The sequence below is a fragment of the Mastigoproctus giganteus genome, chromosome 14 (genome assembly GCF_048544385.1).
Source record: "Mastigoproctus giganteus isolate SK-2022 chromosome 14, ASM4854438v1, whole genome shotgun sequence".
Lineage (NCBI taxonomy): Eukaryota > Metazoa > Arthropoda > Arachnida > Uropygi > Thelyphonidae > Mastigoproctus > Mastigoproctus giganteus.
In genome coordinates this window covers 103,549,136-103,621,224 of record NC_143588.1, presented here as the reverse complement: position 1 = coordinate 103,621,224, position 72,089 = coordinate 103,549,136, and the positions used below count along the sequence as shown (strand labels likewise).

General features: G+C 36.4%; 1 long non-coding RNA gene and 2 other non-coding genes across 5 annotated transcripts; all 3 read left to right on the top strand.

Moving 5' to 3' along the window:
* Nucleotides 1–11,566: 11,566 nt before the first annotated feature.
* On the top strand, nt 11,567–52,323 carry LOC150075464 (uncharacterized). Of its 3 annotated transcripts, XR_016547885.1 has the most exons (10): nt 11,573–11,623; nt 15,511–15,659; nt 20,535–20,602; nt 28,176–28,216; nt 30,112–30,227; nt 31,820–31,868; nt 40,263–40,327; nt 48,499–48,667; nt 51,824–51,873; nt 52,085–52,323. It is a non-coding gene; the product is annotated as an uncharacterized LOC150075464 (long non-coding RNA). The 3 variants fall into 3 exon arrangements; XR_016547886.1 differs by lacking the exon at nt 15,511–15,659 and having other exon boundaries at nt 11,567–11,623; XR_016547887.1 differs by lacking the exon at nt 51,824–51,873.
* Nucleotides 23,213–23,281, top strand: LOC150075466 (small nucleolar RNA SNORD31). Its single transcript, XR_016547936.1, has one exon. It is a non-coding gene; the product is annotated as a small nucleolar RNA SNORD31 (small nucleolar RNA).
* Nucleotides 46,492–46,558, top strand: LOC150075465 (small nucleolar RNA SNORD31). Its single transcript, XR_016547937.1, has one exon. It is a non-coding gene; the product is annotated as a small nucleolar RNA SNORD31 (small nucleolar RNA).
* Nucleotides 52,324–72,089: the final 19,766 nt, after the last annotated feature.

The window sequence follows — 72,089 nt, the reverse complement described above, 5'->3', positions numbered from 1 at the left end:
GAAATGCCACCCCATGCAGATGTGAAGTTCCTCTTTCTCCTCATAAATTCCATTTTTTACCGGGTCAGGTCTCCGAAATAACAGTCCCTAGGATTTTCTTTTCCTCACGAAACTAGCCTTTTGAACATAGTGTGCATAGTGTTAGGGTCAGGCGCCACCTGTGATTTCTCACATCTGCGCCATATGTACGCTGTGAAGAAATACAGAACTACTGTAAATGCCAGAAAGGTGTTGTCTGTTGTATATGACATATTGCGTTAGGTTCTGTTGGGTGTCCTGGCCTTTTGAACAATAGAAACATCGGAAACTCAAAAAGGGGGGGGGGGACATACATATATGCAGATGGGAGACAAAGAAAGCGGAGAAAAAAAAGAGCGCGGACGCAGAGAGACAAAACAGAGAGAGAACAGAGACGGACAGAAGAAAAACTAGGAGAAAAAATCTCTCCTAGTTTCTCTCTCTAGAGAGAGACGAACGCTGAAGAGGCTTTTTTTTTTGGCTATCTGACCACAAGAGACGTGGCGCCTCCGTAGCCAGGTGGGCAGGAGCAGCAGTGCTTAGCACACGCTTCTTCTTGATTTAGGCCGGGGTTCGAGCCCGTGACCACCAAATACGGAGGATGCGGAAAGGTCAGGGAATGACCACCGCATTTCCCCGGAGCAATATGGCCTCAGTTGCTAATGCTCCTAAAAACCAAGTAACAAACAACAAACAAGAGACGTGGCTCCTGCTCTCAACTGCCAACCTTAGTAGCTAATGCGCCAATAAAACCAAAACAAAAACAAACAATCAACTGCCAACCCCTGTACATACCAAGGAGTATTCTGGTAAGTTTCACTCCATGTTTGTAATATGATAGCTAGCAGAATGAAAGTGTCGAACATTAAGACCTAACCCCTTATTAACTAGAGTCCAGTGACAAACAACCCTCCTCCTAGTTACACACTATGGTAGCATCTATTTTATCACATTTAGAACCTAGAATTTAAGGCTCAGATCCACTTGTATAAATGTAATACTATCAGTTGTGATTGTCAAAACTATATGGCATCTTTACACTTGTACCCAGATATTCGGACAGCGAGATCGGCTCCAGAGAGAACGAACAGCAGTGCCAACTAAAGGTTACATGAAGAATGCAGAAAAATTTGTATATATATATATATCATTATCATATTAACCTATTGTGTATCCATTAATAAGAGATAAAGAGTTCTTATTTAACTGTTCGAAAGACACCATAACTTGATTTTTATATCTATTTGTATGCTACAATTAATAAATCATGTTTCGTTTAATCATCCTTGCCTCTTAGCCATTCTCTTGCTACACGTTATCCACAGCACGAATTTTATATTAAAAGAATCATATTATGCGGCATTTTGAGGTCTAACTAATAGAAAGATTTCAGAATGAATAAACACAACGCCGATTTTGATGGTGCGAATCTATTCTCCACGATTCAGAATAGATCTTGAGAACACGAGATTGTTGTCCTAAAATATAAACCACTAGTCGATCATATAAAACAGGCGTTTTCTGGAACATCCGTATTAATGATTGGACTTGCCCGGAACCTTATTGTACACATTGAATGGTGAATAATAGTAAGAGCTGATGGCCTTATTCTCCATTGGCATGATGTCCAGCAAGCAAGCATGCAATAACAGAAAGCCCTGTGTTCAGCTTTTTTTTTTTTAGTTGGATTTCGGATAACCGAATATTTTCAGATTATGGGCATGAATCCTATGCCTTTTCGAAGGAGAGCATAAAAGCCGAAGGATAGCACCAGCCACAAGTTCTTCGGATAATTTGGGTCTTAACTATAGGGCGGCGATGCGGTTGAACAATGTTCACCTAACCTCTGGATTATGTGACGAAATCTAACATTGAGTGTTCCGAGTAATGGTGTAGCGAAAACCCCGCATAAATCATATACAGTAGGCAATTCAATAAGAGTTATGATCACGGTGCTAACCGACGGCAGTGAAATACACATACACTGCCCTACCATTAATATTCGGACGCCAGCCTTTAGCCAAAAAATAGCTTTTATTATGTCATTTAATATTTTCTGCTGAAACCTTTTGCTTTTATGACGGCCTTCAATCTTCGGGGCATACAATCAGCTTTTTATGTATGTTAGGTGATATGTTCCTCCACTTGGCCTTGAACGCATCCATCAGTTCGGCCTTATTCTTTGGGCAATCTCGAAGTGCACGTACCCGACAATCCAATACAACACAAAGATAGTCGATACGGTTCAGATCAGTTCTCTGGGCTGGCCAATCCAAGTTTTCTATACCCATGTCCTCATATCACTCTGTTACGACCCGAGCAGAATGGAATGGTGCATTAGACCATTTGGGCCCGCATCTTGTCTAGTTACCCACATAATCATTACTCCAAGAGCTCTTGCGCTAGGCGACCTGAAAATTTCCAAAAGTAGAGCGTATACTTCATTCTCAATGAGTATATTTCGTTTGATATCGAATATAGGACGTTATTTAAAAATGCAATTTTTATGTTATACTCACTTTCAATAATATATATTGTACTAACTTCTGGAAGTAAGGAAATAACAAATTCTGCAAGTTGCAGAATTAGTGCTTTACCTGGATTAATGTTATTAGTTCTCCAGGGTTCAGTGCTGGGCCCATTATTGTTTTGTGTATTTATCAGTGATGTCGATGAAGGTATATCAGGCTTAATGTCCAAGTTTTCAGATGATACAAAGTTTGGCAAGATTGCTAATGATAGTAATGGTACTGTGCTACTGCAACAGGGTATAGAAAATTTGGGCAGATGGGCTAAGAAACGGAAACTGAAGTTTAACATTGACAAATGCAAAGTACTGCATATGGGTAGAAGTAACCCCAGTGAAACGTACCAACTGTGTGGTACTACACTTAGGATGGCAGAAAACGAAAAAGATCTGGGAGTAATTGTGCAGTCAGATATGAAGTTCTTCTCTGAACAATGCACACCGGCTGACAGAGCAGGTTATGTTGTATTGTCAATGATTTAGAGGAATTTTGCTAGCAGGGATAAGGAGGTGATTATTCCCTTTTACAAGACGGTGGCTAGGCCACACCTTGAGTACTATATACCGGTCTGGAAGTCTCATTTTAGGAAGGATGTAGAGTTGCTGGAACGAGTACAGAGAAGGGCAACAAGATTAGTGAGAGGAACAAAGGAGTGCTCTTACCAAGAGAGACTTAAAAGTCTGCAAGTTGCAGCATCTAGCGACTAGGACCTGCGAGGTGATCTGATTCAGGTGTTGTGAGATAACAGAACTGATTGAGTGATGTGAGAGAAGGCCTTGAATGGTTTGAGCAGGCTCAATGCTGATGGGATACTTCCGTTTGTTCGGATTAGGAACCTGAGGAGGCATAGATTCGAATTGAGGAAAGAAAGTTGTAGAATAGATGTGCGAAGTTTGCCTTTTAACCAGCAAGTAGTTGATTGCTGGAACTGCCTCCCATCCAGGGCTGCGCCGTATCTATTGGCCAACCATGTTCAAAGAAAAAATGTTCTGTCCCGGAGCATTGTATTCCCCCCCCCCAAAAAAATAAATAGCATTTTTTGTAATAATATTTTATCAATATTAGAATTTATAAATAATATTTGAACATGAAAAGGTAACAAAATTAAGACAGCTTTGTTGAATAAATTTTATTGAAATTTGATATCTATGTTTTAAATAATAATTGCTATAAAAATACATAAATATATAATAATAATAATAACTTTTATTTTTTATTTATTTATTTATTTTTTATCACGTCGTGCATATTTAAACTTTCAGCTAAATCGTGTTCAATCGACACTAGTGCTAAATTATCCAATCTGTCTTGGGACATTGTACTAGGATGATAATTTTTAATTATTTTTAATTCCGAAAATGATCTTTCCCCAGTAGCTACACTCACTGGTAAGGTAAGAAGTATTTTTAGAGCAACCACTACTTTTGAAAAAGTGGTGCATAAATTATTTTCAAAAATATACTCTAATACTCCTGTTACTCTCAAATCTGGTTTTAAAATATTTTTAAATACTTTAATTTCGTCGGTCATGTTAATGGCATCGATATCCTTTTCGTTCTTGATATTGTCTATTAATTTATTTTGCAAATCTTTACAACATTTTAGAATTTCTTGTTCGGTTACGTGCTTAAATTGTGTACAGTATGTCATATTAAAAATTGAAATCATCACTATGTGTTCTTAATAAATCAATTAAGATAATTTATTGTGTCTAGTATTGAAAAATAAAAATTAATTTTAAAATTTAACTGTGCAGCATTTATGCCTTCATCTGCATTTTCATAATTAAATGATTCAAATTGAAGTTTCTTTTTCACATTATTTAATGTGAATAATGTTAATATTTCTTACCAAATTACTATTGAACATATAAATTTAAATGATTTTAATTTCGAGGCTAAACGTTTTGACTGGTGTCGTGATTTATTCTTATCTTTCTTTACATTAAAATAATTTTCCTCCTATTGATATTTATTCTGCCAATGGGAGAAGAGAGATGCGGGTTACGTGAAATACGTAACAAATAAAAAATACGTAACAGAAAGTTGTGAAAGGCACCCACCGATGAAAAGCCAACTAACTTTGAAACGGTGCCGTCTGGGTGGTGGCGCCCACTGAGAATAAGTAACAATAGTATTCTCTATTAGTGAAGCGTTACTTATTCGAGATAGTGCAATATTTGATAACTCGTTGTGAAGGATGTGCACAATATGAGATTCAGATGAAATTATGCCTTTCACACTACGATCGTAGTTTTTATTTAAGAGTTGTCTATGGTGTATCTACACCGATATTATATAGATATCGTATGTATTCATAGCTGAGGTCGAACGCTTCTGTATGTATTTTATTTTATCAAAAGAAGCGAGCGCATCGAGCAGAAAAGACAAGAAATCGATTTCTTCTCTTTCCTGCCTACATAACGTTCACGAACTTCGTGCTTCACTCTGTAATACATGGCCACGCACGGCATCATTTGATGTTCCCTTGTAATGTCAGCTGACGAAGGGACCCGATATACTGTATTATAATATTAATATTATAATTTATATTTGATGTGCAGGCTGTTTCAGTTTCTTACCAATACCCAGGGCCTTGTTAAGGCTATGGCCAAATGGGCCATGGCTGGGGGCATCACCCGAAGAGCGGCCTCATTTTTAGTGTAAATATTTTCTAAAGTAGTGATAAAATTTTCTAATAATATTAATAAACCAAGAAAATGTGTAATATGAAAGCATTCTTCAACTTAACTTGTTAAGGGTTTAAATTTTATTCTTATAGCTTTTTATTGTACAATAAATAAGTTAAAAGTTTCTATTAAAATTGTTTTTATTGTTACTTTATTTTTCCAGTCAAAAATCATTAAAATGTTTTTGGCCGCTTCCTTTACATTTTTATCAAGGAATTGTTATTCTCAATATACAAAAAGAAAAACCGATGTAGTATTTGTATTTTTGTATATATATACACTGATGAGTCAAAATATTATGACCGCCTATGTAATATGATGTTGGTCCTCCACGTGTAGCCAAAACAGCTCGTACCGGCAAGGCATGGATGCTACAAGATTTCTAAACGTCATCTCGTATCTGGTACCAACACGTAACCAGCAGATCGTTTAACTCCTGTAAGGTCCGTGGTTGAGATGCCACAGATCGGAGTTGCTGTTCTAACACAAACCACAGATGCTTGATGGGATTATGTCTGGGAATTTGGAGCCCAGTGCAATACCTGGAAGCCTTCCTTAAGTTTAACGAACCAGTTTCGAACAATCTGGGCGGTGTGGCATGGCACATTATCCTGCTGAAAGACGGCACCGCTAGAGGGGAAGACCGTTGCCATGAAAGGGTGTACCTGATCAGCAAAGACATTTAGGTATAGTGTGTTTAGTGTCAACCACCACCACCAGGGGTTCCTCCCATCTCCGCATAGTAGACATTGGGGGTGTGAAACAGAACACTGTCTATGCCAGGGGTTTAAAAGTGTATGGAATTTGTATATGTGTAGTGTTGTGTACCGTTGTTCCTCTGGTCATTTAGCCACTGGGCCCCTAATGGGACCCAACTTTGTCCACACTCTGCCCCATGGAGGCAGACCAGTAGTTTAGATATTATTTACTCTGGCAGGTCCTGCCACCTAATTTCCTGTGATTTCAGTGGCTAGGACCTTAAAATAAATAATAATAAAGAAAAACAATAAAAAATAATAAAAAATAAATGGAAAAAAATAATAAAAAAAAATTTAAAAAAATTAAATAAAAAATAAAAAGGAGGAAAACGCTAGAATTTGGTAGCTGAAAGTTGCTGTGCAAGGTTCAATTTTGCATGATTCAATTTTGACGTGTGGGACGTACTCTGGTGTATAGGTAGAGTGGGGGGGAGACTGAAGACTGGGGGAAAAGACAGAAGAATGGGGATGATAGAGAAGACAACCCTGGTGGTCAGTGGGGCCTGCGCAGGTCCCACAAGAGGAAAGGAAGGGTGGGAGGGAGGAGAGGCAGAGAACCATCTCCCCCCACCGGGGAGGTGGGTATAAAGTAAATCGAGACAGGGAGCTCGATTTAGATCGCCAGTAAGGCGCTTTGCAGCAGAACTGCACTGTCGGGTCCGGTTATTTTCCTCTAGCCTCTGCAGAGGTCCTATCAGTCATTCATCAGACTCAGGTCCCGCCCATGCTGTCTTGAGTGAAGTCCTTGCAAGTGGTACTCAGGTCCAGTGTTTGTCGCGGTTTCATCACTTTTGTTGTCTGGGAACTGGAGTTTACTAGCTGTGTCTATTGGTTATTCAGTAGTCGTGTTTCAGTTAGTCACATTTCATGATGACTTGTCAGGGAAATGGAGTCACTACAGGCTTTTTTGCATTCTGTGGTCAGTCACCTCCAATTTTGAGTCACATCCAGGAATGGATATGTCTTAATCTGGTTTGCTCTGATTTTTGTGAGGGCATCATCCTATCCTACTGTGGCCAGATGCCTCCATCCAGGCAAGAAGCCGTTGCTGCTTGGGTTTGTTGCACTGTAGTTTCCATGGTAGCGGGTTGCTATCTATTCAGTTCGTTTGGTGGTTGTGGCAGGGTCAGTTTTCTTGTGAACAGACTTTGGGCATATTTGGAGAATGTTTTGTAGGTGATGTCACTCTCTAGGATATGGTTCTCTCTGTCTTTAGAGATAGAGTAGCTCGGTGATGAATAGACCTCGGAGGTCCTTATAGAGTTGGCAGTCATACATCAGGTGGTCCCAGGTCTCCTGTGAACCACATGTGCAAAATGGATTGTTGGCTATTCCCAGTGTTGTTAGCTTGCTGCATATGGCACTGTGTCCTGTTAATAAGTAAGTGCAATAGAGTCCCGGATAGAGCCACGAAGGCGATTTTGGACACATTATTTGTACGTCTGGAATGAACTTGCGAGTTACCTCCCCTTTTGTGGACTCCATCCAACACTGTAGCCATACGGATTGGAGGTAGTTTTACAGTCGTTTCTTTTCTGCAGATGGAATCTCAGCAGGGTCCATAACGTGGTCCCTGTATGTCATTCTCTTTCCTCGTCCAAGCTGGTACAGCATGCCTGTGCGTGTCCCCTCCAGATCAGGAGGCAAGGCCCCCCTGTGATCACCTGCAAGGCTTGAGTGGACACGGTGTTGCAGGCCCGAGTCATGGTAAATAGAACTGGTCGGTGAATAATATTAAGTTTCCTGCTATTGGCCGCTTTTATCGCCTTGTTAAACCTGCTGCTGGAATGAAGACTGTTTTGTAGAGCAGGGCGAGAGTGTCTCTTTAGGCCCCAGTCCCGGCGGACGATCCTTGCCACAATTGCTGTATATTCTTCATCTTTGTTTAGATATAGTTGTGATGTAGTAGGAAAGATAGTTTGCTGTTGAAAATGATTTCCAGGTGCTTTACTTCCATGACCAGTTTTATGGTTTTATTGTTAATTGTAATTTGTGCAGGCTTTGTGGGTGTTATGTATCCTTTGAGGAGAATGGATCGAGTCTTGGTTGGAGAGATTTGCAAGTGGTTCTTTCTGGTCTATTCCTGAAGGACGGATAGGTCTCCATTTGTAGTTGCTTCCATTTGAGCCCTTGAGTCAGCTTCCAAGATCAGGGTTAGGTCGTTCGCAAAAGCCAGCCCCCGGACGGCCCCAAGGTCCACGGAGAGGAATTAATCCAATACACAGTTCCAAAGGAGCGGTCGAGCACAGAGCCCTGCGAGCATCCTTTGTAGATCTGTCGTTCAACTCTAGAGTAAGGTGCCTGGATCACCACTCTTATCTCGGTGAGGTAACTCTGTAGGCAGTTGTATAGGTTCATGGGAAGATCTGATCGCCTCAGTCGCGCATGGACGCTCAGCCCCCAGAGAGTGTCGAACGCCCTCGTAAAATCGACCGAGACGACGAGGAATTATTTTCCTTGGCAGTTTTCAGCTGCGATGATGATGATTTCAAGTGAGTCAGTGGTGGATCGGTCTCTCCTAATTCATAATGGTTCTGTCCAGGAAGCTGTGTTGAGTTGTAGTAGGCTTCTATCCCTTGACATAGGAGCTGATCGAAGATTTTGCATAGTACAGAGAGAAGAGCGATTGGGCGGCATGAATCAGGTACGTTTTGTGGCTTGGTTGGGCTTTTCAGAATCAGTTTGATGTTGGCAGTTTTCCAGTCTGCGGGAAATCGGCCGCTTGGCAGATAGTGGCTGTATAGGTCCAGGAGACGATTTGGGGCAAGCTCTGCCACGTTTTGACTATTTCAGGTTCTATCATATCCATTTCTAGTGATTTCTTGTTCCTTAGTTTCCCGACTGCAGAGTATTAGGACCAGCTACGTGAAGGGTACCGCTCTGAGGACAGTGCGATATATGCCATTCTCTTGGCAGATTTTCTCTCGCTCAGGGGAGTTTTGGCTATCCGGGGTTTGAATATGGTGTTTAGGATGCTGTTTACCAATTCATTCCAATTTTTTGTAATGCTTCCTTGGGGCGTCCTGGTAGACGATGTCACCTAACCTCTGGGCAGTTTGTTCATTGTGATTTTATAGACTATGCCACAGACTATGCCTGTGTTTCGCACCATGGAGACCAGGTGCTCCCAGGACAGCTTTTTCCGATGCCTGATCATTGCAGTGTAGGCATTTCTGGTTTCCCCTTATTGTTGCCTGAGGGCCTCGAACTTTTGGGGACAGGAACACCTGGCTCTTTGTAATGCTCGTGTTTTTTGATTGAGTTCTGTGCGCAGGGCATCTAGTACCCTAGACCACCAGGGAATGGCCCCACGCCTACAGTTGCATTTGTGACTGCACGCTGGTGCAGGTCAAGGGTTTGGGTCTGGTAGTTTTCAGTCGACAGTCTCTGTGCATTTGTAATGATCGCTTCCTCAAACACATTCCACTGTGGAGTAAGCTCTAGAGTGGCGTCTGGAGTAAGCCGCACAACCGAATTTATGGTGTTGCCATACCTGCTTCTTGTCTGATGTTTAGGGATAATAACACTCTCCCGGTCTTGGTTAGGTAGGTCCTGTTGTAAGCTGCGTCTGTATATTTTATGTCTGTATATACATCGCAGCCAGAATTTCAAACAAATACACCAACCGTTTAACTATAATGGTTTAATACTGAAAATTATAAAATGTAAATCAGTTTTGCATATATTATTTTACAGTGTAGTATCGTTTGGCACATTTTATAATTTTCAGTATTAAACCATTATAGTTAAACGGTTGGTGTATTTGTTTTAAATTCTGGATATGTATTACTCTCCCAACCTTAGAGGCCTTTTTGAAGATATATACATCGCAGATTGTGGCTGGTCTAAGGTCCTTGTCTACGCCATAGATGGCTATAGAGGGTCTTTTCTTCCTGGGTGGTTCTGCCGTGAACCACATGTGCAAAATGGATTGTTGGCCATTCCGTGAGCCCAAGTGTTGAGATTTAATATTACTCACGATAAGGTTGGCATCATGGCTGGATTCAGTTTCAATAATCACCCCAGTTGTGCGAATTTTCCGTATTGATTTTATTTTGGCCATCCTGAAGTCTTCGGTCAGGGAGTCCATCACTGTCTGTTTTACTTCCTCTCTGGTTTGGTGTCCGTCTGTCGTAGTGGGTTTAAGGTCCACTAGGTGAGGTTTGGGGAGTAGTGTCTTTCTTACCTCTGGCTTTGCATTGTTTGTTGCTTTGGAAGTGTTTGTCCTCACCGCTTCAGCAAAAGTGGAAGCGCGCTGTGGCATTTTGTTCACCCCACTTTCTAGATAGGCATCGAGCCTGGCCGTAATTTTTTCATTTTCCAGGTGGGTTTGGCCCAAAATTGTTTTCAGTTTAGTCCACATGGAAACAATTTCGGCTCTTAATCCTGTGGTAACTCTGCTTCTTGAATAGGTATTAAAGGGCGGTTCGCAGAATCAGTTTTCGTTGAGGGACTGTGCCCTCAGGCAGCGTTTGGTCTAATGGTGTTATCTTCTTGTTTCTCCTCAGTGGAATCCCGTTGCGATGCATGGGTCTCTTGTAATTCTCTCATGTCAATTTGTGAGCATGTTTCCTACTCCGACTTGAGAACAGTGGGCTTACATTTTTTCTTTTGGCAGAGGAAGCCCCCCACGTGGCGGTACAACGGCCCTTCGTGATGCTCTATGACTGTAATGTCACCCTTATTGGTTTGCTACCTCGTGGTTTGGGCTCTGTCAGTTTATCCCTGCATGTTGGGATAAGTTCGGATTTCTGAGACTGTGAGATTTTGGTACGTTAGGGCTTTGTTATTGGTGTAGAAAGACACCCGATACAAGTTTGTAGCCCAATTTGGTGAATTTTTGTGCACTAAAGAATATTTAGGCTGTTCGCCACATTCATGTGGGTGGGGGGGAATCAGAAATTCACGAAAAGACCCGTAGAGAACCGGAGCAACTTGTTGCTCCTGGGGGTTTTCAGGGGCGTTGAGCACGAAGGTGAGATTTGTTTTTCCTTAGGAGCAGTATTTGTGGAGTACATCTTCCATCATAGAATGTTTATGGAAGAGACGTGGGGGGGGGAAACATAAAAGTCATGTTTTCTTCGTTGTATCCACACGGAATATTTGGGAATTGTTGGAGCACAGTCTTTACCCAAAATTACAGTTATGAATCACCTCCCCAGTCAAGAGCTGGATCCAAACGCGGCAGCCAGAAATAATTGGACGCACTGTCTATTTCCCTGTTGTCAGCAGCATGGTGACCAGTACCATCTGGCAAATAAAGTTATTGGGCTATTATATGTTAATGTAATTAAAATTATGAGAAAGCAATCGAAACAACTGAGGCTACAGTGAGCTTTGAATATCGTTTTTTATAAATAGTAAAATTGAATATATTAAATGAATATTGTCTTGCTTTGGGAAATTAAATCGTGAAATAAAATAGATTAAGTCGTATTTTTCTGTACTGTATAGTATTTTTTCTTGAAGTGGAGGTTCCCTAGAATTCTAATGGAACAGTTTCTCCTCTTTTGCACATAGTGGCGCTGTATACTGTTATATATAATGAAGATGCGCGGCCATTTACTTTCTTTTTAGTCTTTATTGGAGGCCTTTGTCGTTAACGATATTTGTAATCTGGATGCATCGAGGTTTGTTTCGAATTTATTTGTTATGCATTGAGTTAATATTATTGTCTTGGATTAATTTTGTTATGTGCTTTTTATATTTCTTTCTTTACGACTTATCGTGGCCTCCATTTCAGGTCTGAAATTATAGTAAAATTGTAGGGCGTTCCTTGCTAATAGAAAAATTTGCACGAGTGGTATTTCTTTATCCCTATGATAAGTCTTACTACCGTTCAGGTTTTTTTTTTTTTTTTTTAAGCATCTATTCTAAAATGATTGCTGAAAATTTATTTTCAACTTGCTGAAAGAATGCAAATTTAGGTGTAGCTCGATCTGTATAATGGTATATTGAAGCAGTTTGCATTTGTGCAATCTGAAGAGATGATAAAACTTGCTTTTTGGTCGAAGACGTTGCCCACTAAAATGAGTTTTGTAGATAATTTAGATAGGTAGCTAATTTATGAATATTTTAAATAGACCTGGTCCAGACACCCCCCCCCCCTGCTCCCAAAGTAAAGTGCAAAGCAGGACAAAACCATGGAACAAATTTTTAAATCAATTTTTGTTCTTATTTGTAGTTTTTGAACACTTCTGACAATTTATATATATTCATTGTATTATGAGCCGGCAATAAGGAAAAAGTATTGTACTGCTGGATTCATTAACACTTGCCTTTGTCTGCAAAGCCTCAATCAACTGTACTCCTCTGGGCAATCTTGGATAAATGTTATCAGGGATTCGATCCAGATCCCACCACTGTTATGACCGATTTTGACTGCAGTGATCACTGCTATTTCTAGAATCCTGGGATTTGACCCAAAATAGATTGAGAAAGGTGCAAAGTTTAGGACTGACTGCTGCACACAGGAATGATGATAGCAAAATATTTGGAATTTTGATGGACTTACTTTTCTACCTATATACAAAGTGGCCAATTGGATGTATTATCTGATTGGGATTATACCTGGTGTTGAAGGACTAAATGCCACGTTTTTAGGCACTTTTTGCCACATCCAGACACCAGCTCTTCCTGATGGATTACTTCCTCCAGTATGCATGAGAAAGATTCCTCCACTGTTCTACCAGTTATGGAATGTCAATCAGGCAACTATTTAACAGTAGAATTGCACCAAAACCTATATCAGATTTGGAATTTTCTTGTGTTAATTTTGTTCTGTTAAACAGGAAGCTATAAATTTAAAACAAGTGTTAAAAAGCAATCTGTATTCCTTATGTTGGAATTGTGGGTTGCATTGAAAAGTGCATTCTATCCTTTGACTTGATTGCTTCAGGCACAGTGTGGAATTGAAGGAAAATGGTGTCCAATCCATTTGTACTCATGTCCACAATTTGGGCAGATTCCTTGATTTGATATTACCCAGCAATAAATATTGCATTTTCTTAGCACTGATTTTTGCCAAAGAACACAATTTGCCCATTGCCACAACCTATGATACTGCAACTATCTTATAATAGCTTTTAATTAATTCTGGACTACCTTATGGTGACTTCATAGAACTCTTGAATGGAACTAGCATTTTCTAGTTGAACTTTACAGCAGGTACTACCATTGTGTGTTACCTGCCTGTAACTTATTTTTTGGTGCACTGCTTGTTTTTTTGCCATACCTGCTGAAGGTGTGCAAAAAATTAAAACTAGCAGGCGTTTGGGATCATTATTATTTTAGATTAAAAGCAGAAAATGTCTTGTTTTGCCAGTATGTGACTTAGGTCTTTCTCCCTAGGAAATAGTTGCATAAATATCAATAATAGTTATAAATGTGACTAATTTTGAAAGTAGATTAGTAAAATTGGAAAGAAAAATCAGTTTAACCTTCTTACATGATTGCTTGTAAAATTTCATTATATAGCATATAAAAATCGTTACAAAACATAACTATTTTGAAAATAGCTCAATAGGGATTCCCAGCCAGTTTGTTTAAGCAATTCAGTTGTATGAAAGAGGTATGAATTCTAGATTAAAATTAAGAGGGATGCATTTATTTCTTGCTGAACCAAAATGAAATTATTAGTTTTATTCATGGGTCATGAAAATTTAATTTTAGTGGATAATTAACTTGAGTAAGTGTATAATTAAGGTAGGTGGTGTTAGAGCCACAGTTATAACTAGCAATCACTGTGCTGTAGATGTTTGCTGTGGGGATATGAGACTCTGCAGGCAGAAGGGAAGGTTTCTTGGACAAAATGTTTTCATCCAATGATATAGATGTTTAATCTGTCGTTAGTAGCATTGCATGACAGGCCATGGAGAAAATATTTAGTTTGATCATTGGTTGGGGATCACCTCGTAATATCTTTAGTCTTGGATGCTGATACTTTTTTTCTTTGTTTACTTTGAGTAATATAATATCTTGTAGCCCCATAAGACTGAGGCTGCAAGATATTGTTTACATGACTCAGTCAAGTGGAGCACTGCTCTTAAGTGGTACATTTTCCACTATTCAATGGCTTCTGAGTTTGCTATTTTTGCCTATGTGGGTATTATTGGAAAAAGAATTTCAAGTCGAACAGATTCAAACATCACAAGAACCTCTGGGGAAAAATGAGAATATCATTACATTTAAGGCAGAATTACTAGAAATTTATTTATTTTTTGAAATATATTCCCTTAATTTCTGTTATGCTTTAGTGTTGTGCAATTAACACTGCAAATTTAATTGGCAGAATTTTTCTGAAAATAAATAATGAATAAACTTCATTGAAATGGAGTATTTATAGTGACCAAATTTAATTAAAATCAAGCTTTTAAAATCAAATCAAATGTTCAAGCTTTATTTATCAAGGCCAAGCATTAGTACTTTTCAAATACTAAAATCTTATTAAAATTACATAAATGATATTGATGATGTTATATCAAGCTTAATGTCCAAGTTTGCAGATATGAAGGTTGGAAGGGTTGTTAAGGACACTGACAGTATGCTGCTGCAACAGGATCTAGAAAAGTTGAGCAGATGGGCTGAGAGGTGGCAAATGAAGTTTAACATTGACAAATGTAAAGTACTACATATGGTAAGCGGTAACCCCATGCAGTAACGGTAAGCGGTAACCCCAGAGTGACATATCAACTCTGTGGTACTACACTGACAGTGGTAGAGAACAAAAAGGACCTGGGGGTTGTGTAGGCAGATTTCTGAGCAGTGCAGACAGTCTGCAAGAGTAGCTCATGGTGTCTTGTCAATGATATACAGGAATTTTTCTAGCAATGGTCATGCCACACCTTGAGTACTGTATACAGGTCTGGAGGCCTCGTTTTAAATGTAGAGCTGTTGGAATTGAGTATGGAGAAAGGCAACAAGATTAGTGAATGGAACAAAGGGTTGCTGTTACGAAGAAAGGCACAAGAAAGTTTTGAAAATCTGGAGACTAGGCACCTGAAAAGTGATCTGATTGAGGTGTATAAAGCATTGAATGGTCTCAATCCTGATGGGATTCTTCCTCTTGTTTAGTATAATCACCTGGGAGGACATGAATTCAAATTGAGGAAAGACAGATGTAGGATAGATGTGCAGAAGTTTGCCTTTAGCCAGTGGGTAGTTGGTTGGTGGAACAGACTTCCATCCTTTGTTGTGGAAGTTGATAGCCTAAATAAACTTAAAGCTGAACTGGACAGGTATTTGGAATGAAATGGGAGCAGGTTTTTTGGCTGATGCTGTATAAGCTTGCTTTCTTGCATCATATGCCTCTGCTAATGCTATTAAAATAAACTAAATAAAGTTAGGATCTATCAGGCTATGGAATATCACATTATTAGAAAATGTAATACTGCTGTTATGATACTGTTCCTTAAACATTGTTTCCACAGAAGTGTTAGTCCCTAAAGATGTGAATTTTAGTTGATTTTAATTTTAGTTGGTGTTTTTAGTTACTGAATTAATATTTGCCTCTTTTTAGGCATCCATCAGTAAATTGAACTGTTTCACAATGCTGACAAATATCACTGAAATTGAAAAGAATGATTGGTGTGGAGCATGTGACTTAGCACTTTGGAGAGCTCCATCAAATAGATCTATGGCTGTAATTAAACTTAACCAAATTTCTAGGTAAGTTATCTATAAGCTGCAGAATCAATAAAGTCAGTTTCACTTTAATATAGTTTCAGCACAGTTTCCTGAAACTCTGAACATAGATTAATTTGTAATCTGGAATAGTTAGCCAATATTAAAAAAAATTTTGGCTTGCTGTGATATCACTATCATTACATGAAAGAATGATTGGAAGTGGTTTTGCAGGTGCAGTTTATCATGACTGTGATAGTTGATTTTTGCCGTACCTATCAACTAAATTTCTACAAATCAACCCCTGCCTATATGCATAGTTCCCTCTGATTTGCTCCATACTTTGAATCTGTCATCAAAAATTGCCTCTAAAATCAGTTATTAACAAGGAATATTTATGATAGTCCTATGCATTTTGCCCTAACTGGTTTCTGCTCCAGTTAACTGCACAACTGATTCTATAAAGTTTGAACAGATTTTCTTTTATACATAACGTTCATGAAAATGGTTGTAGGCTGCACACAAGCTCTTGGGCCACACTGAACCCCTGGTCTAGAATTATTTTAAAGTTTAGTTAAAGATTTACTCACCAACTTTACATTCTCGTTTTTTAGAGAAATGATTATTTTTCTAGTAAGTTTTATAAAGAGGTAGATATTCAAGTAAAGATGGCTGTGAAGTAAATTTCTCAGTACTGTGTCAATGCACTGTGCAGAGTATACACTTCTGTACTGTGTTGCAAGTTTGAAGTGACCTTGCATTCAATTTGCATGCAATTGAGGTTTGTTGTTGAGGTGCTTAATTTTGATTGTTCATTAACATCACAACATTTAAATTTGTTTGTTTTTTTGTTCAATCTAAAAATTTATCTAGCAGTGAGGAAGATATTTATATTGGGAAGGATAAAAGTGCAGTGTGGAGGAAAGTTGTCCCTTGGCCAAATATTCATGCAGCTCAAGGTAACATATGTTTACCAGATGTGTAAGTCTGCCAAATCACCAGTTGATGTTATTATTTTTCTATAATGAAAACCCATATAGGGAAATCTACTAATAAATATGTTGATCATATCCCTTCTAATTTTTCAATGACAAAGGATGCTAGAACATAACTATGAAATGAGAGCTTTGATAGGTATTTTAATCTTGTCAGGAATGTCTCAGCTAGCAGGAACATGTGGAGTAGATGGACTAGGTCCTGACTTGCTGTCACTGGTTATGACCAAAAAGAGTTTCATCCCTCTTTCAGGCCATTTGAATCATCGTATTTCGAATGCGACTTGATAGCATGAGTGATACATTAGAAAAGAATTGGACCGATTTGCAGTGTTTCGTGAATTTTTTCCATGTTTTTGGAGAGATGCCAGAGATTTTACTCTTTTTGGTGTATGTAACTGTAGATGAACAGTTAGTGCCATTCAGGGGTAGATGTGCATTCCTTAAATATATGCGCGAGTAAACCGGCAAAATATGGACTGAAGATATTTACATTAGACAATGCTAAGATGCATTTCATGTTCAATAGGGAAGTCTGTAGGAAGACAACCTCCTGGGCCATATGCCCTTTCAAGCCTGCTGCTTGATGTGATGCAGCTTGTTCTCCCAATTGAAGGAACCAACTGTAATTTGACCACAGACAATTGGTTCTGCAGTGTGCCTCTGGCTTATAAATTACGAGAAAAACTTTCCGAAGTGGGCCCTTGTTGGCACACTTCAGAAAAATAAACGTGAGCTACCAGCTGAATTGGTCAATGTGAAGGGATGCAAGCTAACTAGTAGTTTGTTCACATTCCAAGATCTGACAACAATTGTCCTATATGTATATCAAAAAAAAACCCAGAAATGTGGTATCAACCATGCACCATGATGATACTATAGATGTGGCAACAAAAGAAAGTCAGAAATTATTACATTTTATAATATGACAAAAGGTGGATTTGAAATATTGGGTGAAATGTGTGGAACATAGTCTACTTATTGGACTTATTGGAAGACTAGGTGGCCAATGAACTTTTTCCAAAGGATTTTGAACATTGCTGGAAAATAGCCTTGATTATATTCTGTAGCAATAATCCAGAAGTGACTCCTTTGAAACTAGTTTCTTGCAGAGATTGGAAAAAAGTGAATTCACAGCTCCATAAAAGATTGGTCCCAGTAAACCTTCCAAAATCTTTGTGCAAAAGCACCAACATATGGTTGTATTTCACCTGAGGAAATTCCTGGACATTTCCCAACACTGTCCACCTAAGCAAGGAGACAGTGCCCCAGGAAGAAAGACTAGAACATTCTGTGAAGCATGTTCTGAGTGCTCCTTACAAAGTTAATTCACAGAGTGAGTATATTAAAACAATTCAGAGTGAGTGCTTACAAATGTTCTAAGAACATTTGTAAGGAGCACTCACTCTGAATTATGTTTTGAGAAGATACCTGAAGAAAATGTTGGAAGTGATGACTAATAAAAATGCATGCTTATCAAGTTGGCTTTTTTATTTAGCCTAATTGCTTTATACTAGCATACATAATTTATATACTGTATTTGTATTAATATACAAATGCAGCAAAAACTTAATACGAAACAGTACAGCTAAATAAAATAGTCAAGTGTGTGCACATTCATGTATATGAATATACATGTGTTCTCTGCAATATACTCTGCAATTTTTAATTAGGATGTTACTACAACTTTTTCAGCAGGTCATTTATGAGACATTCTTTCAGGTGTTTCTTGCCAGTTAGTTTGAGCAACATAATGCAGAAGGCCTTAGTTTTTATTGTCTTCCTGGTGCACTACTACATTATCACACAGATTTAGTTTATATTTAGAATTCAGCATAGCTTTTCATTATTCAAGCAGATAAGTACAGATGTTTTGTTTAAATTAATTTACAAATTAGATTGACAGCTTCATTCATTTAGGAATTGGACTAATACAGCTTTCATTCAGTTAGGTTTACTAATGGAAATTTGCACACTTTTTTTTTATTCAGTTAAATTAAATCTACACAGCTTTTTTATATTCCTTTAGCACACTTTTATTCACTGAGATTAGGTTGACATTTTTTATTTATTTAGGTTTCCTTATTTAGAGATTAGCTAAACACAGCTCATTATTTTAATTGCTAGAGATTAGATTGACAATTTCTTTTTAAATTCATTTAGGGATTAGATTAGTATAGATTATATTAGCATATCTGATAGTTCTTTTTTGAGTTAACCATAAGTTTCCTTGTAATTTAGTAGTCAATGCTAGAACCAGTTATAGGAGCATATTGTGATTAGTTTCTTCAATAGTGCAAACTTCCACATTATTATTCCATTTTCCAAGTTTTAACTTGCTGCATAATAGATGCATTCCTAAAAACGTTTGTTAGAAAACTAATTTCATCTGTTCTTCTAACATCCGGGTTGAATCACTGTGTTAACATTACATTTTCAAAAGGACGTTCCCGCAGTGATTGGTGTTCTTGCTGCAGCCCTTGTACCTGGCAGATGACAATGTTCTGGACTGGATATTTTGGAGACCATCAATTTTTCTTCATTCAGTGACTCACCTAAAAAATGTGGAACCATTTAAAACTGGTAAGGGCTGGTTGAATAAGATTTAAAATCTAGGGAAAAGCCATAAGTGCAGATTAAGGAGCCAAAACTTTCAAAAAATAAACTTGTTAAAATTATTGAAGAGGGGTATTATGTGTTATACATCCCAACAAGTTTTTAACATAGATGAAGCAGGACTTCTATGGAAACAAATGCCTAAAAGAAGTTTCATATTGAAAGAAGAAAAAACATGCCAGGTTTCAAAGCGGCGAAGGATCAGGTGGCAATGCTGTGGGGGATTTAAAATTAATACCCCTTAGTTTACTTGGAAGAGGGCCAAAGTTCAACCCAAAATCAACACATTTTTCTTGATTAAATTCATCAATTAAATTAAATCAATTTAGATCAATTAAATTCATGATTTTAATTGGAATTTTAAGTTTAATTTTGATACGTAAGTAGTTACCACATAATTATATACATATGTAATGCAGAATATTTTATGTACAAATATTTGAATATTAAATATTTTGACCAACATTTGTGCATCTTTTCACTGCTGTTTATTATTTGATTAGGAAATATCCTATGGCACTGACTGCAACTCACAAATACATGTTACCTTATGGGAATGCGGCACTCGCTTAGCACTCTTTTTACGGAACGAATTATCAGCGTTAAGCGGGGGTCACCTGTAACAATACTTGTTTTTCAAAAAATTCTTTTGTACAATTACAAAAAAGTGGTAAAACAATGTTGACAGCAATGCAAAAATTGTTCTCAAGTAATTGCTCAACTGTTTTCCAAGAAAGTTGCTTACATTTTTATTTTCTCCTTGGTAATGCTAATGACATAAGCTTGACCAGTCAGTTATCTCTGCATGTGTTTTGTTTTAGCCAGCAGTGCCAAGATGTGCAAAATTTAAATGAATGCTGTAACTTTTAGCAGAATTTTGGTATTTCAGAAGTAAAACAGTACATTTGAGTAAAAACTTGGTTTAACAAGTGTAATTTTATTTGACCTCTTTGGTTAATAAAACTTACCAATAACCAGTACTGTTTTTTTTTTAAATCTTTGTTGTAGTTCTGGCACTTGTGATTTAAGAATAAACATTCTTGCTTTTTATCCTAAAAAAACTGAAATTGGTGTACCTCCTGGATAGTTAAATTTAATTTTGATGCTTGTATATCAGTTTTGTTATGATGATAACCCTATCCTACATTCGTGGTTTCCACAGAAGGGTTTAATCCCTGAAGATGTCTATTGGGGTGTCTGAACTCAACTTTCAGGATAACGTTTTAATTATTGTGACTAGCCATTGAGCATTCCTTAGTATACTAAGTAATGGATTGCATTTGTTCCTAATTTTGAATTTGCATTCCAGATATGATTCCATCAAGTGACTAACTCAATCTGAAGATATGTTTGGGTTATTCAGATCTGAATTGCTACGTAAGTATTTTATAAATACTTTGAATGTGCTTCATGTTTTAAATGGTGAATCTAACTAATATTAGAGTAACATTGGTGAAAAACTTAGTATAGGCTCCAAAGCCTGTACTAAGGTTTTGGAGCCTTTACTAATGTTAATTGTTGGTAAACTAATTAACATTAGAGCTTTTACTTTTTTAAGAAAACTGAATTGTTTCCATGAAATAGCCTGCATTGATGAAACTAAATGGTTTTTTAGCCTTAGTGAGGTATATCTAGCACTGTTTTATTGCTGTAATATTCACAATGACTACATGATCCTACAACTGTTTTATTTTATAAAATGAATAGTACAATTGCACTGGATAAAACTGAAACAACAATGTAGATGAAAGCAATAAAACACTGAAGCTTTCAGAGGTGTCTGCCTCTTTTTTCAACAGAAGCTTAAATATCAGCAGGTTCACAGCATGTTGGTGAAACAGTGTCTGGGTTTAAAGATTGTTTGGGATCATATCAGTGCAATAAGGGCCAGATTATATATGTTACTGTGGCAGCATTTTTGGGAGGAGTACCATCAAATCTCTCCTGTCACAGCTGTTATCATTGACTTCACCAATTTTGGGACTGCAAGTGGTTTGAATTTGCTCCTGAGACTATTAATATAGATGGGAAATCTGTATTCATCCCCTCTTCGAAGCTGTGGTTCTTGGATGTGATGAATGGTTTTTCCTGGCATGCCCCAGAGCCATTTCCAGTTCCAGTGTGCATAAGGAGAATACTGCCCATTTTCTCCTGTAGGAATAAGTGCTGTGAACAGTGAGCCCCCTGATATTTAAGGAGTACTGTATGTTATCTGCTGTGGAACCCCATACATCTGAGTGTGCAGTGCATCTTCATTTGGATATTGTGCTTGATTTCCCCATATTTTCACTTTCCCTATAAGACATCAAGATCAGAACTCTGTAAAAATCAAACCTACACCCCAGCCCAGCACTTGGTATATGCACGGAGCTCACAATGGCACTCCATCTGTGCTCCGCACGCAGTTCACAGCTTCATCAACATCTGGGAATTCGTGGGCTAGACAATCCCGGGTAGAGCTCTCAGAAACCCTCCAGTGCTCTGCTGAAACCTGCAGAAGCTCTCGACCTTCAAGAGATACTTTCCCAACAGAATCATCTGCGCACTCAGCTCCACTGACATTGATTTTGATCTGTAGTCCAGTGTTTTGGCCTATAGAGGGAAAAAAGAAAATCCATATTCACATGCCATCACACTCCTGTTGAATAAGGTGGTGGATGCATCTGAAAGCTTTGGTGTTTTATTTTTATTGCATACAGACACTTGTTTTATCTAGTGTAATTGTACTATTCATTTTACTCATTTTTATTATCTTAACTAATTTATTTTAATAAAAGTTTAATGGTTGAGGAAGGATTGCAGTTATTGTGAACATGAATATTCCCAACCCTAGAGCCAATTTGATGAAGAATTATTGCTGTAATGGAGATACTTTATTGGTCTCTTAATGGATTATTGTATCTTTTTGGCCACTAACTAATTTTAGAATAATTTTTGGAACTGGAAGTTTCCTACTTTAGCATTATGCAAAGTAAAAAATTGCATTATTGCAATGTTGGTTTTGGAAATGCTCTTATGTTTCTTTAAATATTTTTTTGGGCTGTTGCTTATGATTTCTCTAAATTTTTTAGTTTGGAATCTAAAACTAAAAGGAATCAAACTTGTAGCAGTTTAGGAAATGTGCTGGATAAATTCAGAAAACTGGCTTTGCTAAGGGTATTGCTATTTATTCTTACAGCAAAGTCTAGTTTTTACACATGCTTATAGGTTTATATAAGTTTCTTTTTAATAAAGATCTTTTCATTGCTTAATCATTAGTTTTGTACAGAGTCCCTCTGACAAAAGCACTAAGTTCAATACTAAATTTAACAATTTAAGATTATACATTCTTAAATTGTTCAAGAAATTTTAAGCACAATTTATTCTTGTGGTGTCATAACATTGCCAAATTGGTTCAGATAGCATTGCTTTTGAATGAACTGTAACACTGAACTAAAAGCATTGACAAACACTTGCTGCCACCTAAATGCAAGGGAACTAGTTCAGTGTGCAGTGATTTTCGGAGTGTTAAAAAAATTATTCCTAAATTTCATTTATAATGGTTAAGTTTGGAATTTATTGCTAAAAGCAAACACTTATGCTGAGCTCTTGATCAGAATAAATCTTAATTTTTAAGTTATTTATTAACACATCAGCACAAGGGAAAAAAGTGGAAACCAAGTCCAAACTGAACATTACTGTGAAATGTTCAGTTGATAATTTCATGTGCCTTTATTATGGCACACTGATTGGGTGCATTTCGAATGCATTTATTCATTGTGACAAAGCCCAGAATGCCATTTTTGCTGCCTCCCTGGATATGTATACATCCAGTGAGGCACACCCTCAGGGAAGCAAACTGATCAGTTGGCTTGCCCAAGGGTGAGTGTTAAGACCATTGAGTCAACCAACCTGTTTTATAATTATATTCTGCCCAAGATGAATCTGCTTGAGGACTCCTGAGAGAACTGGGAAAATTTTCCGTTCTGTAAACTTTCAAACTATTTGAAATCCAGTGATGATAATTTACCGCCCCAGACTGATGTTCTTTGATAGAGTGGAATTATCTGAGGATGTTAGAATATTGAATTTTGATGGTGCACTCTTAATTAAGCTGAACTGTGCTATGTTTATGTTACCAAGGTGGTATAAAAGTAATGTTTTTTTTACTTCATTAAACACTTATTTTTCTAGTTTCCATCATTTTTTATGCACTTACTGAGTCATGCTGTATTCAAATTCTGTAAGTCTAAGCTCTGTGGAGGGCTTTGGGAACACTGCTTGAGCTTGTCATATGCAATATTAGTCCCATGCAGTGCATCTTTCAGCACTCCAGGATGTGATAGTTGTAAGGTGCAACATCTGGTCAATGAGGGGAGGTTGAAGAACAGTGAAGTTCCATACAGATGATTTTCTGAGCTTTGTGCTCATCTGTCAGCATTTTTGGGACCCACTTGAGTGTCAACTTTACTGTAGCCTACTTCCTTTATAATGGTTATCATAGCAAGAACTTTTATGTAAACCCTAGAAGGGATGAATCAGATTGATCCACTTGATATTTATGGTATCATTGTTAATGATTCTGCTCAGGTAGCTGATAAACTGAATGAGTATTTTGTATACTCATTCAGTTTATTAGCTACTTTATCAGCTACTATTTACATAGTCATTCACATCAGTCAGTGAGAGGAATCCCAGAAGTTTATCAAACCCTTCTGAGCTGTGCAGACAGGCTGCAGGAGTAGCTCAGTGTTCTTGTCAATGATATAGGAATTTTGCTATCAGGGATAGAGGTTATCCCCTTGTACAAGACAATGGCCAAGCCATGCCTTGAATACTAAATACAGGTCTGAGGCCTCATTTTAGGAAAGATGAGCAAGAAGTTAGTTCATACCAACTAAGTTTTAGTTGGTATGAATCTTCATGTTAATTTTCACACAAGTGCAATGAGATTAGTGAGTGGAACAGAGGCTTGCTGTTACAAAGATAGGCTTAAGTTCTTTCTGCAAATGCAGCATCTGGAGACTGCACCCAAGAGCTGATCTGAGTGAGGTGTATAAGGCCTTGAACAGTTTGATCAGGCTCAATACTGATGAGATTCTTGCTCAGATTCTGCATCTGTGGGAACAAATTCACGAGGAAAGACTTGTACAATAGATATGCTGAAATTTGTCTTTAGCTGGAAGAGATGGAAGCTTGCTGGAAAAAGTTCCATCTGTGGCACTGAAAGCTTAAATATTTTCTACATAAATTTAGAAAATAAAAGGCTGAATTGACATTGTTGAAGTGAATGGATGGGAGAAATGGGATGATTTATTTATTTATATTTTTTTAAAGCTTGCTTTCTTGCATCATGTCTTTATCCAAAGAAACAGCCTGTAAAATCAATTAAATTATAATTTAAAGAAATTATTTATGACATTAACAAATGTTAAAGAATGTTTGTTTATTCTTCATTGACAATGCACACTCATTGATCACTCATTGTTGGGTTGGCATGTGTTGGTTTGTTGCACAGTAGGCTTCAGGAGGCATTTGTTTCCAAGATAATCTTTTCTTTATAAATTTGCTAATAGCATGCATAAGCATTTTTTAACTGCATGCACAAATTGTAACTAACAAGATATGTGCAAAGATTGCAACTAACAATTTGTGGAGAGTAACAAGTTTACAAAGCTTAAAAAAATTCTGAAAATTGTTTTTTATATGAAATGAAGATTGCAGTGAAGGGGAAACACATTTTACCCTAATAATATAAAAACCCACAATTCCAGCTATCTGTATTTTCACAAATGCAATAACATCAAGTTTACTACCTGTTTATAATTGCTTGCACAAACCAGAAAGTCTAAATTATCTTATGGTTGTGACTCTAGAAATGTACTTGTGAAAAATATCACAAAGCCATTCAAAATTGGTTCTTATAACAGAACATAACAATGAATGTGTAGTACCATTGAATGACTTGAATTGGTAACTAATACAGTTTACATTATAAAATGACCTTTTAGAGATAAAAATACAGCAGATTTCAACTTCTGAGGTCTTGGAACAAATAACTAAAGAATGTTAGTGTTTGCATTATGATATTTTCACAATATGATGAAACAGATCAGTAGTGCCAAGTGGGATGCACTATATTATATAGCTATTGTGTGGTTTGAAATGTGGGATTTATGAATGTTTAAAATTTTTTGCAATTAATCTTCATATTTTTATTTTTTTGTTACTTGGGAAAAAAAATAAGGTGGGAACTGCCTGAAACCATCATCAGAAACAGCTGCAACCCATAGAACACAACAGGAGTTAAGGAGAGAAACTAGCCCACCAACATGAATGCCCAGTGTATCACAAGATGTTAGCAGCTACTTACATTCTAGCACTGATTCATCAGTTGGTTCCTTTTGTATTATTAAACTGCTAATTATGTGTAGTTATTGTAATTTATTGATTTCTTGTCAATGATCTTAACATTAATGTTACAATCCTTGCTCAGTAGGTAGTTATTCTTGCCATGGCAGTAGATTGTCTTTCAGTTTAACCACATTCATTGTTAATGTTGGTCAATAGATGTTTCACAAAGTCCAAAAATAAATTTGAATTCAGTACTTGATATGTACTTTCGTTTACCATTGTGGTCAACCACAGAATAGTGTTATAGATGGTGCCAACATTGCAAGTTACACTTCAGAGAGATCTTGGTCAGGAATGTTGTCACAATTCATTCTAATAATTCCAGAGGTTGAAGGAGAGACCAGTCAGTTGAGTCTGCACACCTTCTTTACTGGCTTGAATAATCTCAACAGTTGCTACACTGATTTTATATGCTCAAAAAAATCAGCTTTATTCTGTAATTTTCAGTTCCACTGAAAAACCTGCAGAATAATTTTACTTGTTTCAGAAATCAATGAAGATTAGTGAAAAACTTGTATGCTATTGTGTGGTCCAATGAAGTGCTAATTTTAAATATTTAATATATTCAAAGCATAAAGCTCTGATTTAAATTCATCTGGTCTCAATCTTGTGGATTCTGGAGATCAAGTTGTCTCCTTATGGCAGATGTGTGTTAGCTCCAAACAATTCATATATAAAGTTGCCCATCCCTTTCTGTAACATGTATTTGGAGAATGTTTGCACAATAGTGGAGTTTTAGAACAAAATTGAAAGGAAAAGTTTCTACAAATGCTGTATTTTATTTCAATTTCAGAATGAGAATCTACCAGATGCTATTTTTATGAAAAATAAAATTGTACAGTGATCTTTGGTCAGGGATGCTGACAAGTGCAGTAGGAAACATGGAATATAAACTTGTTGGCATTACCATAATTTCTTATGGTAATGTACAGTGTAAAAGAACTGACTTTGGATATTTTTTTGAAGCTTTTCATTTCCATCTGTAGAGAATTTTCTTCACTGCAACTTGCTTTATTAACAGAATGAATTCTGTACATGTTTTAGCATTAGATGCATGTGATGCAAACTAACTCTATACATTTAAGTGTTTAGCCTTTGGGTTAAGCTATGTTAAACACTTATTAACCTATGGGTTAATAAGTGTAACTTATTAACTTTAAATGTTTTTTCATTAAAAACTTCTGCAATCTCTAAAATTCAAGAACAGAATTTTAACCAATCAAGTGCTGGTAGTTAATTTTACTGATCTGTAAAAGGTCATTTTGCATGAAATAAGTGGCATTAGATAATTTTCCACCAGAACTAATTGTCTATAGTGGTCTCCAAAGTGGGGTGTGCAAGATGATCATCCATGGGGTGATTTGGTAAGCAGTGTGAGCAATGCAATCCTTCCATTTGGATCAATGTACCTATGTGAGATGATTTTCTCTGCAATGACTTAAAACCACATTTGGAAATATAAACTTAACTTGTAACCAGATCTTTGGGTAGCTGTCCCAAGATAAACACAATAGTGAAAAATATTTGAGCACATTTCCCACTAGAAATGCTGTTGATTTGATTTATACCACTTTGTACTTAATTTCATTTTGTTTGGTATTTTTGCATTGAATTAGATTGATCCTGTGAGCTTTTCAAATTGATTTTTGTATATGATTCTAGATGTAATGCATACCATGCAAATTATTTATAAATAAAACATAGTATTACATTACTACACTTGTTACATTAATGATTTCATATCATTTTGTTTGTTGCTTCAATTTAATTTTGTTTTTTTGTGATAAAACACCTTACCACTATTCCATTTCTTCAGCTTGAGCTAAAAGTGCAATATTTTATTTTTTAATCCAGGGTGTATATGCTAGTCCTTTAAGTAAAAATAAGGGTGCCCAACCAAAAGTTGATCACTGGTCTTATTAGACTGAGTTTGTCAGTTAATATGTAAATAACTGAATTTATTTTAAGACTGGTTATTTATTAGGTAAATAAGGATGAAGTTATGACAGCTTTGGGAGATTGATGTGAGGCACAATCACATGAGGCTTATAAGATAGCAAAGTAGAAACATTCTCGGAGAGAATGATCCTGTATACTTGATGCAGGAGAAAGCACTAAAATTTCTGATTGCATTTCAAGAACTTTACTTTTCAATAGAAATTAATTATTAGTGATTTTCTCCTAGGAAAGGTTAGAGGATTAGATGTGGAAACAATTGCTTGACATGGGGACCATATCTGTTCATTCCTCTATTTTGAATGCTGGAAAGTAGTTTTGCAGATTGTTCCACATGGGAAAGTGCTATCACTAAGTGCACAAAAGATGTATGCAAATTGATACTGCAATTGTTGTGCCATCAGCTGGGTGTCCAGAATATTTTTTTTATAATGAAAGTCTTTATTCTGTCTTGTTTGTAAAACAATATCCTATGATGTAAAATACAGACCTGTATTGATTATTAGTGAAACAAATATCTGCTGAGGGATAGTTTATTGATTTTTGATATTTCTCAAAGCACCTAAGATTGTTCTCTAACTTAGAATTTTGAATATTTCAGGATCTTGAATATTACTGGATTAGGAGTCATGTGCATATGGGGTAAGTGTTTTGTAACTTGAATACTATTTTAGTAACTTAAATACTAATGTAAATGCAAGTTACCTTGGCTCATGATTTATTTATACCAAGCACATGGCTGAATGATCTTGCAGAAAGAAAAGTTCTGAAGCCATTCTATATAGTTCTGTTGCATGGCCTATGCAGTATAGCCTTTTCAGATAAGTTAATATAATTTATGAACTTTGAATTTTCACTTGGTTTACTTTAACATCTCTAGTGCTATAATATAAACTGTTGGGATGGGAAACAAATTTGTGTAATAAATTGAATCTTCATTAAATAAGATTTTCATGTCACTAAAATTCCAAACTAATACCTACTCTTGAATACTAATATTCATTGGGTTGAAACTGATGCCAAAAATGCACAGCTCATTAGCCTCAACATACTTTCACATGTTTAGGGGACCCCAAACTGAGGTAGCAGGGGCTTGTTTAATACAGTATGTGGAACAATACTTGAATAAGTACTGATCTATTTACAAGTGATGTTGCTATAATTACTTTCTAGCAAGAAAAAATAAAACTTGAAATTCATTTTGAAATAGGGATTTAAGTGTAACATCAGTTTGCAGATCTAATTCTGTCAGCAGCAACACATGATTTTGGAACAGAGTAAAATATTTTTCTACTCTTTAAAATCATTAAAGCAATAGTTTTAGTTTTTGTTACAAAATAACTATCAGCATGTAGTTTTGCACATTAAATTTCTACACTGACTATTCTTCTAGAAATAGTCAGTGTGGCTATAGCCTATTTTTCCAGAAATAGTCACAGCATGGAAAATGTGAGAAAATATCTTGTATATGATGTGTTTCTTCCATGTAAAAGTTTCTTTTACATGGAAAGACAAGATCAGAAAATTTGTTTCTGTACAAATTGTTTTACATTGGCAAAGTTGTGCAGTTACCAGTTAAAAATGCAAGACCCCACAATCAGTTCATTTTTTCTCTCATTTTCATACTAGGTCCAAAAGCAAATATGTAATTCCAGTGTTGCTTTTCTTAAAGCATTATAATTTGGACATATGAAATTTAAACCTGCATCATAGGTTAAAAGGCAAGTGAGTTCGTGTGAATTCAATAGAAAAGAATTCTACCACTCAAAATTCCAAATTTTCATAAATCAGACCAGAAATCTGTTTCTTATATTTGGGCATTACTCTAAGGGAAAATCAAACTGAGGTTTCTGAATTCAGTTCTTTTGGGTTTTAAGTGTAATGTAGAAATTAAACTGATGTAAGGCAGTATACACACTACCCAATTTGTTTCATGCTAATCTTTAGGAATTAATCTAGTACCTACACACTTGACATTAGTTTTTCACCTAAACAATTACAAAATTAAATATTACACTTCAGAAAATGTTTGGAAAGTAACTTCTTCCATGCTTATTTCACTATTTGGGGAAAATAATTTGACAAACTGGGACAGGGGTCATTTTCATGTAATTTCAATGTCACATCTAACCATTTCATGCTGCTAATCAAATGATAAGCCGAAGTTTATCATTTAAAGTTCAGATGAATTTAATAAAAATTGATAATGTTGTGATTATGGAAATTGATTATGCTCATCAGCAGTTTAGTACTTGGTGTTTGACACCATTAAAGAAAACTGCCTTTTTCATTGAAGTTGCTTTGCTTTTTTTTTTGTATAAGTGGAATTGCAATTTTTATTGTCCATGCAATTTCTTGTAGTAAAATACTGTTTCAGTAATGTGGGGAAAATTTGTGATGCATGCTAACCCAAGCTTTAAATGTATTTATCTTAGTTTAGTTTTTCCTTTTCTTATTAGTGCACATTTGAAAGTAACTTGTTTTTGAAAAGTGTGAACAGTGGGTACTAAAAAAGTGATCTTTAAATGTTTTATCAGGCAAGCAAGGAGATGGAAAATCATGACAGCAGAAGGCATGTTGTGTGCTGCCATTTTTGGTCGTCACATGAGCAGGCAAATTGTGTATTGTGAAAAAACAGCCATTTGAAATAAAGGTAATTATTCATTCTTTTAATTTTTAATGAAGTTGTGCTTAAAAGTGCACAAGCATGTATATAGTTAGGTTCCAGTTTTTGAACTTTGACACCCTATTCCATTTTCAAAATTCATCTTAATGTCAAAGTAAAGCAGGCAAGATTTAAATATTTTCAGCTTTTGTAATTGTATCAGCTATTCTTAGTGAAATGTATTGAGTGAAAGCAAAAAGCAGTAGCCATATCTCCTGTTGGATAAAAATGACTTAGGTAACATACTGGTCAACTATTCTTAATGAAGTAATTTTGTATTTATCTTGGGTAAAATTTTAATACAATAAAATCCCATTATAATTGGTGTATTAATCTAATGTAGTGTGATAAGATTTTTGTATCTCAGTTGTTGGGGTTTCCCATTCAAGCATGTTTATTATGTGGGATACATATTCAAGAATTTCCAGCAACTTTTCTTTTGTTGGAAACCAATTGAATTTGGTGAAAGGAAACTTAAAGCACAGAATAATTGGCAGAACATGGAAGTATTACCAGATTTTTTAACCACTGTAAGCACAAGCTAGAATTCTTTTCTTTATATTTAAATTATGCATTGATTACTTGATATAACTCAAGCCTTCCTACTCAACTTGCAATGCCACACTTTTCTAGGGAAAAATGTTCTTGCTTATGTGTAGTAGCAGAATTGCCACCTCATTCCACATGTACTAGGAAAGATGTTTAAACTTTGGCTTAATGATGCAGTTTTCATTAACATTGTTTAATTTATTTGCCACCTGGGGTCTGTCATCTCACACTGATCTTATTGTGCAGCTAGTTGCCCACCTTACTGATTTCAATGGATATAACCTGTGGGGTGACTACATTAATAGATGTTGTAGAGCATGTGCTTATTGACAAGTGGAAATGAACACCTTTTCCATGTGTACCTGTGCATTCCCTGCTATTGATTGTTCTTTGTGTTTGCCTGTTTCCTTCCTAAACCCACTTGTGAAGTGAAGAACCTAGACTTCCCTGTGATAAACATTTTTTCTTAAACTGGAGGCAGTCAGCCTTTTGAGTTACCACAGTGGAAGATTGATCAGGCTCTCTGGAATTGCTTTCAAAATGAGTTAGCAGGAGCCCATCAGTGATGCTTGTGTACATGACAGACAACTTTGTCCATGCAACTGAAATTGCAATTTTGAAAGCATTCTACTTGGTTTTCAATTTACAAGAACTTGGTGGAATGCAAAATGCACAGTAACAAAAGACATAAAACAGCTTAGGGTTTTCTGTAAGTATCCTACCATGGCAAATCCCCTACCCTTCAAGTGTGCTTCAAATGTACATATTGTTTTAGATTTGCTGAAGTTCTGTTACTTTTAAATTGTAACTATTATAAAATCAAATTTTCCTATCAAACATAAACCAGTTTATGTAGACTTATAAACTTTATTTTTAATATATACTTACATTTTCTGTGATGAATTCTAGACAAGCATATGACTGAATACCTTGTGTGGATAAATTTTTTCTGAGAGATGTTTGTTAGATATATCCAAGTCCTCTCTTTTCCAGCCTCAATTCTAACTTTATATTAATTTCCATGTGATCAGGTTTGATGATCTAGGAGCAGAACTGTAGAAAACACCTGGACAACTGCAGGTATGATTCCATATCATGTTAAAAATATTTAATATAATGAAATCATAAAAGTAATAACCATATTTGTTCTTAATATAAGTCCTGTGATGTAATATAGTCTCGTTCGTATGACACAGAGGATTAAAACTTAATTTACTGAGGTCTTATTTTCAAACAATTAAATGTAGCTTGTCAATTTTCTGATTTAATATTTTTATTTTTGGTTGTGTACAGTGACTTGAAGCAAGACCTTGAATATTAACATAAGTGGCAAATTATGAATTGTTAGGAATTATGAATTGTCTTGGATTGCTGATTGCCACTTTTGTTCTATACATTTAGGAAATTTTAATATGCATAGTTCCTGTATGTGGCTAATAAATTTGAATCAATTTATTTAGACCATAAATAATCAATATACATGGGCTTACTATCATAAATCTGGGTTAATACTGAAATGTGTTTTGTAAAGTGTTTAAATTACATTTCATGTGTTATTTCCTTAGTCTTGCTTTATGACTGTGCAGTTTCATTTTTAGGTGCAGTTTATTAGTTTGTGTTTAGATCTAGTGTATGATAATGAATATTTTGCAGAAAAGGAGAAACATGTAACATGGATTCAATTTTACTTATGCTGTATGTTTTATCAAGTATTAGTCTGTTTCAAGTTGGGAGAATTTGAATTATGTAGAACTTTTGCAGTTAACTCCTGAAGTTTCCTGTTCTTCCAGTGTATATATTTGTAGTGATTTGTCTAGTTGTATTTATCCACAATCATATTTGTCAGACTTAGTAAGACCATTTTTCAGATACCTGCCAAAGAAAGGTACTATAGGAAATCTGCCCAAATTATCTAGATACTGTTGCAGTGACACATTGCCATTACTGTCATTAACAGCCCTGCGAACCTTTGTATCATCTGCAAACTTTGGCACTAAGCCTGATATACCTTCATCAATGTCATTGACAAATATACAAAACAATGGTGGACCCAACACTGAGCCCTGTATGACTCCTGTGGACTTCCTTTGGACTCCTTCCTGTGGACTTATCAGTGGAGTCCCTGTGGGACTCCACTAATAACAGTCCACAGAGCAGCACCCATTGATTAACACCCTCTGTGTTCTCCCATTCAACCATCCTTTTATCCATTGTAGCAACTTATCCTTAATACCATTCTGCTCCAATTTATACAATAGTCTTCCATGTGCAACAGTGTCAAAAGCTTTCCTGAAATCCAAATATATGAAATGAAAACTATTTTTTGCATCCAGTTCCTCTGTAACCACATAATATCCTATCAAATTTGTCAGACAAGACCTTCCCTTAACAAACCCATACTGTGTCTGAATTATTCCTGCATTCTTCTCTAGATGATCCTGCAATGCATCTTTAACCAGTGACTCCATTATTTTACCTGGAACAAAAGTTAAAACTAACTGGTCTGTAATTATCACCCTTCGATCCCCTTTGTGAATTGGAGATACATTTGTACATCTCCATTTCGTGGGCACCTCCCCTGAGTCCAAGGATCCTCTTATAATTATGGCTAAGGGTTTGCCTAGTTGCTTTGCTGCCTCCTTTAATATAACTGCATAGATCCCATCCACCCCAGGTGCCTTTCCTATGTTTAACTTCAACAATTTCTCCTCCACTTTGCTCTCAGTTATTACAAAATCATTAAGCACCCTGCTACAATTTGATAACCTTCTGCCGTTTTCAAACCTTAATAATTCATGTGTGAATGTAAATCAAAATACTCATTCAGTCTGTTTGCTATCTGAGCAGGATTATCAACAGTCTAACCATTGATATCAAGTGGACCAATCAGATTCATCCCCTTCCTTTTAGAGTTTATATAAGTAAAGAAATCCTTGCTGTTTTTCTTAGCGTCCTTTGGCAAAGATTTTTCGTAATATGCATTTGCCTGTCTAACATTTGTGACCTGATTACAGACTAGCTTATATCTGCCATAGGCTTCTGAGTTGCTTGCATAATTTATATGCATCCCATCCATTTTTCTCTTTCATGAGTCTCAGTTCATTTGATAACCATTTATGCCTAAACCCTGAACAGTATTTCTTAATAGGTATGAAACTTTTAGTAGCATTCCATGATTAATTCCTTGAATGCTTCCCACTTAGAATTTACTGTTGGTAACATCTTCAGTTAATCCCACTGTACAGAATATAAAAACTGTCTGAGACCACTGTACTCACCTTTATGGAAACAAAAACCCTTTCCTTTACCCCTGATGGTAAATCCCACATCAGTACACTGTTCACTGCCACCTAGTGGCTCCTTTATCTGCAAATTCTTAATACACAAATGATCACTGTTTCATCTATATCAACTGGATGAACTTCTTTTGATTTTGTTTTTCTTAATTAACAGCATTACACCTCCCTTCCTATCCTTTCTGTACACATTGTACTCCCCAAATTCCTATTCTGCATTCCTAATATCAGTGTGACACCACATCTCTGATATCCCAACAATATCCATTTTGATGTCTTGACCAACACTTCAAATTTATTTACTATACTTCTAGTATTGTGCATACATGCACCTATTCCTAGTTACCCTAACACATCCCATATACCCACCTGTTTCACGATGACTGCCATCAGTCCCTGAGACCCACAGCACCCCGTGCTCCAGTTTTGCTTATTCTAATACAAGTTGTGCAAGAATCACCTTCACCTCTGCCTGCAGCTAATTTTAACCTTTTAGTCTGTGAATCCCCTAAGCTAGCAGTTTTCTGACCCACCTAACTGCCTCAATAGCATCAGCAAATATTCTTGCACCCTTTCTATTTAAGTGTATCCCATCCCTGTAGAAGCAGTCAGTAGGTGACATGGCTTTCTCCTTAAATTGTTGCATGAATAGTCCTATGAAGCTTTTGAATGCATGTATATTTGCATGTACACCAATGCTAGGAGTTTGGTAAATAAATTTGAATTTCTCAAAGCATCAAAGGCAGATTGTTGGGATATCAGATGTGGGGTCACACAGATATAAGTAATGCAGAACTGGAATTTGGGGAGTAAGTCTACAGATAGGGAGTAGGGGTTATGCTATTAGTTAAGAAACACAAAATCCAAGGAAGTGAAGCCAGTTGACATCGCTGGACAGTGCAGTGTAGTCAGTTTGGTGTGACATAAGCATTGGGAAATCAAAATTGAGGGTAGGAGTGTGCTATAGGCATTATGACTGAGTATAATAAGAAATTGTACAGGGATATAGTGGGCCAGTACATCAGTCTTATAATGGGGAAATTTTAATTTCCCAGATATTGATTGAAATTTGTGGATTGGTCACTCACACACTAGCAAGGCTTTTGTGGATTTATTGGATGATTGTTTTCTACATCAGCATGTTTGGGAGGCAACTAGAGGGAATAATACTCTTGATTTGATTATCAGTAGTGATTCTTCATGCAATAAGAATCTGCAGATAAAGGAACCACTAGGTGGCAGTGATCAGTGTGAAGTGGAATTTACTCAGAGGTAACTACCATCAGGGGTAAAGGGATGGGTTATTGCTTTTGTAAAGGCAATGGTCTGAGACTATTTAAATTCTATACAGTGGCACCAACTGAAGATGTTACCAACAGAAAATTCAAAATGGGAATCATTCAAAGAACTTATCTTGGAAGCTATAGGCTTTACATACCAACTAAGGAAATATTGTTCAAGGTTTAATCCTAAATGGATGTCAGATGAACTGAGACATGACAGAAGAAAAATACATGAGATACATATAAATTAACATGTGACACAGAAGCCTATGATAGATACAAGTTGATCTGTTACAAAGGTTAGGCAGGCAAAGGCAGATTACAAGAAATATTTGGCAAGGGATGCAAAGAAAAACAGCAAAGTTGTTTTCTTAAACTCTATAAGGAAGGGGATGAATCAGATTGGTCCACTTGATATAGATGGGTCAACTGTTGATGATCCTGCTCAGATAGCTAACAGTTTGCATTGCCATTTGCACATGAGTTATTCAGCAAGGGGGAATGCCAGAGGTGTATTCAACTCTGGCAGTAAGCTACAGAATCTTGTAATATTTGAGAGTAAAAGTGGAGAAATTGTTGAAGATAAACAAAGGCACCTGGGGTGGATGGGATCTATCCAGTTATATTAAAGGAGGCAGCAAAGGAAGTAAGCAAACCCTTTGCCATAATTATGAGAGCTTCCTTGGACTCAGGAGAGGTACCCACAGACTGGAGATGTGCAAATGTGACTCCAATTCACAAAGGAGAATCAAAGGTCAACACAAGTAATTATAGACCTGTGAGTTTAACTTCTGTTCCAGGAAAATTAATGGAGGCACTGGTTAAAGATCATCTAGACAAGACTTGTTATAGCTCAGACACAGCAGGGTTTTAAGGGGGAAGTCTTGCCTGGCCAATTTGATTGGATACTATGATGCAGTCACAAAAGAACTGGATGCAGGGAATAACTTTGATATTATATACTTGGATCTTAAAGGCTTTTGATGATACTGTTGCACATGGAAGACTGCTACACAAATTGGAGCAGTGTGGCATTGGAGGCAAATTGCTGCTATGGATAAAGGGGTGGTTGAGTGGGAGAAGACAGTGGTAATCAATGGACACTTCTCATCATAGACTAATGTTATTAGTAGAGTCCTTCAGTGTTGGGTCCATTGTTTTCTGTATTTATAAATGATTGATGATGGTATATCAAGCTTAATGTCCAAGTTTGCAGACAATACAAAGGTTAGCAGGGTTGTCAAGGACACTACTGACACTATGCTGCTGCAACAGGATCTGGAAAGGTTGAGCAGGTGGGCGGAGAGGTGGCAAATGAAGTTTAACATTGACAAATGTAAAGTACTACATATGGGGAAACAGCAACCCCAGAGCAACATCAACTGTGGTACTACACTGACAGTGGTAGAGAATGAAAAGGACCTGGGGGTAATTGTGCAGGCAGATATGAAGCAGTGCAGATGGGCTGCAAGAGTAGCTCATGGTGTCTTGTCAATGATATACAGGAATTTTTCTAGCAGGGATAAGGTGATTATTCCATTGTATAAGGCAGTGGTCAGGCTACACCTTGAGTACTGTATACAGGTCTGGAGGCCTCATTTCAAGGATGTAGAGCTGTTGGAACAAGTACAAAGGGGCAACAAGATTAGTGAATGGAACAAAGGGGTACTCTTACAAAGAGTTGGAAATTGCAGTGTCTGGAGACTAGGCACCAGCAAGGTGATCTGATAGAGGTGTATAAAGCCTTAAATGGTTTGAGCATGCTCAATGCTGATGGCATTCTTCCTATTGCTCAGAATAATCACCTGAGAGGGCATATAAATTCAAATGAGGAAAGACAGATGTAGGATAGAATGGTATGAATGGTATAAAGCAGTATCACAATACAATGTGCAGAAATTTGCCTTTATCCAGTGGGGAACAGATTTCCACCAACCAACTACTGAGAAGTTTACTGAGTAGCATCCCTTGTCATGGAAGTTGATAGCCTAAATAAATTTAAGGCTCAGCTGGACAGGTATTTTGGACAAATGAAGTGTTTTTTTTTTTTTTTTTTTGGCTGATGCTGCATAAGCTTGCTTTCTTGCATCATATGCCTCTACTAATGTTAATGTTAGTAAAATTGCAAATGAAGCAAAACCAGTTTGGCTTCTTACAGTTTAAGATTACAAGATATATTCTGATAGGATAATAGAAACTGACTTTAGTCTGCTAAAATTTAAGTGTTTTTGAAAATAGTTCAAATAGGGGTTCCTAGCCTCTAATTTAAAATGATTCAGTGAATCAGTTCTACAAATTTTTAAAAATTTGACAAATTAAAATTAAGATGTATTTTTTTCTTGCTGAATTGAAATAAAATTATTAGTTTTATTAATGGGCCATGCCAATTCATTTTTAATTTTAGGGGGGGGGGAGGGTTCCAATATTGTAATGTCTTGCAGTAGACAGAATAATGGTAGAAGCTGGTATAAAGTCAAAATTTTGCTTTCCAATTTATTGGAGTACGTGCATAATCAAGGTAGTGGAGTTAAGAGCCACAAATCTAGCAATCACTGTGCTTTAGATGGTTTGCTGTGATACAATGCAGTATCACAATACAATGTGATATAATACAGGCAGTTGGGAAGGTTTCTTCTACAACAAAATGTTTTCCTTTAATAATTTAGTTGTTTAATCTGGCAGTAGTCTTGGGATCAGTTCTTGGTAATATTATCTTTAGTCTTGCATGTGCTACTTTTTGTCTGTTTATATTCACTTTGTAAGTAATATAGGCTCCCACAAGGACTGAGTTTACATGCACTTGACTGAGTTTGCATTACTCAGTCAAGTGAAGCACTGCTTTTCCACTATTCAAAAGCTTCTCAGAGTTCACTATTTGCTTATGTGGGTATTATAATTTTTGGTGATGTCTATGAACAGTCAGTTTACCAATCAAATTCATGTAGCAAAAATCACAAGAACCTTGGAAAAAAGTGAGTGATATAATCACTACATAAGGCAGAATTATTAGAAATTGTTTTTTATTGAAATTCACTTACTAGAATTTTTATAAATATTGGCATAATTTGTTCTGTTATTCTGAAGTATTGTGCAATTAACACTACATAAAATTTGGCAGTGATTTCTTCCTGTTTTGTATTTTGTTGCCAGCAAATTTAATTAATAGTTAATTTATTAGCATTGTATTTACTAGTGTTAAAAGGTGCATTAGTATACTCAAAAAAACAAAATAGTAAATATCGAAATTAATTGAAGTTAGGGTCTCTCAGGATGCAGAATAACACTTATGAAACTGTTCCGTGGTTAAGATGATACCTTTCCTTAAACATTTGTGGTTTCCACAGAAGGGTTAATCCCCAAATATGTGCAAGGTGTCTGAATTTTAGTTAAATTTGCTAATTTTAATGTTTTTAGTTACTGAATTAATGATATTTTACTCTACTTAGGCATCCATTGGTAAATTGAACTTCATATTTCACAATGTTGACAAATCTCATTGAAATTGAAAAGATTGATTGGACTGGACCAAGTGGTTTAATACTCTGGAGAGCTCCATCAAATAGATCTATGGCTGTAATTATACATAACCAAATTTCTAGATAAGTGTTTTCCATAACTTGTAGGATCAGTAAAAGTGTTTCACTTGATTCAGGTTAGTTTTGGACTGAGTTTCCTGAAACTATCTGAACATAAAATAATTTGTAACTTGCCTGTCTATAACAGTGGTTCTCAATCTTTTTAGTCAGTGGGCCACTATTGATGAAAATGATGGTAATTGGTTGATGCCAATACCATCTTCACATGAAAGAATGCTTAGACGTGGATTGAAGTTTGACAGTTAGACATCTAAGGGATATCTGAGTGTGCAAAGTGCTGAAGGGGTTTAGTAAAATAAAGGGTAGATAAGACAAACCAGGGGCTGAAATATAAATCTTGGGGATTAACAAAGGACTGAATCTCATGAAGTTCATCTCTGGGCAGAGTTGTCTCCTAGTGTGGCAACAATAAGTCTGGCAAAATTCAAAGTTGAATTGGAAGTTTACTGAGTAGCAATTAAATCTGTTTTATTTGGTGATGCAGAAAGTGCTTCTTTATATTGTTTAATCATTTTCTTTAAATGGCCTGTCAGTACACACTTCTACCCAATCTACATATTTGAAGAGAATAACTTGGGCTTTGGATCATATTGTATATTTAATCTAATTCAGAGAAATTTCTTTCTGAACCTTTATTAACACATGGAAAAAAAGGAAATACTGCAGTAGAGTACTTCAATTGGTTTGCAAATAAAGTACTGCATTCTCAAACTTGTGGCCAGTATAAATTTGGTCCTGATAATATGACCACATTTTCACAACTATATGCTGACCACGTTTAATTGTGGCTACCAAAAATTATTCAGATTTTTTTTTTCAAAAATGAAGTTTTGTATTCTAGTATGGTATTGCAGAAGTAATTCTCTTAAAGGCCACATTTGAGTAAAAACTTGGTTTAACAAGTGTTTAATTTTTCCAACTTTTGTTTAATAAAATTGATGTTTTGAGCTGCAGTATAGCATTAAATTTAAGAATAAACTTTCTTGCTTTTTATCCCAAAAAGCTGATTGAAATCTGTGTGCCTCCTGGATGGTTAAATTTAATTTTGATATTACTTGTATATAACATTTTGTTATGATGATAACCCTATCCTTGTACATTCGTGGTTTCCACAGAAGGGTTTTATCCCTGAAGATGTCTATGGGGTGTCTGAACTCAAAAGTAACTCTTAGGATAATGTTTAAATAATTTTGACTAGCTATTGAGTATAAACATTGCTTATTGATCACTCATTAATCATTGCTTATTAACAATTCCTTATTAATAATTGCATTTGTTAATTTTGAATTTACATTGCAGAAATGATTCCATCATTCCAACTCAATCAGAAGATATATTTGGGTTATTCAGATCTGAATTTCTAGGTAAGTTAAATACTTAGTGTTTCATATGTTATTTAAAAAGGAGAATCTAACTAGCATTAGAGGAACGTTAGTGATAAACTTTAAGCTCCAATTAATATTAGTGCCTGTACTAACATTAACATTTGATTAACATTAGAGCCTATACAGGAACTCCCTGATTTACGTAAGGGTTTCCATTCCGTGGAATGCTATGTAAGTCTGAATTTCCCCCATGCTTGTGCAGCACTTGCAACTGTGCTTGCTGAATTGATTGGATCAAAAATGAACATGTAAATACAATTATTTATTCAATTTTTTATCTCATGTGCAGGAAAAATTACAACAAAACGAGACATGCATAACATCAATAAGTTTTTTTGTTTTTTTTTCTCTAGTATCATTGCAAGTCTTCAGTTAATAAGTATGCCACATTGAGGGTTTGGAGATTTAGAAGGGGTTGGCTGCTCAACCTTATGAAAGAATATATTAATGGATGACTGGATGGTTGCTTTGTTCTCTTCATTGTACATTTCTTTGTAGCAAGCATATCATTCACCCCTCTTAACTTTTAAGAATTGTTTGCTGTCAGGATACATCTTCTCAAACCTTGCCATTGCCATCTCTCTGGTGATGAAGTGTCTCTGCTTGTCATTTGGTTCACCTTGAGCTTCTTAGCATTTTCTTTCACTATTGCTGTCTGCAAGTCAATAAGTTCTTTGTTAGATAATTCCTTCTCTTCCTATATTATAAATTATACATATTTTTCCTCCATTTTTGGCATCAACCTCCAACTGAAGTAGCTCTGTAACCTTTACAATCATGATTCGTCTTTTTCAAATTCTTCGAAGCCTCTTACGTGCTGTGGGCATGTTTTCTTCCTTGCGCCATTTAAACAACTTTTAGTAATTTCTGCCCAGGCCTTAATGTTTAAGATAGCACGGTAAGTATTGGAAGATTTACAAAAGTCTTAATGTAAAATTTTTCTCAGAATCTGCTGCAGACAATGCCTGAGCAAATGTGCGTTAATAGTATGCTTTTAGATTTGAAATAACGCCCTGATCCATAGATTAGATTAGTGGAAGTTGTTTGGTGGTAGAAATATAACTTGCATTTGAATTGAAATCATCTAGATGTGTAGTGTCCAGGAGCATTATCTAATAGAGGCAAAATCTTGAAAGGAATGTGGTGTTTACAATTTTTTTTCAACCTCTGGAATGAAGCAGCATTTAAACCAATCCTCAGATATCCATGCTCTCTGGTTTAATCGGAAATGCGTGGGTAGGGTGCTTTATCAATGCCCTTAAATGCAAGAGGATTTCCAGAATGGTACACAAGCAGTGGTTTTCATCTGTAATCTCCCACTGCATTAGCCTCAAGCAAGAGTATGGCCCTATCTTTTGACACCTTGAAAGCTGGCATTGTATTTTTCTCTTTGGCAATTTATGTTTGATCCGGCATTTTTTTCCAATACAGAGCAGTCTTGTCAACGTTAAAGATTTGCTGCATAGAATAGCTGCCATCGATATTTTTTTCCAACAGATCACAATTTCTCTGCAGCTGCAGAATCGGCACTGGTGACTTCACTGCAACATTGTGGAAACCAGTGTGATGCTTGAACCTATTGCTACCCATTGCTACGAACTTGGGTTGGGGTTTGCTGTACTTATCCTTAATATCTTTATAAATACTTGTTGCTTTTGCTTGAATGGTCATTAGACTCAGGGGCACTTGCCTCTGAATCTGATTTTCCATCCATATTGCTTGAATGGTCATTAGACTCAGGGGCACTTGCCTCTGAATCTGATTTTCCATCCATATTATTAACAACTGTTCCATCTTCAATATAGCACCTGAACTGTTGATTTTAAGTGTCATTCCTTTGATATGTTCTTTTATACATGCACTGTCCTTTAAAATATTATTCACTGTTAAAGCAGTGAGACTTAATTCCCTTGCAATAGATGACAAACTTTGTCCTGCTTTGTACTTCTTAATCATCTTCATTTCTAAATCAATTTTGTTTAGTTTCCTGGCACTTACCACCACTTGCACTTTCATTGGTCACTTTCTCTTCATCATTGTAATACATAAATAGGAATGGAGACAAGTTTCTGAAAATTTGTCTTATGATTGAAGATTTCAGTAAAGGGAACACACTTCACCATTATAGTGTAAAAACCCACAATTGCAGTAATTTTCAACTTCCAAAAAAAAAAAAAATGGTTATTGGGTTCACATATTTTCACAATACCTCCATTTATTCCTACGGGATGGAAAATAAGTTTCCACGATTTTTTAAGTTTGCACTGGCCGGCAAAAACTTGTCTTTTTAAGTTTATTGATGGACCATTTTTGGCCACTCATGAAGCAAACTGTCTTTGTTTGCATTATACAAAGTAATTGTTATTTGGTTTTCAGGAACATTAGCAACTAAGGCCATATTGCTCCTGGATATGCACCTTTCTGCATCATATTTGGTGGTGATGTGCATACCAAGTAAAAAAACTGCATGTTTGCAATGATGGAAATTGCTGTTTTAATCATCTGCACCTGTTGTAATTTCTTTAAATATTTTTGGAGTTGTTTCTTATTTCTCTGCTGTAAATTAATTTGTAAGTTTGGAATATTTGGAAATTCCCAAGGGTAGCAGTTTAGAAAATGCTGTGCTAGGTTAAATTCAGAAAGTTTGCTTTGCTTAGGGTATTGTTATTTTCTTCAAACAAGAATTCTAATTACACACACACACACACTTATATAGGCTTAATTTCAATACTACATAATTGAACAATTTAAGAAAATACATTCTTAAATTGTTTTAAGGCAGCAGTTTTCAACCCTTTTTAATACTTGTACTACCAGAACCAAAATTAAATTTTTTACCACTCATTAAAATTTGTATTAAGAGGAAAAGTCGAATATTTGCATAATAAGGATGCTGTTTTAAATTATACGTATTTTTATTTCATTTTTAATACAGAAATTTGAACGGACTAAATAGGAAATATTAAACAAAACAATACAATTCATCTTTTATGGCATTTAATGCAATAAATCAGGAGAACCTGAACAAATATTCATTACATGTGAACAAAAATAGACTTAATGTGACACTTGAGCTTGTTTGACAGTAATTAGTTTCTTTTTATCTGGTTTTACTTAATTTCAAACATAAATTTGGCTCCAAAGTGAGTTTTCATTTATTTTTTTAAATACAGCAAAAAAAGAAAATCGTGTTTCACATAAATGTCTTAACAAAATGGCATTAAATTATTGCTCTTTGTGAAATTTCTTAAATCTTATGTTTAATCCAAAAGTTGATTAAAGTGTCTTTGAATTCATCCTTTAAATCTGTCACAAGAAATTTCTAAAAGTTTCCCTTTACCTTCAGAATAAAGATTCTCATACATAATCTGAAGTAAATGAATACCTGATCCAGTTTTCTTTTTCATAATCTTCTGGGAATACAATTTTTGAAATTATGTATCAACTGAAAACAGTGACTTTATTTGATACTAATCCAAGTATCAATGTAAATTTTGAAGAAAACTTTCTAAAGTTTGTAAGAAACTTGACCTTTTTTTTATCTAAGTCTTGATTATTTTTATTGTTGCATTTACTTTATCACTAACTTTTTTTTTTCCATTTATTTAAACAATTTTATATACAATTCTATATACATTTAGTCTTGTTATACATTTATGTCATGTTACATGTGACCTGGTGCATTGTGTGTGTCCTGGTATCAAGGATGCCTCCTAGGCAAAAGCCCATCTCCACCTAGTTCATCTTTTATGGCATAGAACCTCTGAAACTTTCCCAAAAAATTGCTTTCAGGCCATTTTGCTACCAGGGAGCAGCCAATACAAGGGCAGCCACTGCTGGTGCCAGGCATGAGAAGCTGGGCCTGGGTCTACTGTCTGTCAAAATGCACAGGTCCTGCACCCCCTAGAGATGGGGCAATACCAGTGGGTGCCAGCAATCCTGTCCTCTCCAGGTTGCCCAGACCTGGGAGCAAGAAAAAAATAAATTTTGTACCGGTGGAGAAACCCCCACAATTAAACTTGTACATAAATTGTTTTTTATGTACAAAGCTCAATTTCTGAGAAGAAAACAATATATAATTAAACTAAATACAATCAACTAAGTTTTAAATACATAACATACTCTTAAAGGATCTAATGTGGCTAGAAGTCAGTGTTTTATAGTTCAAAAATGGCCTGTTTCTTCTATTTGATTCTTGCTGTGAAGTCAATTTCCAGAATAAGCCGAAGTCCTTAGCTCAGTTCTTATTGTAAAAGCAGTTCTTGAGTAGGTTTGCAATGCAGTAAAATTATCATGGTCTTCAACTAGAATATTTACATTGTTCTCCAATAAGTTTGGAACCACAGTCATTCAGTTTGCTCTAGGTTGTGAGTACAATGGACAGTTCAGAAGGATGTGAATCCAAGTTTCATTTTCTGTGCATGTGCAATACAGGTCGGGCTCCAGACTGCTCAAATAGCTTAGCCTGGAGGGACTCATGCCCTCTTAGCAGATAAGTTGTCATAGAAGGCCTAAACCATGAAATAACTCCTGGGGTTGTTGAGAATTCTACTTGTGTGATGTACTTGTTACTTGTCTGATCTTTTTTGCCAGACACCAGTAGGTTCCTTCCAAATCCTTTTCATTCTCACTTTTGAAGAATGGAGTGCTGATAATCCCTGTTTTTTTTTCTCCTTTTACAGTTCACACATTTAGGTGGATCTTCCTTGTGTGCAGTTGGCAAATATGTATCTGCCGTTAGCAGTGGCCACAAGAATTTTATGGGTGCAATTTTGTGCTGGGTGACTGTATGCTAAGCAGTGAAAGCACCTTCTGACCAAAAAAACAGTGGAACTTATGGATGTAAATCCTAAGTAAATAGTCATTCTGCATTAGAAACTTCATTAGCTGGGTGTTAAAACCAGTGACCCAGTCAGTCACATGTTCCTGAGCTAAAGCAAAAAGTTCCTTGAGTCATGTCATCTTGGTTGATCCCAAAATCTTGGAAATTAAGAAACATCCTCTAAAATGTCCTTTGTATATTCTTTGGGTATACCATATATTAGAACCATGGGGTTTGGAGCTGAGGTTTTTCCATGTTTAGATCTGCTCCAGACAAGAGAATTACTAATGATTGGTGTTGTCTGGCTTAGTTGTTTTGACTAAGGCCTTTGCTTACTACTTATTTTGATGTTACGATGCTTTCTTTTCTTTTTTTATCTTAGACCTCTCCCCCAGTTAATCTTGATTGGTGAGGGTTTACTGTATATGAAAATCAACACATGATTTCTAAACTCCTATTAGATTGAAAAAAGTTAGGTAAAACAATTATTTACCATAAAAGGGAAAATTTTTAATGTTTTATTTTTCATCAATTCAGCCATCAGTTATTCATGTACAACCAAATCTTTTTCCACATACTACTGGTTCAGAAACTCTGGTTTAAGGAATTTGCAGTTCTTGTGGTGTCATAAGACTGCCAAATTGAATATCAGATAGCATTTCTTATGAACAGTGAAATAGTGATGGATGTACATTTCATGAATGAACTGTTTCAGTGTAATACTGAACTATAAGCCTTTACAAGTTAACACTTGCTGCAACCTAAATATGAGAACTTGTTCAGTGTGCTGTAATTCTTGGAATGCTGAAAATATAAAATTCATTCATAATGGTTGAAAACTTTGGAATTCACTGCAGAAAGCAAACACTTATTCACAGCTGTCAATCAGAACAAATTTTAATTTTATAAAGTTTTTTAAGTTTAATTATTAACTAGTAAAAACATTGAGCCAAAGTCTAACAAACATCAGCATTACTGCAAAGAATTCAGGCAATGTGCTTTTGCTATGTAGTTAATTTCATGTGCCTTTCTATTATGGCACACTGCTTGGGTGCATTTTGAATGCACTTGTTTGTTGTGGAACAAAAGCCCAGTGCCATTTTATGCATATATCTGATGAGGCAGCAAATATGTTAATAGGAACACTGACAGTCAGTCAACCTGACTTTTTTTTTCAGGTAGATTGATTGTAGGTTTTATAATTATTCTGCCCAAAATGGATCTGTTGAAGATTTAATTCATACTTCTTAGATGGCTAATATGTAACATTCTAAACTAGAACTGGGGAAAAAATATTTACTTTCTGTAAACAACTATTTTAAAATCCAGTGATAATTTTACCGCCCCAGACTGATGTTCATTGACAGAGTGGAATTATCTGAGGATGTTAGAATATTAAGAGTTAATGTTAATAGTTGTAATTGCATTAGTGGCATATACAGTACATTATATAAGATCAGTTTATTGGAATGTTTGATTAATTAAGCTGAGCTGTGCTATGTTATAGCATGCACTCAGTTTTGTGCTTAGTTTTATAACTCTTGTTTTTAATAGATTATGTATTAACACAAAAATTAAGGAATACAAAATTTGTAGCACTAGATATGGTTATCATTCATCATCAGCCATTTTCAATCCACTACAGGATAAAGGCCTCTCCAGAAACTTTCTGGTTCCTTTTGTTTCATGCAATGGCCATCCATTTACTACCCAGATAAAATTGTCCATCTGCATTGTCTTCTGGTTTTTCTTTTAGCTCCTCTTGGGTACCATTCTGTTAATTTTCTTAGTCCATCTGTCATGTCTTTGAGCTATGTGGTACACGAATTCTTACACTGCTGTACACCAATGGAAACACCTTCACTGTTTCCATTGGTGTACAGCAGATTTTTACTTGATAAACTTAAGATGATTCTTTTCATCTTGTTTCAGCAAAGCTGATGATATTCCTATTCACATTTTCTAATTCCTTTTCCAGTTCTAATATTCTATCTTCACTGATGAGTGAGCTTTCTTATGTTAACAGGCAGAGTTCAGTTTCTGTGTGTGGCAGCCTGGTTGCATCCTCTGCTTCCACCCTCTGCTGTAAGAGGTAGAGTGAAAGATGCTGGGGACTGAGGGCCATTTCATCTTCTAGTCATGTGCTGGAGAGTTTGGTCTTTGCCTCTTCATTCTGACCAGGCATCTTAAAGAGCAATTACTCTACATGTTTGTTGCCAAAGTGATGTAATAGGGCTTGCCATCAAGGTGATGCACGAGTGGATTTTAGGGAGGCAGGCCAACAAGACTTCTAAAACAGAAGGATATTGGATCCATCAGTGTGTCTGATAACCCACAGAATGCCTGTTCCCCTCTGAGCCCCATGGTTATAATTACTATCATATTACAGTAATAAGGGTTTTTCAAGGACTCTCAGAGTAGTCTGCCTTTTTGCAGTGCACTGATAGTCTGACTACATGTAATATAAGACACTCCCATTGGCACTATATAATTATTTCTTACTGTAATGCAGAGTGTAAAAGAATAACCCAGGTGAAAAGTGAATTTGGATTTTTTTTGAAGCTTTTCATTTCCATCTGTGGTTAACTTGTTTTATTAACCAGCAGGACATGTTTTGTATTAGATGCATTTGATGCAAACACTTCTTAACCCTGTAAGTTTTTAAGTGTTTAGCCTATAAACCTTATAGGTTAATAAGTTTTAAATTTTATTAAAAACTTGTACTGCAATCTAAAATTAGAGGACAGAATATTTAACCAGTCAGGTGCTGGTGATATTTTTTTACTGATCTGTAAGGTCACTTTGCATAAAACAAGGGGAACTATCCATTTCCCCTAGAAGTAAATTGTCTATCAGACTGAATTAATTAATGAAAAGAGACATTAAGAAAAGAATGTTTGAAAGTAATTTTTTCCTTTTTTTCATTATTTGGAGAGAACTAATTTGGGAGGAATTGTTGCTGGAACATAGGGTACATTTTTTGTATGTAATAATTCCAGTGCTAATCTAACCATTTCAAGGCTTTTTTTTGCTTAAACTAAACCAGCTGAAATGATTAAACTGACTTTGTTTCATTTAAGTTGCTTTATATAAGTGGAATTCCAACTTTTATTGTCCATGCAATTTCTTGCAGTAAAATTAAATGTCATTTGAGTAATATGGGAAAAATAAAAGGAAAATTTTACTGTGATATATGCTAACACAGAGCTTTAAAGGTTCTGTTTAGTACATTTATCATTTTAAATGGTGTTTCCTACTTTTATTTATTTTGTATTTGACAAATATAAACTGAGTACTAAAAAGTAATCTTTTTTAAATGTTTTATCAGGCAAGGAGATGAAAAACCATGATGGCATAACTGCCATTGCACCATAAAACCTGCAACAATCATGACAGCAGTAGGCATTGCTGTCTGTACTGCCACCTTGAATCTATAGTCACATGAGCAGGCAATTTTTTTATCGTGAAAAATGCAAGAAAATCCATTAGAAATAAAGGTAATTGTTCATTCTTTTAATTTTTAATGAAGTTGTACTGAAGTTTGTTTATTTGGTTTTTAGGAGCATTAGCAACTAAGGCCATATTGCTCCAGGGATATGCTGTGGTTATTCCCTGATCCTCCATATTTGGTGGTCATGGGCTCGAACCCCAGTCTAATCAAGAAGCATGTGCTATGCACTGCTGCTCCTGCCTACTTGGCTACAAAGGCACCTACTGAAGTTGTACTTAACTGTATACCTCCACAAGCAGGTATACAGTTAAGTCCCAGTTGACTTTTGATCTCAAGTTTGACTGATACTTATTCAATTTTCAAATTCATATTAATCTTAACATCAAAGTGGGCAAGAATGAAATATTTTCAGCTTTTTGTAATTGTAATATAGCATTTTTTTAGTAAAATATATTAAGTCAAAATGAAACAAAAGCCACCTGTATCTCCTGTTGAATAAAAGATTTTAGAATAAATTACTGGCTGTTATTTTCATTAAGTAATTTCATATTTATGGTGGTAAAATTTTAATACAGTGAAGTCTCAGTATAACAAACTTATGTGGGTGCATGAATCATTTTGTTTTAGTAAATATTACTGCCAGTTATTTCATAAAACTGGTTTTGTAGAAGTTACTACATATTGACTTTAAAAGCAATAATAAAATGGTAAACTACTAATACTACAAAACTAAAACGATTTGAAGTATGTTATTCAAATCTTCAGAAATAGGCTATGCTAGATGCAAAGTATTTTCTTTCACATGTTAGTGCCAATTCTACCTTTCCCTATATTAATACAGAAATTTAACTATGGTGATGCTGAAAATATGGAATATGCAGGGGTTAAAAAGCATAATCATTCAGAAAAGATTATTTACAGTTACCAGTAATGTAGTGTAATCTTTTTGCATTTTGGCCATATATGCAAATATGCCTTTCAGGAATTTCCAGTAAATTTTCTTGTTGCAAATTGGTGGGTTTGTAAGTCCACCTATGCTCAGAGGGCAGCAGAGTTTTCTAATGGAAGTGACTATCCCACCCAAGTTGATCACTCCCATCACATGCTAGCTGTTAAGCTTACAAAAACCCACACAAAAGGATCATCCAGCTGCTACTCCCATATTGGTATCTCCTAATGCTCCACCAATAACAAAGGAAGTTCTTAGAGAAAAGAACTGAAGTATCCTGTAGTTAAGAAAAAAAGGATCTTGAAGGAGGTACCACAACAATTCTTCCTCTTTGCAGAGGAAGAAATTTTATAAACTATAAAAGGAAACCTACCTTTTTACATAGGAACAAAATTCTCTCAACACATGTTAGAAGGAAATGTCCCATATTTAATTAAATGAAGTCAATTATGAAAATTGCATTAAAATTATATAAATAAATACTTATAAAAGATTTCATGCATTCAGTTCTCATAATGCATCAGGAGAAGCCGACAGCCATCAACACCCCCCCCCCCAAAAAAAACCAAACCAATACCACATGTTAACACAAGAACTGAAAACAGTTGTCAGCTTTATGCTTAAACAGGTTAAAATATCTGAAATCTTAAAATTGTCTAAACTTATAAGGGACCAAACTTATTCAGATACTCCATTCTCAAAAGTATTTTTTGCAAATGATACCCATCCTTTTTTATACTTAAACCTATGTATATATACTTAAATCTGCTAGGAGATTATTTTTACTGAACCGATGTGTGAATTTGTTCACAAATGTGTGAAAGTCCACGAGTCCGAAATAGTATAAGGCCCGTGAACATTTATGGAATTTGCATTTAACCTCATTTCAAGAGTTTAGGTGATGAATAATTTAATATATTCATGTTGCATATTTAAAACTTTCTCTAACATGGCTATCATTAATAGCATGTTAGCATGCTATTACTGATAGCCATGTCCTTCTTGCCCTATCCTCTTCTATTTATAAAGAGGAAGAAATGGACACAGGACATTACTTCCACAAAAATTCAGAACTGAGCTGAATAAGCTTTTCAGCACTTAGGATTACAGACAGATCAAGCCAAAATATTTGAATTCCCACAGTGGCATACTGATGACATTAATGCTCTCCTGCAAAAGCATGTGCCTATTTGCTTTTGCCTGCAGTTAAAGGTTTGAAGGAAAGTGAAAACCATTCCTTTAGTAATAGTACTATCATAAGTAAGAACAGAACTGGGAACTGGCCCATGGAAGAATTGTATTCTTCTGGGCAGCCACATCCCTATTTCAATTTATCCTGCTTTAAGCCACCATAGAAGCAGTAGCAATTAGCATAATGGTATGGTTTTCATTAACATTTTGTTCCATTTATTTGCCACCTGGGACTAACATCTCCCATTCACTTTAATTTCATTGTGCAGTTGCCCACCAGTTCTGAATGATTTAAATGGATGTACTCTGTGGGGTGCCCTTATGGAAGGGGATATGTCAAATGTGGGGATGAACACCTTTCCATATGCCTACCTGTCCATTCCCTGCTGTTTTGTATTTTTATTTTGTATGTGCTACCCTCCCTTTTTTTCACCCACTTGAAGTAGAGAAGAACCTCTACTTCCTTGCAATAACCATCTTAAACTGGAGGCAGTCAGCTTTTTGGGTTACCATAGTGGAAGACTGATCAGGATGACTGGAATGCCTTTCAACATCTGGCAGAGTTTGTATTTTGGGCAGTTTATCATGCAAAGGTCATTGACTGATTTAATACTTTCACTGTGAAAGACCCAGCACTCAAGTGCCAATCAGTGACACAGTGGTGTACATTACAGAAAACAATTGTCCATGCAATTTCAAATCTGAAAGCATCTACCTAGTTTCCACCATTTCCAATAATTTGGTAGAATGCAGAATGCACAGTACCAAAAGGCAGAAAATGGCTTGGAATTTTCAGAAAATATCTGACCATGGGCAATGCATTAGCCTTCAAATGCACAGATTGTCTTATTTTGCTAAAATTCACTGCTGTTACTTTTAAATGATCTCATAATAGATTAATTTTCCTTCTAAACAAGACTGGGTTTTGTGTTGGCTTATAAACTTTTTCTTTATTTATAATGTACTGTTTATATAACACTTTCTGAGATGTTTGTTAGTTAAATCTCAAACCCTCCTTCTCCAACCTTAGTTCTAACATTACCTTAATTTCCACTTGATCAGGTTTGAAGATCTAGGCAGCAGAAATGTAGAAAGTACCTGGACAACTGCAGGTACGACTCCATATTACATTAAACTTTACTATAAATCAAGTAATATAATAAGTAATAACCACAATTTTATTCTTAATAAGAGTCCTGTGATGGAATATAGTCTCGTTCGTATGACAGAAGATTAAAACTTAATTTACTGAGGTCTTATTTTTAAGCAAATAATTCTTAAACATAGCTTGTACAATTTTCTGATTTTCATATTTTATTTCAGGTTGTTTACAGTTTGACTGTAAGGAATCATGAAGTGAGATCTCTAATATTAACAAGTGACAAATTATGAATCATTGAAGAATGCTTGTCCTGATGTTTTGGGAATTGCCAAAAAGTGAATTTCCAATGACATTGTCAACAGGAAATTGATCGAAATCCCTGTATGTTAATTTTTGTTATTGGAAAACTGGTTGTGAAAGGAGGGTAGTCAGAAGTTTATAATTGCATAGAATTTAATTCATAATTTAATTCATAATCCATAGACTGGGCAAATTATTCAAAATATAGCACAATTTTTATTTTAAGAAAGAAATAAAATTCTAGAGAATTACTATTTATAATCAAGTGTGGAATGCAGAAAATCAGAACTAATGATTTAGTCAGTTGTAGACTGCCCAATTGTATTCCTTTAATTACCAAATTTAATGGTATTGTTGCACCCTCCAATTTTAAGGGAGAAGAAATTTAAAGTTTAGAGTAAAAAAGATTCACATTTTAAGAAAATGTTATATAAAGTGCTAAACATTGAACAAAGGGTCCATTAACTTTATTCTATTTACAGAAATTTCTCTGATAAAACACTTTGTTCCCTTTTATAATAGTCTATTGGCTTCTCCTGTATGATTTTTCCAACAGTAGTCTGCCAGAATATTTAAACCCCATTTTTTGTTTTTCCTTTTATCTTTTTTTACTCCTTTGAGAAATCTTGGTGAAACCTTTTGCCATGTTCATTGGAGACCTAAGTTTTCAGGAAAAAAGTCTAAATGGGAATGTAGGAAATGAAGCTTTAACAAACCTATGCTATTTGAAAACTGAGGGTGGTGATAACTTTTTAAGCACATCTGAGTTTTTGAATGATTTGTACAAGAATTGGTCAATTATTTCAGAGGAAATTGATGCTGACCAGTGTTTAATATAACCTTTACTACTAAAAAATTTTATTCCATTTTAATTGCTTTACTTTATTCTATCTTGCCTATTGATAAATTGTTAGTTTTAATATTTGTGACTGTCTTTCATTAGGTTGTCCAAGGCTGTGGGTGCCAGTGAACTTATCTGTAGTCCATTCTTGTGTACATAGTATTCTTTCTTTAGCTTAGTGTTTGTATAGGAACTGCATATGAAAATTATTACTACTGTGGTGGTATAATGTCCGCAATTGGGTGTATCAATTAGCTCAGTTGAGCCCCCCTTCCTATCTATGCAGTGACTTCTTACAAGACTGCATATACCATGCCATACAGGCATTTGTTGGGGTCTTAATAGGATTTATTTCAAAGGTTCATTCACATTTAATATGCATCTTGTCTACTGGGTAGGAAACCACATTTACATTGTTAACCCCGTTTCTGGTCTGCCTGTTTTTAAGCCTACATTTAACTCCCCACTTGAAAGTTGTCCCCCCTGAAAAAAAACTAATATCCATAATTTCTACTCAATTTACAAAATTGAAACTCAATATACAAACAGAAATATATTCTTTGATTTCCTACCTTTAGCATTCAGCAAAAATGTACGATCACTATCAATTTATTAATTATTACTTTGGCAAAAGTGTTTGATGCTGTGAAGATATGCATTACAGCATTAGTTTAAAATTCCCTGCCTAATCTGTCTAAAACAAATCAAAACATTGACTGGTCAAGCTTACGTCATTAGTGTTGCCAAGGTGATCCAAGGAGAAAATAAATGTAAACATTTTTGTACTTGAGGATCATTGCAAATTTTGCATGGCTTTCTCACAACAGTTTGCTTTACTGCTTTTTACAATTGTACGAAAGAATTGCAACATTGTTTTTGAAAAACAAATATCCTCTTTCCTTTCTTCAGTATGTATTATCTACTAACAAAAAAATCAAGGAAATTCATCTATTGGAAACCACAGTGGAAATGAAAGAAAAAATAAAACTGATCACTACAATGCATATTTAATAATAATAAAAAAATTTGCTTTATTGTAATTGTTTTAAAAGGACTAAATCGGAACAGCAATTTCATGCAAGTATTTGTTCTTACGAAATTTCAATGAAATATTTCTATTCGTAGCTGCATTATAAATGTGATGAAGGAACTTCACATGCATCTCACCTGGTGTGCAAATGAAAAAAAATAATGCACTACTAGTAACAGATTGTGAAAATCATTACTTGTAGTGACTGATTGGGAAATAGTAATTGTTATTGAATACTTCAGTATTTCCTTGATAAGCATTTGATACCATCAAAAAAATTTCAAGAGAAAAATGTGAATTTTCATTATCACAAAAGCCCGTAAAATGTCATGTTTGGATGCTTGAATTCCATTCTGAGCTGCAAATGTAATAAAGTTGCCTCTCTTGCACTGATAGGGTAGCTGTTCACTGAATGAAGAAAAACAGTTCATTCATTTTCCTGAAATTTCCAGTTCTCTTCATTCACTTGGGGGGAAACTCCTTAGAGTTGGCTTGCTGAAAAAAAAACTAAAAAAAAAAAAAAACAGAAATGTGCTCCTACACAACCCACTTAGCTTTATAGATAGCAATGGTGGTGAGAGTAGAAAGCCAGAAATTATGCTTCAATATGATTGAATGTGGAAATAGACCCATAGGATGAAATGTGATCTACTTAGTCTCTGGAAATCAGAAAATGACCAATGGCATTTTTTTTTTTTTTGGATTCCTGACATTTCAGGAATTAATACCCTAAACATCCCACAGAAGTGAATAATAAACACGGAGAGCTTCTCATAGACTGGCATCAGTAGTGAAATCACACAACTCTAAAAAAGTAGCCATTTGGTCTCTGCCAAAACTGCTTCATGTAAAAGCTGCAGAACTACAGTTGCATCCAGCCAAAAGATTTCTTACCCTTTTGAAGTGTACACTAAACAAGAAGCTATACTAATCTAATCCCTAAATGAATTTAAAAAAAATTGTCAATCTCTAGCAATAAAAATGAGCTATGTTTAGCTAATCTAAGTTTTTTTTTTTTTTTTTTTTTTTTTTGGTAGTTGTTGGCGCATCGGCTTCTATGGCCATAATGCACCTCCCAAGGTTTTTGCAGTACTTTGATCCAAGCCCAAGGCGGGATTTGAACCTGCGACCTTTGGGTTGCCAGGCAGGCACTTTACCAACCTGGCTAGCCCGGTCGGCCCTAATCTAAGTAAGGGAGCTGTGGCAACCTAAATGAATAAAAAGATGTCAACTTAATCTCTAAGTGAATAAAAAATAAATGTGCTAATGTAATCCTAAACATAATTAATAAAAAAATAAATGTGCTAATGTATTCCTAAAGGAATATAAAAAAGTTGTGTAAATTTAATTTCTAACTGAATGAAAGTTGCAAATTTCCATTGGTAAACCTAACCAAATGAAAAAGTTGTATTAGTCTTATTCCTAAATGAATATATATCTGTGCTAGTCTAATCCCTAAATGAATATGAAGCTGTGTCAAGCTAATTTCTAAATTTTAAAAAATAATGAAAAGCTATGCTGAATTCTAAATATAAACAATCTACTTTGTGATAATGTACTACTGCACCAAGAAGATAGAATAAAACTAAGGCCTGCATTATGTTGCTCAAACTAACCTGCAAGAAACACCACTTCTGAAATAACGGTGGTTGCCAACATGGTGCAGAGGGATCTAGCTCCATGACCTGTCATAGAGATTAGGTCATGTGCTGGTGTATACACCAGCATGAGTGAGTGCCCAGACTGCAAAGACTGAGGTCCGCTAGCAAGATGCCTAAGCTCCATAGATGAGCTGCAGATTGGGGGCTCCAGATGCCCTTAAAGGAGACTGTGACGGTGGATACTGTTGGGATTCTTCTGTATTCTGCCTGGACTTGTTGAATGAGATCTTGGTTGCTGGCATAGTATGCTGCTTTGATTCTGTGGGCTTCATTGAGAGGTAGGCCATGACCTACAACTTGAGCATCCAGGATTGATGTTTGCCCTGCCCCATGACAGACCAGGTCCAGCTTTCAGAGCCCCTGAGAGGTTTGATAATGGGGCTCTTTCCACATGGACCACCCCACTGCCCAAGGCAGTTAGCAATGAGGGAGACAACACCATTGCCTTTTAACTCTTGCCCCATGGGTCTGGTGACAGCGCTGCATAATGTGTGGAGAGTGATTCAACCACCTTGCAGCCTGCCTGACAGGGGAGGAGCACCCACAAGAAGTGAGTGCACGTAGGGAGGCATTTATTCTGGTTTGGATGAAGTTCACAAACTGGCCTGAGAGCAGGCAGGTGCCATTGCTGACCCAATGATGTGACCTCACCTTCCTGGAATCAGACACGGCTGTCTATTGAGGAGTTCAGGAGCTTGGACCATCTGTCTTATCTGCTTGTTGGCTGTGTAGATTTGGTTGTCTCGGAAGAGTTGTTTGGTGCAGTTCAGTTCTTGCTTAATAGATGGTACTAGGTGGAGAAGCTGGAAGACTGGTGATGAATTTTGGAGGTGAAGCTTTAAGATGGGGATGAACCATTGCAGGGAGGGGATTCCCAGGCCGGCATCAGTAATATCCACATGGTAGTAGGCTACTGGGATGTCTTAGAAGACGAAGCTATGCTCTTGGAGTGGTTTGAATCTGCATGTTGAGCCAGTGGAGTGTGCTTGCTGTGGCTCTCCCCAGCACAAGTTGGTGGTAGAGCCAGGGGAGGAGAAAGACTCAATGAACAACCGTTGCTGAGGCTTGAGGGGTGCTCGGCACAGGCATTCCAGAGCCTCATGCAGATCTCCGGCAGCAGCACTATGGCCACTGGGGGTGAAGGAGACCCCCAGGTACTTCCATATGGATTCAATCCCCTTTAGGGAAGGGATAAGCTGCCCACAGTGAAGGGGAGTCTTTGACGTCAAGTTTCTTTTCCCTGCCTGATGAGACTAGAGGGACCATGATTTATCTGCATTAATGGACAGACCGCACTCACAGAAGTGTTCGTCGGCAGTGGCAAGGAGTTTACGTAAACCTGTGGATGCAACTAGGAAGAGGTCATCCACAAAAGCCAGGCTATTCACAGATGCCCCAAACAGAGGGAAGCCAATGTAATTTGGTAAGGCCTGGAGCCTCATCTATCACAGCATTGAAGTGGAAGGGGGAGAAAGTCCCCTTGCCTCACCCCTTGAGTGGGGTTGATGCAGGCATGTTGTCCCTGGAAATGGAGGTCAGAGTATGCATTTAGGAAGCTGGAAGGGAAGCCTTTCAACTGGAGTGCAGTGAGGACAGTGTCAAAGGACACTTGGTCAAAGGCTTTCTTTAGATCAATTGAGGCTACGAATAGAGGTTAAAGGTTCCTTTGTGATTCAGCCAGGAAAGCCGACAGGAGGTAGATATTTTCTGCACACCGATTGGCTGATTGGAAGGCCTGTTGACAGAAGTCAAAGGGCATGACTGCAGAGATTCTTCTTGCTAATAGTTTGTGGAAGGACCACCGTAATGGCCCGGTATTCTCCGGGAGAGACTGGATTGTCAGTTTTTGGGATTAAGATGGTGTATGCCTCGAGGAGGATGTCTGGGAGTCTATTGGTCCACAGGAAGAGGTGAAATAGGTCTTGAAGGATAACTGCTGGCATGTTTATTTGTCGGGCACAGAGTCTGTCAGGGCCAGTGCTGGTATTTCAATCTGGGAGAGAGGACAGGATTTTTTGGTTTGAGATTCGACGGCAGAGGCTTTGGCTTAGTTCTGCATTGGTGTCACTGCCCGAGATGGGCAGCTGTTGGACGTTCCCGTTGTTAGGGGATGTGAAGGTCTGAGTCCAGAATTGGTCGACATCATTAAATGGAATCTGGTGGTTGGATTGCTGTTCCCCATCCAGGATGGATTGGGCACATTGCATTCTATTTTTCCCATATATAGGGTCTGTATTCTTGTGTATTGCTGTTTTATTTGGAGTCCAGCCACCAAACCAAGACCAGACTATGTGATCTGGTCTTGGTTTGGTGGCTGGACTGGTTGAGTTGGTCTAAGAGGTTCATCTTGGTGGTTGGCTGTGGCTGGTAGCAAGTAGGTTAGGATATACCAGTCCAGGGTACAGTGGCTTAGGTGGCCATTAAGGGCTAAAGAGATTATCTTTAAGGTGGATGTGTCCATGGCTGTCCAAAGGGGGTTGCCATGGACTCAGTCAGGGTGGCTTTAAGGGCCCCTTTGGAGTAGGGTCATCCTGTTGTGGCAGAGTATGTGAGGGAGTAGAGGCTTGGTTTGGAGCAGTAGACTGGCTGGGTTGGGGGGTGGCAGTGGGCCCACCTGATCCCTAGGTGCTGAAAGTTCAAGGCCAGAGCTGGCTAAGGAGTGTCAGGACCCTTTTGGGAAAACAAGGGTTTTGCTGAGTCTCTTAAAGGAGGAGGCCCAATTAGGCCATTGAACAGTGTCAATGGACAAGTCTATTTCATCACAGATGCTGAAGTTGTAAAAAATCTGTTTCATCACAGCACCATTCAATCCTAACATGATTAGTATTCCAATGAGAGCTGATTTCATTGTCATCTGTTCTTTTAGCATTCTGTGCTTACCTTTGGCTTTCACACCTGGCAAGTGTGATATTATGTCAAGCTGTGTGAAAGTTTCTCCATTGAGAACTTGGAGGCAATACATGAAATGTATTCATTAGTATATTTCACTATATGGGTTATCATTTCATTATCAAAAAACAATGAACTGGTGATTTTACATGCTTACCTGTGGCCTTCACACCTGGCAAGTGTGGTGTTACATCAAGCTGTGTGAATGTTTCCACAGGGGGGCAACTTTCCTCCACGTTTTTATCCTTCCTGATATAAACTTCCAGTCTTGTTCTGCAGGTATGGTTGTTTCCTGTTTCATCTTACTGAGTGAACTGAAAAGGCAAGGCTTTCTAAGATCTGATTGTGTCACTTTTTTAGTAATAATTTCTCTTGTTTATGAAATTTAGGTTGTCATATTTTTAGTACAGTAAAACCAAAGGAAGTTCAAATTATTTTTATTTGCATCATATGTTAAAAGTTTGAAATTAGACTAAGATGCATTTAGGGCTAAAGCTTCAAGCTGCGAGCAAATTTAGACTGTGTATATATTAAGTGCAATAGCATCATTAATACACAGCCATTTCTGAATAAACAGAATATTTATAAGGTGGAATCGTTCTAAGTTCTCATATTGTGAATACGAATAGCATCATTAATACACTGCCATTTTCTGAATAAACACAATGAGACAACAATATGTAATCATATTGTTATATCTTTGTGTTTATTCAGAAATGGCTGTGTATTAATGATGCTATTGCATTTAATATATACAGTCTAAATTTGCTTGCAGCTTGAGGCTCAACTTATTCATCTTAGTCTTGCTGTCATTGCATCACTTGGGTACCTACCTACCCACCCACTGAAGAAGGGCCAAATAGCTCCGAAATGTCACCGTCTGGGTGGTGGTACCTGTCTGAGAATAAGTAACATTAGTCTTCTCCTTAGGTGAAGTGTTACTTATTTGAAGTAGTGCAATACGGCAACTCGTGAAGGTATTCACAATATGAGAACTTAAAAACAATGCCACCTTATAAATATTCTGTTTATTCAGAAATGGCTGTGTATTAATGATGCTATTGCACTTAATATATACATAGTCTAAGTTTGAAATTCATAAAAAATATGAATTCTGAAGAACATTTCTGTTCATAATTATTTTTACAACTTTTCTAATAAGTCAGTTTCATCACAGATGCTGAAGTTGTAAAAATCTGTTTCATCACAGCACCATTCAATCCTAACATGATTAGTATTCAAATCAGAGCTCATTTCAACATCTGTTCTTTTAGCATACTTCTCCATTGAGAACTTGGAGGCAATACATGAAATGTATTCATTAGTATATTTCACTATATGGGTTATTTCATTATCAAAAAACAATGAACTGGTGATTTTGCGTGCTGGTCTTCAGGGAGTCTGAATTCGACTTGATCAATACGGCATGCACTTCCACCTTCTTTGGAGCATCTCCTTTTGGAAAACGTACTGCATCTGCGTACTTTGTGGGCTCGACATTATTTGAGGACTGTCATCTTTAACATCGCTTTCAGCGTCTGGTTCTGGGCAAAAATCTCGATTGCCTTAGCCTCGAGCTGATCCCACATACCCAGGATGGTATGCATGGCCGCACAATTCACCTTTGTTAGTCATTGAACAAATAAGTATGTAGGCGCTCACGTACTTGCTTCATGTCCTCTAAGTGTTTGGTTGGCCGTTCCTCGTCGTCGGAGGAGTCAGGTCGGAGCCCCTTTGCAGTATCTCGCTGGTGGGGTTCAACGGTTGTTGAGTCTCTGTCTATAGAGATCTCCGATAGGTCACTTGGCACTTGATCCATCACCACTCGTGTTGACTTGTCTAGTGCTGTCAGCACTACCGTCCGTAGCACTAGTCACACCCTTAGCACCTTTTGCACCCTTTGCTCGTGGTTGTCCAGACATGGTCTTGCAACAGTACTTTTCACTAATATTTGTAGTTATGGTAGGAAAGATCCGAGAACACGTCTTTGCTCCCAAGAGAGTCCTGCACTACACTTTTTTTCGATCGACAAAGTCCGTCGATCAGGGCCGACGAGGTCTCGCCTGGTCGCCCACCCCAGACTGCGTGGAAGTAAGGCCCACCAATCAGCAGTAGTCGCTACACGGTATGACAAAACTTTTTTGGTATCGCTGAGATCACTAATATACGCAAGATCTAAGCAACAAGATCACTGTGCACCCAGACCGCTAAAATGGTACCGGGCTTCACACCCGCCAAGTGCGTGGTGTTACGTTGAGCTGTATGAGTTTCCACAAGGGGCAACTTTCCTCCACACAGTGCATCTATCCTTCCCGATATAAGCTTCCATGTCTTCCTGGTTTGTGCCAGCGTTTGGTATCGCTGAGATCACTCTAATATACACAAGATCTAAGCAACAAGATCACTGTGCACCCAGACTGCTAAAATGGTACCGGGGCTTCACACCTGCCAAGTGCGTGATGTTACCTCGAGCTGTATGAGTTTCCACGAGGGGCAACTTTCCTCCACACAGTGCATCTATCCTTCCCAATATAAGCTTCCATGGCTTCTTCCTGGTTTATGCCAGTTGAGTCTTCATAATTTTGAATCATCTTTTATAAGAATGTTAGAAATGAAAGTTTGAAATCAACCAGAGGGTTGAAAAACCTGAAAAGTAAATGTCGATGTGTATATTTATTTACTGTCTTCGTGAAACGGTGGCACCATCTATCGGCCCAATCTGCAACTTGAATATTTAATCTATATTTGAAATAATTTTATTCCTTTTAAATTTCTAAAAGCAACTTCTCAATTTTTTTTAAAGGTTATTGATTAATGGAAAATTAAAAACTTCATTTCTACTTTCTCAGAAAGAAGACAATATTTTTTCAAATAGATGTTTTTATTGGTAAATAAAAAAAAATTACAAGTTGGGGGTTATTGACAGGTTTACCCCTGTAATGAAATCTTCAATGTGGGTTGACAGCAGCCATCAAACACCATCAAAAATGTGGTTATAACGATCTTTCTTTGCCCACGCTGGGCAAAGAAAGATCATTATAACCACAAGTACTCTTGGTTGTCGTAAAGACTCTCCGTCTGGAAAAGAATAAAAATGTTAGATTACAATCCACGTGTTGGGAAGTTCCAGTGGTGTTAATGCATTACAAAATTACCCAGGTGTATCGTAAAAGAGTACAGTAATACCCCGAAGTTACGCGATAGGTGGGTCCGACGAAAATCATGTAAGTCGGGGTACAACTTTGCATATAAATACATATAAATTTTGCTTAATTGGGACCAAGGACTAACAAAAACACTAGTTTAGAAGAAAAATATTAATAAAATTGCAGTTCTTTATACATTAATACAAAATATGTATTAAAAAAAACAAATGACTTACGTAAAAAAGTTATGTCGATGGCTTCATAAAATCTCACAAATTCGTCTGACGACACAGCGCGTTCTTTTTCCACGCAGAATTTCTTCGTAGCAAGCTAATAATTTTTTTTATTCCTTGCTTTGTAGCTATAACGCGTTCTTCGTTGGAGTCTATGTTTTCTAAAATTTTTAAGCCCTTTACAATTGAGCCCTTTTCAATTTTCAACCTGTCAAGTTTGCAATTGTCATGTGCTTTTCGCCGTTGCTTCATTTAGGCCTGTAGCACGTGCAATATCACATGGTCTTTCATTTCGCTCAAAGCGTTTCACAATTTCATATTTTTTCTCTATCGACAGAGGTGGACTGGCCATAAGCCTTACCGGGGAAACCCCGGTGGGCCAGTGTGATTATGGCCATAAACCATAGTATGAGGCCACTATAAATTTTCCCGGGTAAGAATTTTTGGCCCAGTCCGCCTCTGTTTATCGATAATTGCTTTTCTTTTTCTCTCTGAATCTGCAGTGTCTTCACCAGGACGCTTCCTTTTCACACCTTTTAATTAAGTATTTTACTCATTTTTAGGGAATAAAGCACAATTACAAAACGAGGAGGCACGCTTGATACGCATAAACAAAGCTGCGCGCATGTAGCAACTGAATAAAAAACACCATAAAGGCAGAGATACACTATTAACACCTCACATTTCTAGGGGTTACTACCATAAAACAATAAAAATCCAGTTGCGTTTCTGCTAGTGAAATCTGTTATAAACTGGTAGTAAACTCGATCTAATTGCATTTGCGATTATACCGATAGCTGGAATTGTGTTGGTTTTTACGTTATTATGGTGAAATGTGTTTCCCCTTCACTGATATAAAAAACATAAAAGCAACAAAGTTGAATTTTGTTCATCTTTCACTCTCATTCTCTGCTGTCGCACCGTATATCGATAACATATGAAAAACGACCTTGAAGATAGTGGGCGGCAGCGTTGCCAAACGAAAAAAATCAAGAACCACGTAACTCCGAGTTCGCGTAAGTCGGGGTATTACTGTACTTGTCTTAGCCTGCTTATGTGAGACACAAACCTCAGTTAATTTTCCCAGAAACCAAATAATAGTTCCAGGACTACACCATATGTTTCAGTGACTTAGCAGAAGTTTCCAATCTGTCTGAAGATAATGGTGGAGTGTGCTGTTTGCTCGTCTGTATAGATGCCTTTTCAAGCTGTGCCTGGGTGAGAATACTTAGAAATAAAACATCAAAGCAAATGGTAAAGGCATTCAAATCAATTTTCAAGAAACACCATTCAGTCTTAACAGTGACCAAGGCAAAGAATTTATAAACAAAGATGTGAGGCCATTATTTAAGTCTCTTAACATTAATTTCTATACTACTAGATCGGAAAAAAAGCTGCCATAGCTGAACATTTCATCTGAACTCTGATAGAAAAAATATTTAAATGGATAACTTATTCTGAAAGTAAGAAATATGTGCATGTTTTTCCCAACATTGTAGCTACTTATGTAGGAATGCTAGGAACTGTAGGAATGCCACCAGCCGATGTCACTTTGCATAATGAAGACGTTGTACTTGAAAAAACCCAAAACAGGTTCCTAAATTTAAACTGGGGATCGTGTCGTTCTAAGCACAGGTTCTCATCTTTTTTAAACAAGGATTCTGGTGTAGTTGGAGTCGTGGGATTTTTACTATATCCCAAGTATTGAAACGAAGAAAGCCAGTTGAGTACAAGACAAAACAGGCAATACGATTGAAGGTACTTTGTATGAGCAACAGCTACAGCTTGTTAACATCCATGACACATTGCCTGTCGACGTCTATCTTATTGAAAAAGTACTTTACATGCAGCAAAACTATGATTGCATTATTCCACTGCTTAGGCATCACACCTTTTTGAATGCAATGTGCTTTGTAAAGAGCCTTGCCAGTTTGTGTAATGTCTCTTCCTCCCAATTTTAACAACTCTACAGTAACTTCATCTTCCCCTGGGGCTTTCTGATTCTTCATTTTCTTCAATGCATGTTCTACTTTGTACCTCATCAGGAAGAATATCAAGTATGTGTTGCTACTTTGCAATCCATCTTCCTCACTGCTGGCATCATTCCCTCGCTCCTTGTATAATTCTCTATAGTAGTCTTCTGCTATTTGAATTATGCCCTCTGCTGTTCATAAGTACACCATTGCTATTCTTCAGTTTCAGTATCATTTGTCTTTCTGTATTACTGCTCATGGATGCTGATTTAAATCCTTTGTTTTCCCTTAATGCTTGTTCTACTTTTCTTTTTCTTTGCATTTCTTTTTCCCTATAGGTTTCTTGGGCTTTATCACTTTCAGAAAGTTGTGATATTCCTTGTCAATATCTTGGTCCTGAGCAGTCTGCAGAAGCTCAGACTTGTTCTTAAGTTCCAGTACATACTGCTTTAGTTGTTAATCAATTTGGACTCTTCCATGTCCACTTTCTATTCACCCTTTCTTGAAAAGTGTTCATTACTGACAGTCCTTGAGATTCTGCAAATTCCACAAGTCTTTCACGAATTCCAAAATTTCCTATAGTTCCCCTTTCTGCACTGTTGTCTTTTTCCAACCTTAGCATTGCAGTCCCCCATAATAGTGTAGTGGGTTTTCTGCTCATCTAGAAGACTCAGTTTTGGTGTACATTTCTTCAACCTCATCATCATGGCTTGATGTTGGTGCATAAATCATTATAACCTTTAGCTTGTATCTCGATGATATTCCAATTCACATTTTCTAATTCCTTTTCCAGCTCTAAGATCCTGTCTTCACCGATGAGTGATCTTACGTTATAACAGGCCAAGTTCAGTTTCCGTGCATGGCGGTCTGGTCATACCCAGAGATTCTTAGCACCCTCTGCTTCCACTCTGATCCTCTCGCTGCTGTAAGAGGGGGAGTGAAAGCTGCTGGGGACTGAGGGCCATTTGTTTTGTCGTGCTTTCATATGCTGGAGGGTTTGGTTTTTTCCTCTTCATGCTGACCAGGCATCTTGAAGAGAACTCTACATGTTAACAGGGCTTACCATTGAGAAGGTGTGCATGAGTGGATTTTAGGGAGGCAGGCCAACCGGACTTCTCCTAAATCTTCTGTAATAGATATTGGATCCATCTGATAACACACAGGATACCTGTTCCCCTAAATCAAAATATCATAGAGCAAAATTGTAAAATGTGTTAATTATGGGTTAGTAGATACATTGAAAGGGACTTTTTCAAGGGCTAACCCTTTCAATGTACAACCATAAATAACGAGCTATCTGTTTCTGTAGTCATCATCCAGCATAACTGTCTGAATGATGGTAAAAATAGCCAGATAGTGACATTAATGAGATAGACAAATAATATATAAACATATTAAACAAAGGTATTTACGTTGATATATTCCAATTTAGCAGTAAGCTGGCAAGATGACTGTTAGCCCGACGGATAGTCAAAATTTAAATTAGAGAAAGAGATCCATCTATTTTTAGGCTTGTGTGTAGTTTATAATATATGTAATCATGGTAGTCTAAGCGATGCCAAGTAACAGTAGAAGCTTGCGCTAACTAAGGTGAACGGAAAAAAGTAAAACTATAGGTATACAGGGCTTTCCAATAGTAACGCTCGATTTTTGTAACGCAATAAAACAAATTGTGAGAGTGATAGTGATTTATTTTTATTATGAAGTATATGTGTTAACATTATGTTTTAAAAATTATATCAGATAAATGTCTGCCGCGGCTTTGTCTGGTTTGGTTAATCCTGGATACCCAATTGGTGATGACGTTATCGCATAAAAGTGGCTCAATTTCAGCAATAACATGCCTAATGTTGGCCTTTAAGGCGGCAACCGTCCGTGGTTTGTTAGCATAGACTTTGGATTTTAGAAAGCCCCAGAGAAAAAAATCCAGTGGCGTTAGGTCGCAGGATCTGGGCGGCCAATTAACATCACCATTTCGCGATATAACGGAACCTTCAAATTTCTCTGCAATAGTGTTACTGTATCACGTGCCGTATGGCACGTAGCACCGTCTTGCTGAAACCAAATGTTTGTTAGATCGATTCCATCCACTGCAGGCCAAAAAAAATCTTATCATAGCCCTGTATCGCTCACCGTTGACCGTAAGTGCCACTTTGTTTTCGAAAAAATACGGACAGATTGTTCTGCCGGACCAAAGTGTACACCATACCGTAACTTTTTCGGAATGTAGTGGGACCTCATGAATCTCCCGTGGGTTTTCGTCACTCCAAATTTGGCAATTTTGCTTGTTAACAAAGCCACTTAACCAGAAATGAGCCTCATCACTAAACATTATTTTTCGCCCAAAATCAGGATCGACCTCCAACTGCTCTAGCGCCCAATCAGCAAATGCACGCCGCTGCGCATGATCGTTGGGCTTTAGTTGTTGGGTTAATTGCACTTTATAAGGGTGAAGCCCTAAGTCCTTATGCAGGATTCACCAAGTTGTCGTCGAAGACAGGCCAAGTTCTTGAGCCCGACGCGGAATGGACTGTTGCGGATTCTCACACACTTTCCCAGACAGCAGCAATATTTTCAATGGATCTTGCATTTCGCTGACGTACAGGCACTTTCAGATTTGCCACAGACCCAGTTGCTTCGAATTTGTTTATTAAACGGCAAATTGTGGATTCTGAAGGACGTTCGTCGACACCATAAACTGCACGGAGTGCACGAAACGTTTGACGAATAGAACATTGGTTTTGATAATAATTTTTTACAATTTTGACTCGTTGCTCAGTCGTGTAATGCTCTATAATAAAATGCAGAGACTAACTGAATATGGCTATCAAAGATACCACCTGTGTGACTGTCGACTTCGTCATGCGCTGTTGCCAAACAGCGTAAATTCCCATCCCTTATAGTAAGGGATCCTGGTTATGGCAAGCAATATAAAGACAATTAGAATGCGTTAAATGCTTACCACCGTACTAAAAACTGCATGAATCGGCATGTGTAGAATATATACCTACAGACAGAAGCCCCCCTAGGATAAGTAGTTGATATCGTTGAATGCTATATTTAGTTTTAATATATGCAGCGCCCTCTGCAGTTTTTATATGGTGCATAAAGATATACATAGGCCAACAAATAGATATCTCTCAAAGTCATAGATGTTAACAGAATAAGTTACTACCCATAGAGTAAATATAGGTACGACGTTTTTAATGCGTGTAAGCTATATAAAACTTACTCCATGTGCAGTGCCTACTATTTACATACATGTCCAACAAAAGCTATGTAAGCCAAAGTAACTACCACGAAAAAACCCACAAAGGCTATGCTGTATCAGTGCCGGTTTAAGACTTTATCCATAATATATTGTGTGTTAAGGTTATAGCGCCCTTTATTATTAGCTATCAATATGGCCTTATAAAGATATCGTGCAATTATGTAGTGTGGGAAGCAATTTTTTAATACTTAGATCTGAAATCTATAATGTAATCAGTCTTGTTACATATGCATAATCTTCTGATACCTTGTGAGATTATGATATTGCGATGTATCCGTTTAGAGATGTTAGAATTCCAGTTGGTGAGGTCTATAGAAAATCTTTACATTTGTCTTACAGCTTGGTGTGTACCGTATTATTAACTATCCATATATCTAAGTCTAGGAAGGTAGCTAATTTGGAACTGTTTGTGTTAGTACGTTCTAATATTAATTCTGGCAGATAGTATTTAATTGCTTCTGTAAGAAAATCTGGAAAACTATCAAATTGTCTGTATATAATAATATTGGGCTTAAAGTTATTTTCAAAGTGGTGTAGGTATAGATTAGCCACTAAACAAGAGCTACATGCACCCATAGTTATACTTGTGTGTTGCCTATATAAGTTACTGCCATTTTTTATATATATATATATAATCGTAATATTACAGCGTTTAAAATGTTAACATAAAATATTACATGTTAAATATAGAACGAATCAATGCCATTGTGAGATAGAACATTACATCGAACGTTAGATATGCCATAATTAAATAAGTTATAGTACAAGAACCCTCCATAGTTTGAAAATCAAGGCAGTCCCAGCCAACTGTACCCCAGGTAAAAATGAAAAAACATATAATATGTTAATTAATATTATAAGCCTTATGTGGGAAAAGGTATTTTGCAAGGGACTTTTGAGGGCTAAACCCCTACAAAATATCCAACCCTAGTTAGGCTGAGCTATCAATTTCTGTTGTCATCTGCCTGTATTCCATAATGACAGATAACATTAAAAGGAGAACTAAGCAAGCCACCAATTAAGGGGGTATGTCTAACCAGTAACTTATTAGTATACAGGCTGGATGACATTTAGCCTGACCGATAGCTGTGAAAACATAAGCATAACTGAGAACCAATTGATTGCAGAATAAGGCTAAATTAGCTAACATAAGGAGAACAGAAAGCGGTATAGGTAAAGATATAGTACCTCACTCCCCCTCTAATTACTCTAATAGTTCGTGAGGTATGAAAAAAGGCAAGAGGATAGATAAAAGTAAAAAGCGAAAGAAAAGTAAATCAATCATACTTCGGATATTACAGAGGGTGTAACTTCCCGACCCTAAAAGGTAGGGATCCTGGTATGGTAGTAAGAGCAGGTGAAAGATATCAATAAAATGAGAAAGTACGAAATGGAATGGCTAATTCATATTAGCACTAAATTATATACACTACGTAAATATGGCAAGTAGTGTCGAACCTATAAGGTAGAAAGCTAAGCGTTAAATCGATAAAGAACACGGGGAGTAGTACTTGGTACCCATATCGTAACCCCAACGATGATACTAAGATACATACAAAAGCCTGTAAGTCTAAGCACCAGTTGTATATAACTGCCGTGCTGTCAGCACCACCTAATGTGTCAAATATCTACTGACAGGCCTAAATTAAAATAAATAAAAGGATAATAGATGCCCTCTTTAGTAGTGAAAGCAAATCTAATGATTCTCAGATGTAGAAGATAAAACAAAGTAGGAGAAGAGAAACAAATTAATTCCTACTGTAAAAACATAGGTACAACTTTTTTAATGAGTAAGCTATATATAATGTGTTAATACAGCAGTACCTAGTATGTACATGTATATACATAGGCTAAGCAGTAACAGCCACGCTCAATCGATACCAATGTATAAAACCAGCTACACATGTTACCTTATACCAATATATTAATTCCAACTAAGTATAATACAGTTAGGTATGACAAATGGCTTCCATAGTATCCAACTTGTTTAAATTATTGTGATATTTATTTAGGGCTATGGACAAGGCAGTATTCATATGTTTAATAATGAAATTATGCAGATAATCTAATTTATGCTTGAGATCGATAAGTGCATCAATAACGTCACTAGTATTACAGATATTTAATCTTCTGATACATTGTGCCACTTTTTTAAGGATATGTATAGAGATATTTGTAAACCAACTGGTTAGGTCTATAGTTTTGAAATTGAATTCCATGTGTTTGTCAAATACCTTGGTATGTAGGTTATTATCATTAATATGTATATCTATATCCAGATAGGTAGCTTTGAAAGAGTCACTCTTGTTAGTGACCTCTAGAACACAATTCATGTGGGTAGTGCTTAGTCGCATCTGTATGGAAGTTAGGATAGTTGAACACAATTAGGTCGTCAATATATCTGAACATATTGATATCTTTATCAAAATTGATTTCATAGTGGTGTAAATATAGATTGGCAATGAGACAAGAGCTACTTGCCCCCATGGCAATGCCTCTATGTTGTATAAAAATGTTGCTACCATTATAGATGTAGCTGTTAGCAATACAAAGATTTAATAGGTTATCCCAGTAATTACGTTGGCAGGGTAAGATATCGCTAAAATCAGTGAAATATTTATTTAAAACTAATTTTAAACTATCACGAGGAATGCTAGTGAATAAGTTTTTGAAATCATATGTACTGATATGCTTGATGTTATGCTTATTACTATTTATGAATGTTAAAATAGGGCAATTATTACTAATAATTCTAGTGAATTCTATAGTATTGAAGATAATGCTTAGCAGTTCTAGTTTTTTATGCAGTACTATTGAATAGCTATTCCTGCAAGATGTTATAAATCTGAAACTAATAGGCGATTTATGAAACTTGGGTATACCATACAAATAAGGGAAGTTGGTGTTGCAGTTATTCAGTTAACTTTTTATGTATAGCTAGTAGCTTTTTGGTAATGGTGCCACGGTTGCTATTTATTTTAGTGTATGTAGCACTGCTATATAGTTCGTTGTGCAATAGAGGCATAGAATTTTTTGCAGATGAAACTGTAATTATTGGCTGCCTAGTCTATAGTAGTTATGATAAATGTATCCTGTATATCCTCTAATTGCCACTTAATTATATGCCGGTTAAATATTTTATTATCTCTATAGGTATAGTGCGTCCTACGTATATTCTTCCTATGTATATGCTGCTTAAGGTCGTAGTAGGTAAGTACCAACCAATTACAGAAGGCCTCTAGTGGGAAATTATACTTATCTGCAAGTTTAAGGCAGAATTGCATAAGGTCAGAGTGTAACTGTTTGGTAATATAGCTGGCATTAGGACTAGTATTAGGTCAATATTTAAAACCATAGGATAGTATAGTGCACAGTTCCTGGTATGGAACCAAGTTGAGATCACCAGTAATGACATGCTTATGGTGCATAAAAAGTCCCTTGCAAAATACCTTTTCCCACGTAAGACTTATTATATTAATTAACCTATTATGTTTTTCATTTTTACCTGGGGTACGGTTGGCCCGGGACTGCCTCGATTTTCAAACTATGGAGGGTTCTTGTACTAATAACTTATCTAATTATGGTATATATATATATATAATGAATATAACAAATAAATTAACAATTATTATGGCAAGATAACCAATTATTATAGCAAATTATACAATAAAAAAATAAACTGAAAGGAGGAGAACTGATTAATGCCATCAATGAATGTCTAGATAGAACATTACATCAGTCTTATGTTTGAGCAGTTATTAAACGTGCAATTTATTAAAGGCAAGTATATATAGGCAGGTGGCAACTAAATGCTATAATAGTTATAGCTAGTCCATGGTTCTAGCTTGATAAGGATACACATAAATAATGGAAATAACAAATATTGAAAAAACAAAATCAATAAAGCATAAATGTAGAAAATAATAACTAAATACATGTCATGCCAATTATAGGAAAATGGTGACACATTGAAAGGGACTTTATCAAGGGCTAACCCCTTCAATGTGTCCTACAATTAGCGAGCTATCAGTTTCTGATATCATCTGCCTGTTAATCCATGCCAAATGGTAATAAAAGATATCAAAAGGAGGATAGCTATAATAAAGGTAACTAAGTTAAAGTTAGACGAATTTGAGGTGGTTAACAGGCTGGATGATTTTAGCCCGACCGATAGCCAAGACAATGAATCAAGCAGAAAGAAGAATAATAGTGGTAGTTGAGAACCAATAGTTTTTAAATATCATGTTAGTGGATGACAAAGGAGCAACAGCTAAAAAAGAACGGATATAGGGTGTAAGAAGAGCAATAGTACCTCAATCACCCTCGAATTGCTCTAGTTCATGAGGTAAGAACAGTAGAAGATAGCAAATAGTTAAAGGAAAAGTAATGATGGAATTGTATGTCGGATATTACCGGGGGCATAACTTCCCGTCCCTTATAGCAAGAGATCATGGTATATCAATAGTATAATGCAGCAAAATTTTGGATAATGTATAAAATAAAATATATTATGGAAATGAAGTGGACAGGAAAGGCTAGTTCCTAGATACTTACAGCGTGGTATAACGAGAGAAGCAGACATACCTCGAAGAAGAAACACAAGAAAAAGCTTCGTTGTAGAGCACATGTTTATTTATGTACGTAGATAGCGGGTGCCAGCGCCCTCATACTGACATGTAGTTAACTGAGAAATTAGTTTAAAACAGTTAGCACACACGCCCTCTGGTAATCTTAGCTCCTAGCAATAAGGGGTATTAATAATATTAAGCGGCAAAATTTAGAAATGAAATAGGATAAGAGGTTCTCATAAGAAGCGAAAGAAGAAAATGGCTAAGGTGAAGCCAAGAATTAATTACTACCTCAGAAGCAAATACAGGTACAA